The following is a 57,855-nucleotide window of genomic DNA, read 5'->3' as shown; positions in this document are numbered from 1 at the left end:
AACTAAATACAATTATTCATAAAAAAATATATATTATCTTTATTGACCATCGCATTTTGCCATAGATCTGACTGTGAGACATATTATATATGATATTGATGTTGCTTTTTATGTTATCAAGATAATCTAATTTCCTTGAAAATTACTAAAGAAATTAAATCATCAAATTGGTTCTATTTGTTGTAGAAATGTTAATTTCTCGTGCATGTGGAATCCATCGCAAAAAGGAGTTTGAAGTTTTGAATAAGACCATGGAACTCCAAAAAGAAGTTTATTCATGGGCTTAGTTTAATTATTTCAATTATTTTTTAAGACACGTGTTAACTTTTTATGGGTCTTTTTTTCCAATTGGGGGGCTTAGGCGTTCCTTAAGCTTAAGTGAGTTGTTGGGAGTGAATGATTTGTGGCCTCAAGCTTGTGATTGAATTTTTTTCATTACGCCAATATATATAGCACCTATGACTTAATGCTCTTGTTATCGTTATCAGAATGAATTGCAAAAGACTGTTATTATCCAAAGGACCTGAACTACATTGACCAGGGACACGTGCCCCCTCTACCCTTTAGTCCGACTTTTTTTTTTTTTTTGGGTAAATCCCTTACTCCGACTTCTTATTATATATAGGTATATATTTTTGCTACACATATATATATATGGTAATTTTAAATAATGTCGTTTAAAATTTTTAAATTCTTCTACTTTTCTTTTTAAAAAAAAAAATTACATATATCCCCTTCTTCAAGTATACCATATATTTTTCTTTTTTCCTTTTCTAATTTTTGTTCTCTTTTTCAAAAAAATTCTTTTTTAACTTATGTATAATTATGTATTTTTTTATTTTTTTTACTTATTTATTTTATAGATGACATTTTTTTATTGTATCTAATTAAAATATTATTAATCAATATTTTGATTATTGTATTTGTAACTTCTTTTTTTTTTTTTTTTACAGTATTTATTTAGCATATTATTTTACAATTATTTTTTTTTCTTGTTTGTCTTTTTGATTTAAAAAAATTATATTTATTATATTTATTGATTTTTTTTTTTTTTTTAACAAGTGCATTATGCCCTGGCTGCCCCCTAACATTGATGACGATGAGTAACCACTTGAATTAACACAATTGCTTACATATAGACCCTCACCATAAATTCTGTGACATAAATATAGTAAAAATAAATCCTCATTTGCTGATCCTTTACATTTGATATATTTTTATTATTCTGTGTTTTTTAGTTCACACCATATAAGAATAATTGTGTAATTCAAATTTCCATTTGCCACAATTTTAATACTTCTGGGACATTATTAACCTTACCTTTGAACGCAGATCATAAAGAAAATTGTTGGGTAGCTTTGGGCCTCGTGTCTTCTTGGTTTTTGGCAGCCAGCTTGGGCACAGTGGGTAACCTTTTTTGGTAATTTTCTAGAGAAGGGAATTGGCTTCGAACTCTTTGGCTATCTTACAGCTTCAACGCTGTATATGGGGACATTTGGGGCTACTATGCTACACATTTGTCATTAGTCCGTACAACGTAGGGAAGCAGCACTTCATGGGATTCTTCGCAAAAACGGCAATGTGGGTGATGGGTCTGTGCGTAGTTTTTCTTTTGCGACACCTACTTGAGGATGTTCACTACAGCATCATTTGGATTACATTTACTATGGAATTTATGGTTACTGTAACTACAGCCTATGGGACGCTTTATTGGAAGGTTTGATGCAGATTTCTGTGGTTTGTCAGAAAGCCAATGGTGCAGTTATCAATCTAATAATTTTAGGTGTTATAATTTACTACCGCCAATATTCTTACATTCTGGAAGATTTCTCTGTCTATCTAGAAGCTGCCATGGATAATCTAGAAGCTGGTGCTACCGCGGCCTTGGATAATCTAGAAGCAGGTGCTACTGCGGCCATGGATAATCTAGAATCTGGTGCTACCGCGGCCATGGATAATCTAGAAGCTAGTGCTACCGTCATTGATCCACAAGTTGATGACGATTTCGTATATTGATCATAGAACTTAATTCATTGCCGCAGTGATGTGATTTATAATTTCCTCCTTTGATATGAGTTTGATCTCATCAATTGTGACTGTAAGGATGTGATTTCATCATCTTCGTTTTGGTTTCAAATCAGTAGAGCATGACTTGTGATGGTGATTTTCTCTCAGTGTTTGGCGAAGATTATTTCACTAGATGGTGACTACTGTGTCTTTTTAATCGTAATTATAATACTATTATGTTTAATTTTAAATTAAAAAAAATGAGTGAAATTGTTGCATTTAAAAAACTAATTATCAAGTACAAATATATACTCCAATATGTTATATTCTAGAAATATAAGTTTGTTTTGGTTTGTCCCGTGTCAATTGTACTAAATTTAATAGAAATTCCAAAGAGAGAAGCAATCAAGAAATGGTGGTACTTTACCATTTAAATATGAAATTCCAAGAAAGACAAAAATTAAGGATTTGTTTTGGTTTTGGATTTTCATTCAAAAATAATTATAAAAAAAAAATGGAGATATGTAAGTATTGATTGTTTTAGAACTATTCAAATACCTTCAAACAATCAAACGAGTGATAAAATAAGCCGAACGGACATAACACAAACCATTGCATCAATACAGGGCCGGCCCTGGGCCTAGGCGGCCCAGACACTTGCCTAGGGCCTCCAAATTTGGTGGGCCTTAAATTTTGGCCCAACCTATATACTTATACTAGGCCTCAAAATTTGTCCCAAAAAAAAATTGATCCTATAGAAAAAAAGTGATACAGAAATAAAAAATGTTAGGCCCATAATAGAAATAAAACGTTTGGGTTTATGGGCCCAATTTTGTTCAGTTTGGCTCTTTTAGCCACTGATTTTCTTTACCCAGTTTTATGTTTTTCGAATCAAGAAAAAAAAAAAAAAAATTGAAAAAACGATCTGTATTCTAGGGCTCCTGTCGGTCGTCGCTCCTTGAAGGCTCGAAGTCGAAGGATAAGATTTGGGTTTGGGTTTGTGAGATTAGCTTGGGTGCATTTCTTTTTACACATGGGCTGCATTCTAGTCTCTAGACCATGGGCCAAAGCCCTTTTTGACAAGAACCCAAAACAGAAGCCCACAAAAAATGATGGTATATGCTCTACCGAGCGTTCTTTCTCTCTCTCCCTCCCTCTCTCTCTCTCACACGCGCGCACACACAAACGCCACACACTTCCAATCTCTCCGCCATTTCTGGACATGTTCTGCTGAAAGCGTAAGAGATCATTTGCTCAGCTCCGTTCTTCTATTCCTCTCGATCGATTTGAAATTACTGTTTCTAAAATTATGTCATCACTAGGTTTGCCCAATAATGTTTTAACTATTTAGAGCTCTATTTGAATTCATTTCTATTATTAATATTCTTATATTTTCTGAATATTTGGGTGTTGTGTGAATTCCTTGCTTTTATGCTGAATGATTCAGTTTAATTTAATGTTCAATGGCTGTATTAACTCAAGTAAACTGAATCAAATTGAATGAGAACCCCAATTTAATATTCTGTTTTTGCTTGATCTAGTGTTTTTTATTCTCGATTATTTGTGCTAATTTGGCGCTGTACTAGTTTTCAATCCGATAATTTGCCTATTCAGTTCGAACCCTTGTTATGCAAATTGATTTTCTTTTTGTATGCTGAAGATACGCACAAGGAGAGTGACGGCTATATAGATAAAAGTATAAAACCTATACTTCAAACTTAATGATTATAGTTCCATTGCTTGTGATTTGTAATAAACTGCTTTTATACTTGAAATTGAACCTTTCAGTTTACACAGGATGTCGAAATGCACCCTAAGATGTAAGAGTTTTGTCTTTTTACTTTTCTTGAGGTCATGCTTGGATGCTACTTAGAAATCTAGAGGTCCTTCTGGCATTTATGTTGACGTACGGAATTGGGTCGTTGGAGAAATTTGAACTCACTGGGGGATAGGAGAAGATGCTTAGTAAATAATATCACGGGAGTTTTAAGTAAAAGATAAATCGATAATCCAATATTGTAAGAAGTATCTAATGTTGTTTGAAATAAGTTGCCTAGCTTGTTGAGGTCATCCTTACAGAGTGATATATGGTTGAGGATGGAGGTTGGTGTTTTTAATTTTTTGAATCTTTATACAGTGCCAATAGGAAGGAGGCAATGTTAAGAAAATATCCTGTGGGGTCTTATTCATTGGCATCCTTAAAATTGACTTACTGCTTGAAGATGGTTTTGTTTGAGATTCTATATAGGCTGCTAATTGACCAACAGATGAGGTTTCTAGGAAAATTCGTGTGGACTTGGAACCCTTTAGAAGGTTTCATAGTCAAATTGATGTAACCTGACTCTCATTAGAATTTCATCAACCTTGTAGTGGACAATACACCATGTTGATTTTTTTTTTTTTTCCTTCAAAAATTACCCATCTAATATTGTTCCATCTAGATGTCTAACTCATTTCCTCCCCAAATGGCCTATTTGTAAGCCCTACAAATTGTATTAGTACATAATTACCTTATATAATTAACTCTATCCGACATGATTGTAATTTAAAACCTAAATTCCCTTCTTAAGTCTCTAAAAATCTCAAGAAATAAGAAAATACAATAGTGTTCTTGGAAAAGATTCCTAATAAAATCCAACAACTGAACAATATATATGCACCCATTTCATTCTTTCGCAGGTCCCATGTGAATTAAGCCTTTTCATTGTATTTGTATAGTAGTGTCCACCATGATCAAAGGACTATAATACGGAGTGCATCATAATTTCCCCTGCAGACAACCAGGTTCCCAAGAACGAGCATCTCCTGCTTTAAAAATACGAATGCCTCTTTTATTTGTAAAAAGAGTCATTGGATAATTTTGATGGTTGACTATACTAGATTCACGGAATGGGTGTTACCTTGTGTGTTAAAGACTGATCCCATGGGGTAATCGCTCTTTTTATTTACCTGCAGTGTTGTGGAAGATTTAAGCTTATTTTCTAGACAATTTTAGAATGACATTAGTTAGGCTAAAATTCAGGAACAATGTCCTCCTTCAAAATCTTTTTCATTTTTCAATTTGTTCACCCTTGAGCATAAAATTTTGCTATGATGTTGAGCATTCAATTAGTGATGATCTAAATTTCACATCATACCACTGTTTTTTTTCCTAGTTGGTACTCACACACACGTCTCTTCTGAGATTTGAACCCCTGACCTCTTTTTGGGAAGTAAGAGGCCGATACCGCCAGGCCACTGGCCCGTTGGTTATACACTTATACCACTGTTAAAATGCTTGCTCACTTTTCAATTTGTTCACTCTCATCCTAGAATTTGCTATTATGTTAGGCATTTAATTCATGATTATCTAATATTCATATAATACCACTGTTAGGATGGACTTTTAGAATTTCCTTCTTTTAAATATTATGCGGCTTATAGAAATTCTTCCTTGGGGTTTTTTACTTAAGCACGTTATATCTTTAAAATGTTGCATATATGTTGAGAACGGTGAGCTGTTGTTTATAGTATGATGCACATTGTTACTTGTGTACTAGGCATGCGCATAGAGTTAATCCAGTTTATTATTCACATTGGCTAAGCACACTCGTTGAAATTACAGATTTTAGTTCAATTGATAACTAATATCATTATCTCCTTGACCGTTTCAAAGTGCTTGTTACTTTGTTTAGTTGAGTAATTATCTTTATAAAGAACCATGCATGAATTAAGATGATACGCCTGTGGCAGTGGATGAAAGCCAGGCATCATGAGATCAAGATATATTCCTTAAAAAAAAAAAATGACATCACTAGTCTTTGATAACTTCTGATTTGTAATTGATTTTCTGATCAGATGGTAGATCGCTGTTGGATTGCTTTCTTTGTGGTGTTTTCATGTCTTGTTGGAGTATTTGATGCTAGTGCTGGCGATGCTGATCCACTTTATAGGTAACACTTTATACTTTCTTTGGTTTGGAGAATATGAAATTGGAAGGAAAGGTGTCGGAGCAATGGATGGTATCCATGGGAAAGAAATTAGCCTTTCCACAATGATTTTTGGTTGAGAAGAAAGGAAATGAAGGAGGAAGGAAGGGTATTGTGAATTTCAAAAATTATACTCTATTATAATAATAATAATAAAAGAAAGCTCTTTGTAAAAAGGGTTAATAAGTAAAGAGAGGGAGGATGCTTCTCTCCTTGTATCCGCCCACTTTTGGGTAGAAACTTTTTGGTGGACCCAGAGAGAGACCTCCTCCATTTCCCTTGGCCTTTCCCCTATACCAAACAAGGGGTTCTCTTCCCTCTTTTCCCTTTGCTCTCCCCTGTCTTCCTTTCCTCCATTCTTCTCCACATTCAAACAGCATTAGTTTCTTCCTTATTTTTATCTTATTTGATGCACTCATTATTAAATTCAACTTGCTGAGCTCCATGATTTAGAACTTGTTTATGCTAATTTGTAGTTCTGGCGTTATTCTTTTTATTTTTTTATTTATTTATTACTATTATTATTGTAGGGCCATCCTCACGTATGCTTCCTTACACTGCCCATGAGATCCTCCAAAACTTAAAGAGTTTAGGTGGTTTCATAACTGAAATGATCATACTTGTCTCATCAATGTCTTAAGAACTAATCTAGCCTCCTTGGTCCACATTATGCTAGGCCTAAACCCTTTAGATTACTCGATAACTGAAATTTTAAAAAATTTAAAAATACTGGAAATTTGGACAGCTGGACTTGTTGATACGACAAGTGTCCTTGAGTAGGAGCTGAACTGTTTAGATATTTTTTTATTTACGTCTCATAAGATCTGCCCCTTTTATTACCCTAACCCAGAAAAATAAATGAATAAATAAATAAATGATGTTATATTTTGTTTGCCTGTATGGTTTAGAAAAAAGTGTGATTTCCTGTGGATTTAGGTCTTGTGTAGAACAATGTGAAAAGACTGGATGTGTTGGGGAAAGATGCTTTCCACACTGCAATTTTTCATTAGATGGTGCCTCCCCAAATGGTCCTTGGTACATGCAAGAACCTCTTTATTTGCAGTGGAAGCAATGGGATTGCCAAAGTGATTGTCGTTACTATTGCATGGTTAACAGAGAGAAAGAAAAAGCAGCAGTTGGTCATGGGCCCGTCAAATATCATGGTAAATGGCCCTTTAAGCGTGTATACGGTATTCAGGTTCGACATTGTTACAAGCTCTATAACTCAGTACCACCTTCTTTTGTAGTTGAAAATTGGTATTGTTAATTTTTTGGTTTACACATTTTGAGTGTACACCTTGGGTAATGTTTTATAATCTACTCAGGAGCCCGCTTCTGTAGCTTTCTCTGCACTCAACCTCGCAATGCATTTCCATGGATGGCTGTCCTTTTTCATCCTTCTGAACTACAAGCTGCCTCTAAAACCGTACAAGAAGCCATACTATGACTATACCAGTTTGTGGCACATCTATGGGCTCTTATCAATGAACTCATGGTTCTGGAGTGCTGTATTCCACAGTAGGTAAGCTTTTTCCTTGTTTCCTTTTCCCTGTTGGTCCATGAATTGGATGTGGAGGCAAGGTAGAGTTTCTTTTTTCGTGCTTTTTAAACATAAATATAACTGGCTTGCAAGTTTCTGATTTGAGTTCATGTATTTGACACATATCTTATACTTATACCCATGGGCCATGTCATTTCTCATGCCAAACCAAGTGTGTTGATGGGAATAGGAGAGTGCATATAACAATGACAGTAGCTTCTGCATTTCAAAAGGATTATGGACTTAAGTTTTCTTTTTCCTCTTTGTTTAGCTCTTTTTCTCTTGCCAAAAAACAGAAGGGTTTTTTAGTGTTACTTTGTATATTCTTATGACATGTTTTTGTATGTTTAATCTGTCATGTATTTTTCTTTTACCCGGCTCCCTGCATGAGTGGGAGCAACACTGATTTCATATTTATTTAATTTTATAGCTTGGAAATATCTTGTTTAACTGAAAAACAAAGTAAAAGAATGAAGGGACATTGTTGAATCAGAGCAAGTCATACAGCCTTGTTCTAGAACTTACGCCTGTTTGCAAATTGGCATTAGCAAGCCATATAAATTTGTATTTTCCAGTACAATTGAGCTTGTCTTGAAATAGTTCAAAATATGTTAATATACTACAGAATCTTACACGTTTGTTCAGTGCACAATTTTCCATTTCTGGTATAATGATTTAGCGTAAGTATTTGGTTTCGACTGTCTTTTTTTTTTTTTTTTTTTTTTTGGTAAATTGGTTTTGGTTGTCTTTCTGAACGGCAGAGATGTGGATTTGACGGAAAAGCTAGACTACTCATCTGCAGTGGCGATACTTGGGTACTCTCTCATTATAGCAGTACTAAGATGTTTCAACGTGAGGGAGGAAGCTACCAGAGTCATGGTTTCTGCTCCGCTGCTTGCTTTTGTAACCACACATATATTGTACCTCAACAATTATCAACTAGATTATGGTATCATCATCATCTTCTATTTTTCTCTCTATCTAACGTGAGATGCACAAACCATTTTCAGAGTTTTTGAATTTCTTTTTAGAGAATTGAACCAGACAGATCCTAAATTTATTTAGTACTTCTAGAAAATGTTTATTTATCCAGAATTTCGTCAGAGCTGTTCATCTTTCCCTGTTCTCTCTGTATAACACACTGCTGATTTGTCAGATTTTCTTCCGGACTGAACTTTAGGCTTGAACCTGGCTTCATCAATTTTGTGTCACAACATGTTTATGTGTTTCTTGTGTTGATAAAACATTTTTCTTTGAGGATCTGGGTAGGGTCAAATTCTGGTGTTCTAGCGGCTGCCTATCTCTTCACTTTCTGCTGGAATTTTTTTGAGAAAGAGTCATTGTAGAGATGCATCAAAGTTACCGCACTTTTTTTTATTATTATTATTTATAATTGTTAGTTTTCTTGTATTTATTATGACAATATGAATTTTTAAAATTTTGACAGGGTGGAACATGAAAGTGTGTGTTGTCATGGGTGTTGCTCAACTTCTCATTTGGTCAATCTGGGCTGGTGTCACTCGCCACCCATCTCGCTGGAAATTGTGGCTGGTGGTTGTGGGAGGTGGACTTGCAATGCTCCTAGAGATTTATGATTTCCCTCCATATCTAGGATTTGTGGATGCCCATGCTCTTTGGCATGCCACAACTATCCCCCTTACCTACATTTGGTGGAGTTTCATCAAGGATGATGCCGAGTTCAGAACAACTAGCCTCCAAAAGAAGGTAAAGTAGCGATCTTCAAATCTAATGTCCAAGCCCGTGTAACTTTTTAATGCTTTGACAACATGATGAACCTGAGGCCAGTGTTGATCAATGCGAACTTCATTTCTCTCTTTCATTGTTTCTCTATTGAGGTTGCAAAAAGAAGCGTGAGAATTTCTGGTTTAGTGAAAGATTGTTCACACGTTGGGAAATATTGTATGTTGATTTACAAAATTGAGTAGAGTAATGATGATCCATTTCCTTTCGCAACCCCATAAGGTTTTTTTAGATATAACATCATTTGTTGTACTGGACTAGGGTTTAATCACGGCTATCTAGGGCTAGAGTACTCACATGATCCGCCTGAAGGGGTATGGCTTTTGAGCTCCGACTGCCAGAGTAATCCCACCCCAGTTCATTAACCCGCCTTTGTTAATTCGAATATTTTTTTTCCTAGTTGGTACGCACACACACGTCTCTTCTAAAACTTGAACCTCTGACCTCCCTTTTGGAAGTAAGAGGCTGATACCGCTAGGCCACTGGCCCGTTGGTGTTAATTCAAATATTTGATCTTGTGAATCCATGGATTTGTGATGGTTTGTCGTCAATGGTAGGGAGCCACAATTTCAACTTCATTGAATGGTAGGATGCCACTCTTCCATCAAATGGTAGACAGCCGTTGATATGTTTTTCTCTTTATAAAATGCTAGGTAGCAAGCCAGTCGAGTGTAGCATTCATGCTAGAATGCTATGAACTGGAGTGTATTAAGCGTAATAGTTGGTTAACTTTGTGTCTCTTATTTTATTTGTTAGAACAAGAGCTATCCAAACAAGTTTTAAGAAAGTCTGTCAACACAAAAAGTATTGGGTACGTATACAGAAATGATTACTTGCTTAGCTCGTGAGCAATAAATTTAATCACACCAAGCTTGGTAATCTTTGGATACGATTGCTATGTTGAAGGTGTTTTTTTGCTCTCTTAGTTTAACAATATACCTAAGTTTCAACTGTTCAATGTTTAAAAAAAAATAATGGCATTTTCCATTTATATATACATATAGAATTTGATGTGATTGCCTACATGTCACAAGGAAAATATCTATTCTTTAAAACAGTCCAAACACTTCGTATTGTTTTGCCAAGGAGGAGGTCTTATACCATCTAGGCTATAGTTCATTGATGATTTCATTGTTATAACAAGATATACCATTTGGGTCAAGATATACCATTTGGGCTAGAGTTCATTGGGGCTTACGGAGTCATTATTATAACAAGATTTATTTTATTTTAACACTCGTTGGTAAAAATCAATGATAGCTGCCAAAAAAAAAAAAAAAATCAAATTATTCTTGAACGGGGAGAGTAAATGATAGGGTCAAAGAGGGGGTCTTATGCCATCTAGACTATGGTTTATTGATGATTTTGGGTTCATTGTTATAACAAGATATACTATTTGGGTTAGAGTTTATTGGTGCTTTCGGAGTCGTCATTATAACAAGATTTACTTTATTTTAACACTCGTTGGTAAAAATTAATGATAGCTGCCTTTAAAGAAAAAAAAAAAAAAAAAATCAAAATCGAATTATTCTTGAACGGGGAGAGTAAATGATAGGGTTGTAGAGTGTGATAGGGACATTGATGATTGATTGAAAACGCCAAATTATACTTCGGGGACAAGTACCCAATTTCATATTGTTGTTCTTAATGGTTGGTTAGTTGGAAATTCAAACTTGGGAGCAAGTACCCAGTTTCAGATATTTGTTTCTTTATTTATTGTTAGTTAGATATTCATTCTTAAAAAATATAAAATCATAAAGGTTTTGATATAGTCAGAGATTTGAATTGATATGTATGTGGACCAGTTAGAACCTAGTTATACACGAGATCGGTTTACTCTTATGACTATGTCAAAAAGGTCTTTTACACTACGAATTGTTCAATATTATCTATTAGATAACGATTGGGAGTTTTTTTTTATTATTATTTTTTATTATCTAGATATTGAGTAACTCCCAAAAAATTAATAATAAATAAATTATTATCATCCAAGACCCTCCTGACTTCAAAGCATTACGCAGGCTAAAAGTGTTCTAATTTAGAACTAAGATGGTGAAAGGGTGAAACCTGAATAAAAGGCGTTGCAACTTCGAACTTGGAATCCAAGGGTCTCTGATCTAATGTTATTAATTTTCTTCTATAAAAAGGCAAGTTGAGATTTAGAAATCTACTAAGGACGTTTTGTATGGATAATGCACCCTGAAAAAATTACAGGGGTGTTAAGTGTGTTTGCTTGTGTTAAGTGTGTTTGCTTTTTAACTTTCCAAACCAAAAAACAAAAAAATTACTTTGAACTCTAGGGTGTTGGCACTCGAACCAAGAGTGTTGGAAACTCCTTCAAACTAAAACATTGAAAACTTGCACTAAAAGCATTCGGTGTGGATGATTTACAATGATTTATGACAAGTCGTGTCTGGCTGTAGTGAAGTGAGCCGTAGCCACTGGTGTGGGACTTGCCACATGTTGGACCCCTCGCTATACTTATAGGCTCGTCAAATGTGACGAATGTTAGAGGGGTGAGTGTTGAGTTTTGAGGTCAAATTGCGAGTATTCGGCTTGTTTCAGTTGGTATCAAAATCAAATTTAATCTTTGATCCAACTCCAACATGGGCAGGAAGGGTGATCCGACCGTCACAAGGGTATTATGAGTTCGAATGGGAGAGTACCCAGATATTGTAAGTTCGGATGGAAAAGAATATTGAGTCTTATCCCACATCGGAATGAGATGGGAAATTGATTGGGTATGTATGAGGTGAGTATTAGCGCCACCTAATTGCTTGAATTTTGGTAGTTAAACTGCGAAGTTCACATTACCAATACTATACTGAGTGATAGTTGTAACAGGTGAGAATTTGCCTATTTATCCAAATATCCAAAAGCTTAAGGCCCTGTTTTGGGAAGCTTTTAGTTTCTAAAATTTATTGATGAAAGGAATTTAAAACAAAAAAGTTATTTGGTGGGTAAATTTTTTGAATTTTTTTTAACTATTAACATAATTTAAGTTGATAATTATATCCTTAATAAATCATTAATAATAGCAAAGATCGAGTTGAATTGGGATGTACAAGGGAAGAAAAAAAAAATCATAATTAAAGTGGAGTGAAATTGCCGATGATGCAGTAACGATTAATTGGCAAAGTGAAGATTCAGGTATACAAATTTACCCAATCTACATGTAGAAGTTTTTTTTCCTTGATTACGTGATAGAAGTTGAAAGAGATGGAAAAAGAAAAGGAAAGAAAAATAAAACGAAAGAGAGACAAAAAAATACCTTATTTTTATTCTTATTTATAATTATAAATCACTTTCACAGCGGAACGGGATGAGAGTTCATAAATCTTGGAACTCTTTAGACTTTGAAGCCAAATAAGAGTCAATAGAAGTTTTTCTTACAACTCCTCAATCTTTTTGTTCTTCCTTTATTGAATCGTTTTCCAACAATATATTTTCAATAAAGTTCTATAAAATTTTGCTCAATATACCAATTGGCAGTGGCCTAACGCTATCAATCTCTTACTTCCCAAAGGGAGGTCAGGATTTCAAGTCTCAAAAGAGACAAGTATGTGTGAGTACCAATTAGGAACCAAAAAAAAAAAAAAAAATTTGCTCAATATTAATATTATTATTTTTTATTTGTTAGGTAGAGAACCAACGAAGAAGATGATACAGAAAGAGAAAATAAAAGTTTGGAATAAAATTCAGAAATAGGTTAAATAATGGACAATATAGGAGTTTTATATTTATTACTTATAAAAGTGTGTAGCTTGCGAAAAGTATATCAGAAATCATGTTTTCTTGGCTTTGGTTAATCGGGTTTTTAAACCACCAAACCTTTTTAAAAATCCGTTTTCAGAAATTTTACCAAATACTCTTTATTATTGGCAAATGACTTTTTAGGCTTAGAAACCCGTTTTTAGGCTTAGAAACCCGTTTTCAGGCTACAGTAAACCTAGCCAAGCAGGCGTTATTGAGTTGTACTACATACCCGCCTATTTATATTCGTTTCACTTTACATCTCCTCGTTGCGGTTGGGCCACCCTACCAAGGTGTGCCCACCTGGACGCCTCCAAGCCCAGTGCTTAGCGTGAAATGAGTATAAACAGGTAGACACTTATCCATTTATTAAAAAGCTTAAATTATTGGGTAATGTTACATACCTATCCACTTATACTCATTTCAATTTTCATCCAAATTCAATGTTGGAATAACTATCAAAATTACCTAAGAATGTTATAAGAATGTTATAACGTGGAACTGCTACAAATTTACAAATCAAATAATTTTGCAAGAATTTATTTATTTATTTATTTATTATTATTTTTTATTACCATCACAAACCAACTAGAAACAACAAACAAAAATACCTTTCAAAAAAAAAAAAAAAACCACCACCTAAAAAAAATGAAAGTAAAATCAGTTTCGCACTTTCGTCCATTAGATGTGCACTAGAGAACAAACGCATAAATATTGTATCGGAGAGGACGTGGATCGAGACACGTCATTGATCCTCTCCCATTTTTAGCGTGAAATTCTTGGAATATACTTAACTGCCTAGAAAAATATATTTAAAAATAATAATAATAAATAGGTCTGATTTTTTTTTTTTTCTAATATAAGACACGTGTGACACCCTAAAATTAGCTTTATTTTTTTTGAAAAAAATATATATAAGACACGTGTGACACACATATTGGTTACCTAACGTTACTGCCACCAGATACAACCGGAGAGAATTGAAGATCGCTGTACCCTAGCGTTGTGCTACGCTTCAGGTGTCTCTCTTGTTTCTCTCTCCCTATATATTTATAGTTCTCTCCTGTTAATCATTTCTTTTTTGATCCATGCTCTGATCTTTCTGGTTCTCTTCAAATCTCTCTTTTGTATTCTATTAACGTTGATCGAATGATTGTGATTCTTTGTTATTATTTCTAAATCCCTTTTTGTCTTTTTATCTGTACTAGATAAATGTGATACAATACATGCGTTTCTCTATGAATCAGTAGTTCTTAATTGATCTTGATCTTGTATTCCGTGTAATATCTGGCATGTTTTGATCTGTTTTCATATATATGAATGCATGTGTAGGTACTGTGAAATGTGTGTATGTGTGTGTGAATCTTGTGATGATTTGACTTGCTTTTGAGATTTATGTTCTAATTCGAATCTCAGATCTTTTATCTTCTTTTTGTTGCTCTGTTGGTGCGAGGGCTTTACCAACAGCTACATCCATTTGTGCATGCTCCTTATATTTTCCTTATATTTGGAATGGCGTTGTCTGCATGTCATTATTATTTAATTATTATTTGTTTAAAGCTTTTATTCTCTTTCTTATATATATATATATATATATATATATATATATATATAAGAAAAAGATTTCCTATCTTGAAATTTAGTTTTATTTCTTTTTCTGTGTTGTGGGATCTTACAATCCACTATCCAATCCTATATAAATAAATCATCAAATTATTATTATTATTATTATTATTATTATTATTATTATTATAATTTTTTTTTTTGGGTAAGTAAATCATCAAATTATTGCAATAAGGCCGGCAAGAATTTGATGATTTATTTATGCGTGTTAATATGAATTTGGGCACTTAATGTCTTTACATGATGATATTTTTATTATGATGATGATTTGTGAAGTATTCTTTTTTTATGTCACTGTTTTTTTCCCCTTTCTAAAGTGTTTTGTGTTATCCATTGCACAAAGGAAGAACTTCGAATATGCTCATATTACCTCTGGATGATAAACAACATTTCATTCTGTTCTTTGCTAAATTATTTAAATATTTAGACTCTTGTTTGTTTGGATGTAAAATATTTTTTTACTTTTTTGTGTTTAATTGTCACAACCTAACAAAAATAATTTACCCATCATGACAAGTTATTTTACACTCTCACCCCACCTCAACCTCGAAGGGGAAAAAAAAAAATTCCAAACAAACTGCCTTAAATATGATTTTGTTGCCTAAATTTGTTGTGCAACATTCAATGGGTGGAGAGGGAACTCCTTATTTTTCATTATATGGACGACTTCTTTTACTTCAGTATCAGTATTGTTCTTGTTCGGATTTTGTATGTCAAGTCCTTGTTGAATTGTACTTATTTCAATTGCCACATTCGTTTATCAATTAAAACCTGATGGTATTTAGTCATGTTGAATTACAGGTGTTTTTGGAGGATCTTTAATTAAAGTACTCTTTTGTTGGTGACTTTAAAAACTAGTCAAAATGGTAAGTTGTTTGCTTACTCTTCTTTTTGATTTTTTATTTCATCTTGCTGGAAGCTGGAAATATATCTGATAGGCGAAACTTTCTTAACACATGCAGGTGAAGTTTACAGCAGATGAGCTTCGTAGGATTATGGACTACAAACATAACATTCGTAATATGTCTGTTATTGCTCATGTGGATCATGGTATGAAATCCATTTTTTTTTTTTTTTTTTTTAGGGAAATGCTTAAGTCATTACTAGACATTTTAATGACTTAGGTTTATAGTAGTTGGAACTTTTGATTCGTTCATGGTGTTAGACTCAACATTTGAATGAAGGCCGTCTTTGGGATTGTTGGTAATTTGTTCTGATATATTTATTCTTTCTCCTGACAGGGAAGTCCACGCTTACTGATTCTCTTGTGGCTGCCGCTGGTATTATTGCTCAAGAAGTTGCCGGTGATGTCCGGATGACTGATACCCGCGCGGATGAAGCTGAGCGCGGTATCACCATCAAGTCTACTGGTATCTCTCTATACTATCAGATGACTGATGATTCTTTGAAGAGCTACAAGGGAGAGCGAAATGGGAACGAGTACCTTATCAATCTCATAGATTCCCCCGGGCATGTTGACTTCTCATCTGAGGTCACAGCTGCTCTCCGCATTACTGATGGTGCCCTGGTGGTGGTGGATTGTGTTGAGGGTGTGTGTGTCCAAACAGAAACTGTCCTCCGCCAGGCCCTGGGAGAAAGGATCCGACCAGTCTTGACCGTTAACAAGATGGACAGGTGCTTCCTTGAGCTTCAGGTTGATGGAGAGGAGGCTTATCAAACATTCCAAAGGGTTATTGAGAATGCAAATGTCATCATGGCTACATACGAGGATCCTCTCCTCGGTGATGTTATGGTGTACCCGGAGAAGGGAACAGTTGCTTTCTCTGCAGGGTTGCACGGGTGGGCGTTTACTCTTACCAACTTTGCCAAGATGTATGCTTCCAAGTTTGGAGTTGATGAATCTAAGATGATGGAACGGCTGTGGGGCGAGAACTTTTTTGACCCGGCTACTAAGAAATGGACCAGCAAGAGTAGTGGCACTGCTACATGCAAGCGTGGTTTCGTTCAGTTCTGCTATGAACCCATTAAGCAGATCATTAACACGTGCATGAATGATCAGAAAGATAAGCTGTGGCCTATGTTGACAAAACTTGGTGTCACCATGAAGGGTGATGAGAAGGAATTGATGGGGAAGGCCTTGATGAAGCGTGTCATGCAGACCTGGCTTCCAGCAAGCAGTGCCCTACTGGAAATGATGATCTTCCACCTCCCATCTCCTTACACAGCTCAAAAATATCGTGTTGAGAACTTGTACGAGGGACCTCTTGATGATCAATATGCAAATGCAATAAGGAACTGTGATCCTGAGGGACCTCTTATGCTCTACGTGTCCAAGATGATTCCAGCATCCGATAAGGGTAGGTTCTTTGCTTTTGGTCGTGTGTTCTCTGGTAGGGTCTCAACTGGTTTGAAAGTTAGAATCATGGGTCCTAACTTTGTCCCTGGGGAGAAAAAGGATTTGTATGTTAAGAGCGTTCAGAGAACCGTTATTTGGATGGGAAAGAAGCAGGAAACGGTTGAAGATGTACCTTGTGGGAACACGGTAGCCTTGGTTGGTTTGGATCAGTACATCACCAAGAATGCGACCCTGACAAATGAGAAGGAAGTCGATGCCCATCCCATCCGAGCAATGAAGTTCTCTGTCTCGCCCGTTGTGCGTGTGGCCGTACAGTGCAAGGTTGCGTCTGACCTTCCCAAGCTTGTTGAAGGTCTGAAACGTTTGGCCAAATCTGACCCTATGGTGGTGTGTACCATTGAAGAGTCTGGGGAGCACATCATTGCCGGCGCCGGAGAACTTCACCTTGAGATCTGCTTGAAGGACTTGCAGGACGATTTCATGGGTGGTGCTGAAATTGTTAAATCTGATCCTGTTGTCTCATTCCGCGAGACAGTTCTGGAGAAGTCGTGCCGGACTGTGATGAGCAAGTCTCCTAACAAGCACAACCGTTTGTACATGGAAGCTAGACCTTTGGAGGAAGGGCTTCCTGAGGCGATTGACGATGGGCGTATTGGCCCAAGGGATGACCCAAAGGCTCGCTCAAAAATCTTGTCAGAGGAGTTTGGTTGGGACAAAGATCTTGCAAAGAAAATCTGGTGTTTTGGCCCTGAAACCCTTGGCCCCAATATGGTGGTTGATATGTGTAAGGGAGTTCAATACCTGAATGAAATCAAGGATTCTGTTGTTGCCGGGTTCCAGTGGGCATCAAAAGAAGGTGCATTGGCTGAAGAGAACATGAGGGGTATCTGCTTTGAAGTGTGTGATGTGGTTCTGCATGCGGATGCCATTCACAGAGGTGGTGGCCAGGTGATTCCAACTGCTAGGAGGGTTATATATGCTTCCCAGATCACAGCCAAGCCCCGTCTTCTGGAACCCGTATATCTGGTGGAAATTCAAGCGCCAGAGCAAGCCCTCGGTGGAATTTACAGTGTTCTCAATCAGAAACGTGGGCATGTGTTCGAGGAAATTCAGAGGCCGGGTACCCCACTTTACAACATCAAGGCTTACCTTCCGGTTATTGAGTCGTTCGGATTTTCGAGCACTTTGAGAGCCGCAACGTCAGGGCAGGCTTTCCCACAGTGTGTGTTTGATCACTGGGACATGATGTCGTCCGATCCATTGGAGGCTGGATCGCAGGCAGCTACACTGGTTTCAGATATTCGTAAGAGGAAAGGTTTGAAGGAGCAGATGACACCACTCTCTGAGTTCGAGGACAAGCTATAAGCAGCTTCTGGTAACATTCGAAGCAAGAACAACAACTTGGTGGTAGACTAAGATCGATATGTAACTTTGTTGCTTATTGATATTTTCTTTGATTTGTCAATTTTGCTGTGCGTTCCATGTGGTAGTTGTAGTGTTCTCGGGAGTTCTAGCCCGGCTCTTTTTCTTATGTCTGGTTTTAGATTATGGTTTATAAGATGAAGGTTGTCATGACATTTCTTGAACTATTTAATCCAATATTAATTCTTTGTATTGGCACTGCTTTTTTTTTTTTTAATGTGTCAGTGTTTCAATTTGAGTAGGATCTCTAATGCGAGAGTATAGATTTTTATCAATTGTTTGATAAATTGTTTCAAACACACTGGAGCTCAATTTGTTAAAGTTCATGTATGTCTCTATATGCCTTAAAGTGTGTATATATATATAGTAGTACTAACCCTTCCAACAATGATGTGAATCAGGAAGCTCATAGCTGTAGCATAGTACATAAATAGTAATTACTAGTAGTATAGAGGGAGGAGGAGTTGGAAGCATTGTGATCGTGTAAAGACCTGAATTAGTACAGGTTTGTTATTTTAAATGGCAGATTTTGATCAGCCATACTCATATCTAATTTAAGAAATAAAAATGATAGAGATAAACAAAAACTTTGCCATGATTCAAATTCAAAATCCAAAAAATAAATAAAATATAACCTTTGGGCGAGCATTCAAAATAGTCTCACTTCATGGATCTAATGCAGCGGCGGAATCCGACCAAGTCTTAGGTAGTCTTCTATAGGAGCCCCTTCATCGGCATTCTTCAATTCCAACAATTCAACTTATCAAGATCCAACCATGTTAAATCTTGCCTTAAAATAACATCAAATTTGGCAGAACCTAATTTAAAATCACATTTCATTTTCGCCTTCTCTCTGGTAGGAGGCATAATTGCTCTTATGCAGAAGGCATTGCCACGACTTGGAACCTCCCAAATCCTTTTTTTGACCTCATTGATAGAAATCTGTGTTTTTTTTTTTCTTTTTTTCCCTCGATCAGTAACTTTACAATCTCTGCTCTGTTCTTGTTGGGTGCTTTGCTACTGTTTTTCTTGCCCTTTTCTGTGATAGTTATTTCTTTGGGCTTCTGGCCAAGCTTTTAGCAGTTTCAGTATTTGGTTTTCACATGTTAGCTTTGCATGGCTCTTAGCTTGGCATTTGCTTTTGTCTTCTTGAAATTAAATCATTTAAGCAGTTTATTTTTCCATAAAAAAATTAGTTATTTAGTTATTCTCTTGCTCTGCAACCACTTCCAGAGAAACCCTCAAAACACTTGTCATTGCTTGTATTGAAAGTTTGCCACTTGTTAAAATAGAATACTGAAAATTGATTTCAAAGCTTAGATTGTCAATGATAAATCTTAATATATATATATATATATAGACAATCTAAGCTTTGAAATCAATTTTCAGTATTCTATTTTAACAAGTGGCAAACTTTCAATACAAGCAATGACAAGTGTTTTGAGGGTTTCTCTGGAAGTGGTTGCAGAGCAAGAGAATAACTAAATAATATATATATATATATATATATATATATATATATATATATATATTACTGATGTTTTGAGTTTGATTTGGTATGTATATAATTGAGTTGGTATTTGTTTGTCTATTGTAAGAATAAGATGATATTGAACTCGAACCTATTAGGTGTCCAGGTCATTTATGTTTGCATATTAAACATTTGGGGGCAAAAGTTCATTTTGCAACTGATGCATAAAAATATATGCACCTCTGATGATTTTTTATGGATATATATATGTTTGAGGTCTTTGTGTGTGTGTGTGTGGTTGTAGGCTGTCCATTGTCAGTTTTTAGATAAATAGGAATGGGAAGTGCATTAGATACATTATGTGGTCAGTCTTGTGGAGCAAAACAGTACCATGTTTGTTCTTCTACTGGTCAGCATTCCTCTTGCATTTATTTGGGGCAATGCAGGACATATTCTTGTATTCTTGGGACTAGATCCAGAAATGTCAGCTGAAGCCGGACTTTATGCTCGTTTCGCGCTTGCCCTCCTGCAATGTCTCATGTCCAATTCCTACAAATCCAACATAATGTTCGATTCCTAAGCTCGGGAACCACATATTCATTGGTTCGATTATGGTCTTTAAATCTGGCCTTGGAAGTCGAGGTGCTGCAATTGAAGAGCGAGTTGAGAATGACTATTTTTCACTTCTTATATATGTTTTGTCGAATTGAGTTGGAGCGTCTACAATGGTGGTGCTTCACACGGGAAACACCTTATTGTGACATGTTGAAGCGGTTTGATGGCTTGATGAACTAATTCAAGGTTTTGTTTGTCTCTGCAAACCCAATTTTATTCATCTCCAACACGTCCGTCGTAGCGCGAGGCCATCAATCACCACCACCAACATCATGATCTGCACCACGAGAGATGTTGAGTGCATACAGATTGAGAGAGAGAAATGCAGATTGAATTTTATTATTATTTTTTTATTTTTTTTATTTTTTTGAGAGTAAGGGGTTTAAACTTTGTAATTAGTATAACAATTGCAATTGGGCCATTTTCGGCATGTTAAAAGAGCAAAAATGAAATAACACATTTACTTTAGGTTACATGAAAATTAGTTTTGGTTTTTTTTTTGCTATGTTTTTGCAAAATTAGGGTTTGACACGAATGGGTGTTTTGTGCACTTTACCCAATAAAAAAAAATCAATACAAAATTTTTGGCCTCAACAATCAAATTAAGCTGGTAATTTCTATCATGGTTACAATGACTGTCTAATATGTGAATTCCACTAGAATACTGATAGGCCACGTAAAGTTGCATGGAATAGGAGTTTCGCAATTGAAATTGATAAGTTATGTTCAGTTGTATGGAATCGGAGTTTTGGAATTAGAATTAATAAGCTATGTTTGATTACGTGGAATCAGATATTTGGTTACGTGGAATTGATAAGCTATGTTAAGTTGTATGGAATTGGAATTTGAGAAAAGTAACTCAGAAAATTAAACCAAAATTTTATTTTCTCCAATTTCATCAATTTTAATTTCAATTTCAATTTCAATGCTCCAATTCCATACAACTGAAGAAAATTATAGGATAAAATTAAATACATTTGCTTGTGAAATTATTTCTCCTCTAATTAATGTATTTTTTGTATTTGTACAATGCTTCAATTATGGTTTCCTAGAGTATAGGGAAATTTTGCACATTTAATCCAAAATAAACCAAAAGATTTATTTTTTATTGGAGCGAGATTTCATGAATTCTCCGGTAAATTAACACTTTGAGAAAAAAAAAAAAAAAAAAAAAAATTACTAATAAATTGTATCATCACATTACTTTAAAATATACAATAATTTTCAAAATATATTATATATGGAATATCCTAATTCTATGGTTGGGAGTTCTGATTAAGTGACTTGAAATTAGAATTAAATGAAATTTAATTAAAAGTTAATTTTATGAATATTGTTCTTAGATTTCAATGAATCAATAGAGTAGCTTTTCTCAATTTTTTTTTTTTTTTTTTTTTTTTTTTTTAAATCGAAACCTTTGTTCCACACACAATTCTGTTAAACAACATATTGACAATTTCTTTGTTTCTCCTTCTAAATCCTTGAATTAGGTACATGAATCTTGTACCCAAAAAAGGAAAAAATAAGGAAAGAAATTAGTTATTTATGATTGTGAATAGTCTGTTAGAGAGATTTATACGGTGATCACATATTAATTATTGAGGATTTTATGGTGTTTGCAAAGTCTCTTATTATACTTGCAATGTAGGATAGGAGTGAGTAGTTTTAGATTTACCTGATAATTACAAGTTTAAAGAATGGAATATATAATGAAGCAATGGGGTCTGGGACGGAAGTTGAGAGAGAGAGAGAGAGAGAGAAGGGGGTAGGGTTCTGATCATCTCTTTAGGATAGTTGTTTGGTGGAAATTAATTAGGGTTAGTTTTGAAATTATTTTTAAAAAAGTTCTTTTAACTTTAACATTGTTTATATATGGACTGTTTGTTGACTAATCGAAATATCTAAAAATAGGATCGATCTCTAACTTTTTTTTTATAAAAAAAAAAAAAAAAAAAAAAAAAAAAAAAAAAAAAGAAGAAAAGAAAGGAACTAATCTCAAAACTTAGGGACTTAAGTCAATAAAAGCCCTTGATTACTGCACTTCTATTTTTTTATTTGCTATATTGCTGCATTTTTTTTTTTTTTTTTGGAAGTTAAAGCAATTAACTCACACACCCTACCTCCACCGAGGCTCGAACCTCGGACCTCTCTTTTGAGAAAGAAGGGGTGATACCACTGGACCACTTGATCCTTTGTAGATAGAGAATATAAAAGTTTGATTAAAACCTGTGATTTTCTATAGTAAGTGAATTTTAATATCAAAATTTCAGTAATTAAGGTTTGAAAAAAAAAAAAAGAATCTCTTTAATTTGGACATTGTTATTATTATTCTAGTTGAATCCACTAGTCCAATCACAAAACCGAAAGCATTAGGCTTATGGCATGAGACTCAAACACGGTTCTCATTTTAGGTCGTCGATGCTTTTGGTTTAAGAGGGGCTAGACAATTTAATTTTTTATTTTTATAATTAATAATGATTTTAAATTCAAAGAAACAAATTGGAGAGCCAAAGTCTTCCATTTTCCATTTCGTTCACCAAGTATTACTCTTAAATATATATATATATACTATTATTAAATGTGCAAAGTATTTCAGTGTTTTAGTATTTATTTATTAATTGATATAAATTCTATAACACTCAAAATTATCTAATAAAATTCAAATTAACAAAATATAAAAAGAGTTTAATTCAAATTACAAAGTTCCACATCGGTTTTAAATAAAAAGGATTACATGAAAGTCTCTTATAAAGGTATAGAGCTAAAGAAAAAATAATCACACCTTCTCGGCCTTTTGGCTAAGATCAAGTGTAGTATTAAATTTTTTTGGGTCGGCCTTTTGGCTAACCTTTCTTGGTCTTTTGGCTAAGATCAAGTGTAGTACTACTTTCTCGACCTTTGTGCAAGGAGTTTCAGTTTTTATTTATTAATTGATATAAATTCTATAAAACTCAAAATTACCTAATAAAATTCAAGTTAACAAAATATAAAAAGAGTTTAATTCCCAATAAAGAACCCTCATTAAAAATTAATAAAATCATGCAAAGTGTTTCAGTATTTCAGTATTTATTTATCTACATAAAAAAATATTTATTAATTGATATAAAAATAGTTTTTGTAAAAATAGTTTCTATAAAACTCTAAAAATTACTTAATAAAATCAATCACATTCTATATAAAACTCTAATTTTTAGTTCAATACAAAAATAATAGTTATTTTTTTATTGATAATTATCACAATATAACCGGCCTGGCCCAATTATGATTATGTCCAAAGAGTTTTAATATTTATTTATTTATATAAAAAAATATTTATTAATTGATATAAAAAGAGTTTTTATCTATATTATTATTAGATGTGCAAAGAGTTTCAGTATTTAAGTACAAATTACATATTTATCTATTTATTATGAGTTTTTTTAATAAAAGTAAATCTAATTAGACAACAATTATTAAAATCAAAAATATTTATTAATTCAAAATTACCTAATAAAATCATGCAAAGTGTTTCATTATTTTAGTATTTATTTATTTATATAGAAAAATATTTATTAATTGATATATAAAAAGAGTTGAATTTCAGAGTAAAATACATAAACTTTGTCAAAGAGTTTGAGTATTTCAATATTTATTTATTTATATACAAAAATATTTATTAATTGATATAAAAAGAGTTTTTATCTATACTATTATTAGATGTGTAAAGAGTTTCAGTATTTATTTATTTATGTAAAAAAATCTTTATTAAATAATATGATAAAACACTAAAATCTACATAATAAAATTTAAATTAACCTATTTATCTATTTATTATTATCAATTTTTTAATAAAATAAATCTAATTAGACAAGAATTATTAATATAAAAAATATTTATTAATTGATATATAAAAGAATTAATTTTTATATAACTCTACTATGAGTTTCTTAATAAAATTAAATATAATTAGACAGGAATATATTTAAACAAAATAAAATAATTTCAATAAAACTGTATTACAAATTACCTATTTTATTTTTCATAAAACTCTATCAACAGAGTTTCTTAAAACTCTAACACAAAATACTTGTTTATCTATTTATTATAAGTTTTTTAATAAAAAATAACCTAATTAAACAAGTATTATTAATATAAAAAATTATTTATTAATTGATACAAAAAGAGGTTTTAAAAAAGTTTTTAAAAAACTATAACACAAATTACCTACTTATCTATTTATTATTAGTTTTTTTAATGAAACAAATTGTAATTAGACAATAATTATTAAAATAAAAATATTTATTAATTGATATAAAAAGAGTTTTTAAAAGAATTTATATTAAACTCTAACACAAATTACCTAATTATTTATTATAAGTTTTTTAATAAAAGAAAATCTAAGTAGACAGGAATTATTAATATAAAAAATATTTTTAATTGATATAAAAAATAAAATAATTTTTCTAAAATTCTAACACAAATTACCTTTTATAATGAGTTTTTTTTTTAATAAAAGCTAATATAATTAGATAGGAATTATTCAAATATAAAAATATTTATTAATTCATGTAAAAAGAGTTAAAAAATATTTTTTATAATACTCTAACACGTATTACAAATTACAATTTTTTAATAAAAGAAAATCTAATTTTCAAGAGTATTTATTTATTTATATAAAAAAAAAATTTAAAACTAAAATCTAGATAATAAAATTTAAATTAACCTATTTATCTATTTATTATTATGAATTTTTAAATAAAAGAAAATCTAATTGGACAATAATTTTTAATATAAAAAAATATTTATTAATTGATATATAAAACAAAATAATTTTTCTAAAACTCTACCACAAATTAGCTTTTATTAGGAGTTTCTTAATAAAATTAAATCTAATTAAACAATGATATATTTAAAGAAAATAAAATAATTTTTATAAAAATCAATCACAAATTACCTATTTTATTTTTAATAAAACTTTATCACACTAGACAAAGATATATTTAAAGAGTTTGTATAAAAGTCTAACACAAATTACCTATTTATCTATTTATTATGAGTTTTTTAATAAAAGGATATCTAATTAGACAAGTATTATTAATATTAAAAATTATTTATTAATTGATATAAAAATAGGTTTTAAAAGAGTTTCTATAAATCTCTAATACAAATTACTTATTTAACTATTTATTATGAGTTTTTTTTAATAAAAGTAAATCTAATTAGACAATAATTATTAAAATAAAAAATATTTATTAATTGCAAAGATTACCTAATAATATCAATCACATTTTATAACTGGCCCGCTCAATTATGATTATGTCATTATAAGAAAAGGACACATGTCATAATCCTATTAATCCAATATGCCTATAAATGGAGACATGGAGAAAGGAGGAAAGAGTACAGAAATTGAGAATTATAGAAATTTAGTATTACAAAGCAAAATAGATAAGCTCTGCCAAAGAGTTTTAGTATTTATTAAAAATAGTTTTTATCTATACTATTATTAGATGTGTAAAGAGTTTCAGTATTTATTTATTTATATAAAAAAAAAATAAACACTAAAATCTACATAATAAATATTTTATATAGAACTCTAACACACATTACCTGTTTATCTATTTATTGTGAGTTTTTTTTAATAAAATGAAATATAATTAGACAAGTATTACTAATATAAAAAATTATTTATTAATTGATATAAAAAGAGGTTCAAAAGAGTTTCTATAAAAAACTCTAACACAAATTACCAATTTATCTATTTATTATGAATTTTTTTAATAAAAGTAAATCTAATTAGACAAGAATTATTAAAATAAAAATATTTATTAATTTATATAAAAAGAATTTTTAAAAGAGTTTAAGTTAAACTCTAATACAAATTACCTATTTATTTATTTACTATAAGTTTTTTAATAAAAGAAATTCCAATTAGACAAGAATTATTAATATAGAAAATATTTTTTAATTGATATAAAAAATAAAATAATTTTTCTAGAACTCTGTCACAAACTACCTTTTATTATGAGGTGTTTTTTTTATAAATAAAAGTTAATCTAATTTGACAAGAATTATTAAAATTTAAAAATATTTATTAATTGATATAAAGAGAGTTTTTAAAAGAGTTTCTATTAAACTCTAACATAAATTACTTATTTATTTATTCATTATAAGTTTTTTAATAAAAGAAAATATAATTAGACTAGAAAACCTCTACCACAAATTACCTATTTTATTTTCAATAAAATTATAATATATTAGACAAAGATATATTTTAAGATTTTCTATAAAAACTCTAATAGAAATGACCTATTTATCTATTTATTTTGAGTTTTTTAATAAAAGGAAATCTAATTAGACAAGTATTGTTAATATAAAAAATTATTTATTAATTGATATAAAAATAGGTTTTAAAAGAGTTTATATAAAACTCTAACACAAATTACCTATTTATTTATTTATTAAAATTTAATTAGACAATAATTATTAATATAAAAAAATATTTATTAATTGATATAAAAAGAGTTTTTAAAAGAGTTTCTATAAAATTCTAACACATATTACCTATGAGTTTTTTTAATAAACGAAAATATAATTAAACAAGAATATATTTAAAGAAAATAAAATAATTTTTATAAAATCTACCACAAATTGGGTATTTTATTTTCTATAAAACTCTATCACATTATCTACAAAACATTGAACACGTGTATCGCACATGCCTTTTCCTAGTATATATAAAGGGAGGAATACATTCCACTTTTGGATAACTGTACTCTTTTTTTTTTTTTTTTTTTTTTTCTTTAAAGAAAATGACAAGAAAGCCGCTCTCAAGTTCCATATGTAGATTTGCGATTTAGGAGTGAATTCCTATAAAATTTTCGAATTCAATTTTTGCAATTCGCGATTTCCATACGAATTCACTTTATAAAGCTAAATTTATTACAGTCCCAATGATATGAAACAACTATATATATATATATATATATATATAAACACTATTATTAAATATGCAAAGCATTTCAGTATTTATTTATTAATATAAAAAAATATTTATTAATTGATATAAAATTCTAAATATTAACTAATAAAATAAATCACAACTTTTAAATTACTTAATAAAATTCAAATTACAAATTCCCTAATAAATCTATATTATTATTAAAAGAGTTTATATAAATTCAAATTACAAATTCTCTAATAAATCTATACTATTATCAAAAGAGTTTCTATAAAACTATAACGCAAAATCTATATCCATATCAATACTATTATTATAAAAGATAATGACATTCATCCGGCCTCTTATCAAAATATAACATATGTTATCATCCTATTAATCCAAAAAGCCTATAAATAGAAACATTGAGGATGGGTATAAAAATTGAGAAGTTTAGAAATATAAGGGGGCCAAAAATTCATAGACTCATAATTTAACCATTCTCTGGAGACAAAGATCAACAAGCACATCTAAAATCGTTCCGTTCTTCTTTAAATTCAATTTCAACAAATAACTAGCACATCTATAATCGTGCCTCAAATTCAACTTTAACAAAGATCAAGCACGTCTAAAATCGTGTCGTTCGAGATCAAGATTCGTCAGCACATTGATCCAAGCACATGGATCCAACCAACAAAGGATAATGGAATTATACTTAATTTTTATAAATTAATTATTATTTGCTTCATATGCAAAGAATATATCATATGATTGTACTCAATTTTTATATTATAAATTAGTAAATTAATTATTATTTTCTTCGTAAAAAAAAGTGTTAATACATAATAAAATATTTAATAAATCAATTGGTGCATAAAATATTGAAATAAATCAATTGGTGCATAAATAATTAATTCACCACATATTATCCTCATATTTTTTTATTATTATACATTACATTTTATACATAGTAATATGTTAACAACATTAATATATTACATTAAATATTAAAAGGAGTGATATTGATAATTCAATTTCAAAAATGTTAACTTTGACACAAATCAATTACCAATTAAAATTAAATAGGTAAAATAAAATAATTTCTGTAAAACTCTAACACAAATTACCTTCTCTTTTTTTTTTTTTTTTTTTTTTTTTCTTAATTCACAAATTACCTTTTATCATGAGTTTTTTAATAAAAGGAAATCTAATTAGACAAGGATATATTTACTTATTTTATTTTCAATAAAACACATTAGACAATGATATATTTAAAGAATTTCTATAAAACTCTAACACAAATTACCTATTTATCTATTTATTATAAAATTTTTAATAAAAGAAAATATAATTAGACAAAAAATTATTAATATAAAAAATATTTATTAATTAATATAGAAAATAAAATAAATTCCCTAAAACTCTGCCACAAATTATCTTTTATTATGAGTTTTTTAATAAAAGAAAATTTAATTAGACAATGATATATTTAAAGAAAATAAAATAATTTATTTAAAACTCTACTACAAATTACCCATTTTAGTTTCAATAAAACTTTATCACATATAAAACTCAAACACAAATTACCTATTTATCTATTTATTATTTTGAGTTAAAATAAAAGAAAATCTAATTAGAAAATAATTATTAATATAAAAAATTATTAATTGATATATAAAATAAAATAATTTTTCTAAAATTCTAACACAAATTACCTTTTATTATAGTTTTTTAATAAAAAGAAATCTAATTAGACAAGTATATATTTAAAGAAAATAAAATAATTTATATAAAACTCTACCATAACTTACCTATTTTTTTTCAATAATACTCTATTACATTAGACAAAGATATATTTGTAGAGTTTTTTTTATAAAACTCTAACACAAATTACCAATTTATCTATTTATTATGAGTTTTTCTTAATTAAAGGAAATCTAATTATACGAGTATTATTAATATAAAAAATATTTATTAATTGATATAAAAAGAGATTTTAAAAGAGTTTATATAAAACTTTAACACAATTTACCTATTTATCTATTTATTATGAATTTTTTAATAAAAGAAAATTTAATTAGATAAGAATTATTAATATAAAAATATATTTATTAATTTATTTAAAAAGAGTATCTATATAAACTTTAACACAAATTACCCATTTATTTATTCACTATTAGTTTTTAATAAAATAAAATCTAATTAGACAAGATTATTAATATAAAATATATTAATTAATTAATATAAAAAATAAAATATTTTTTCTAAACTCTACCACAAATTATCTTTTATTTTGAGTTTTTTTTTTTTTAATAAAAGGTAAGTTAATTAGACAAGAATTATTAATATAATTTTTTTTAATTAATTGATAAAAAAGAGTTTTTAAAAGATTTATTATAACACATATTACCTATTTATATATTTACTATGAATATTTTTAATAAAAGAAAATATATTTAAACAATAATATATTTTAAAAAATAAAATAATTTCTATAAAATCTATCACAAATTAGCGGTTTTATTTTCTATAAAATTCTATCACATTATATATTTATTATATATTTTTTAATAAAGTAAAATCTAATTAGACAAGAATATATTTAAAGAAAATAAAATAATTTCTATAAAACTCTATCACAAATTAGCTATTTTATTTCCCAAAAAACTCTATCACAAATAAGATGTATTTATATATTTATTATAAGTTTTTTAATAAAAAGATATCTAATTAGACAAGGATATATTTAAAGAAAATAAAATAAATTTTTAAAAAAGTTTATATAAAACTTTAACATAAATTACCGATTTATCTATTTTTTTATGAGTTTTTTAATTAAATAAAATCTAATTAGACAATAATTATTAATATAAAAAAAATTATTAATTGATATAAAAAATAAAATAATTTTTCTAAAACTCTAACACAAATTACAGTTTTTTAATAAAAGAAAATCTAATTAGACAAGGATATATATATATATATATATATATATATATATATATATATATATATAAATAATTTCTATAAAATTCTACTATAAATTACCTATTTTATTTTCAAAAAAATTATATCACGTTAAATAAGGATATATTAAAAGAGTTTATGTAAAACACTAACACAAATTACATAAACTCTATGACAAATTAATTATTTTATTTTCTTTAAAACTGTATCACGTATAACCTTATTTATTTATAAAAAGAAATAAAATAATTTTTATAAAACTGTACCACAAATGATAAATTATTTTATAAAACTCTACAACAATTATCTATTTTATTTTATATAAACTCTATCACATTAGACAATGATATATTTAAAGAGAATATATAATAATATAATAATGCATATAAATAAAATATAAAAGTGTAAAGAGTTTTATCATTTCAGTATTTATTAATTTTAAAATAGAACTATATCACATATAACTTCTGTATTTATTTATTTATTATGAGTTTTTTAATAAAAGAAAATCTAATTAGACAATGATATATATAAATAAAATAAAATCATTTCTATAAAATAATTAAAAATATATAAAAATAAAATTTTCATAAGTTACAAAACATTTATCACGTGCATCGCACGTGTCTTTTACTAGTGCGTATATATATATATACTTATTATACATGTTTGGAAATACACCACTAAAAAACTTCTAAATGAGAGATTATTAGAAATAAACCACGCATCTATTATTGAGAAAAGTTAGCTTATTTATTACTTATATATCATTAATGGAATGAATAATAATAAATATATTTGTATATGGATTTAAATAAATAAAAAAATAAAATATATATACGTAACGATGACCTAATATATAGATTCTCACACTTTCAAAAAATTTAGACATTGGCAATTTCGCTCCCGTTTCACTTAGATCCTCTCTCATTTCGTAATACCATATTTACCCCTTTTCACTATAAATTTTTTCTTCTTACCTTATTAACTTTTTATTTTATTTTTATTTTTTCCCAAAATTCATAGTCTTTTTATTTTATTGTCAGAATAATTAGGACTTCCTTTATCAACAAGTATAATATAAAATTAAATTTTCAAATAAATTCTAAATTAATTTTTAAAAATCACATCAAGGAGAAAATAATAAAACTAAACTCAAAGCATAAAATAAAAAATTAAAAAAATACCATTCCCATCACCATCCAAATTAATTCTTAAAAATCACATTAGGAAAAAAAAAAAAAAAAAAAATCTAAACGTAAACTCAAAGCATAAAATAGGAAAAAAAAAAAAAAAAATTATTATTCCCATTACTATTATCATCAAAGGAGTTTAATGGTTCATAAATTTTAATAGTTATTCAATATATATATATATATTTTATACTAACAAGACCAACTACATCGTTTTTAACTCTTTTATTTTTTTTCATTTGTGACATATTTCACTATTACTTACAAAGTTCAATATCAAACCCTAATGAGAGTGATAATAGAAAGTAAATACAGAATATAGAAAGAGTTTAAAAAAGGTAGGGTGCAAGAGAAAAAGAGTTTAACAAAAAATACAAAAAAACGTAAGATACCAAAAACGTTATTGGGAAAGAGGGGTAGTTAGAAAAGGTAATTGTGATATTTGAGAAAAATTATTATTAATTTTTAAAATTAAGGTTACAGATGTCATTTCTTTTAAAATTAAACTACTATAAACGTGGAGTGCTCGTCTCCCGATATAAATAGTATTACTACTATAATTTAAAAAAAAGGTAATTGTGATATTTGAGAAAAATAATTATTAATTTTTATAATTAAGATTAGAGATGTCATTACATTTAAGATTAAACTGTTATAAAAGTAGAGTGCTCGTCTCCCTGTATAAATAGTATTACTACTATTTTATTATTAAAATTGCCCCACACACGCGGCACATACACATTGGTTACCTGACGTAATTGCACCGGATGGAACCGGAGAGGAACGAATAATAGCGTATGCCCTAGGGCTTAAGAGAGCCGCATATTCGCTTAATAGCCTCCCACTTTACCACATCTTCTATCTCTTCTCATCTCATCTCACCAGTATAAAAGCATAATATTCACTTAGACCTCCTCCAACCTCGCCGCCTCATTCTCCTTTTTCTCTTCGGTAAGCTCTCTCTCTATATATTTTCTCTACCCTAATTTTTAGCTCTCTGTCCGTTTAGATACAATTATACATATAGTCTCTCTCTATATCGTATTCTACTGCTGATCGTTTCTTTTCTGATCTGTGCTCCGATCTATCTGTTTCTTCTTCGTTTTTGGTAATCCTTTTACTTCTATAAGTAGTTATGATTCGAAATTTAGCCATAACTCTGTGTATATTCTGTATTCTATTAACGTTGACTTAACTATTGTGTTTCTCTGCTTCTATGTCTGATTATTTTTTTGTTTGATTTGTTTAGTTTCTTTTGTTATCTGTTTAGATCTTGCTTTTGAATTCCATGTTATGTTTTTCAAGTATTGATCTGTATTAAAAAATACATCGGTATCTTTGTCCGACTTGTGTGATTTATGTTATACTCGTGATTTTAGATCTTGTTCTTCCTTTTACAAAAAACGAGTAGCTCTCCTCATGTAGTCCATCAGCTGAAGTAGGCTTAGTTGAGTTGAGATTGTGTTCTTTGGTTATCAAGAAAAAAAATATATTTTTATTAAATATTATTATTCTTGGTTGTCATGATATTTTTACTCGGCAATATAAAGTGAGCTAGTACGAGTTTTTTTGCTTAAATTATTATGGATCTGAATGTTTTCTCTTAAACGAATTGTGAGTTGTGCAATAATGATATTTCTTTTATCGATATGTATTTTTTTGTCCGTGTAGTCTTTGTGAAGGAATCAATTTTATTTATTTATTTTATGTATTATATTGATACTGTTCTACAATTTAGGGCGACGTTTCTTTTTTTTTTTTTTTGGGGGGGGGGGGGGGGTGCATGCTAAAATTTTATTTTTGTGACTTGTAATGCATTCTTTTTGGTATAATTGGATTTGCCTTTTCTTTTTTGAAAACTCCCTCAACTTAAAAAATAGGATGAAGGTGTTAGGTTTTTTGCAGTAGTTACTTGTGGCTTCAGATTATGTAGTAATTTCTATTATTCAGGTAAGTGGTTTCATGGAATTATGTTTGTGTTATACAAAAGAAACAAAAGATGCTTTGCTCCTGATTCAATTTGTTCAGTTATTTCATCATAAACCCTTGTTCTGTTCTCTGCTCAAAACTATAATTCTTATTGTGCTTATACCAAATTTAAAATATAGTTTTGCCTTTTAGATAACTTCTCATATAATTTTAATGACTAAATTGATGTGTTGTGATATTCAATGTCTGGGGAGATGAACATGCTATTTTTTAGTATATGGCCTTTTACTATTTAGCGGGAAAAAATGAACATCCATGTAATAAATACCATTGCTTCAAATTTTCGGTGATTATGAAACACCTTATGAAGTTTTCATTTGGATTATGGTTGCCAAAGCACAAGAGGTCCTTGGACTGTAATAACTTTTGTGGGCTAATTCCTTTATCAATTCAAACCTGACTGTATCTAACTTGCTGAATTACAGGAGTTTTTTGGAGGTTCCCAAATTCAATAGTTTGTATCTTTGAAAAAGTTGTCAAAATGGTAAGTTTTTTTCTTACTTTTCTTTCTGATTTTATTTGGCTTTTTCATGTTGCTGGAAGTTGAAAATATATCTGATGGAAAAAACTGTTTTGACCCGTGCAGGTGAAGTTTACAGCTGATGAGCTTCGCAGGATTATGGACTACAAACATAACATTCGTAATATGTCTGTCATTGCTCATGTGGATCATGGTACGAAATTCATTTGCATAAATTTATTTAATTAACCCATTTTTTTGTTTGGCAAATGCTATATAATGATTTGTGAAGTCATTGTAAAATATTTTTAGTGATTAAAATTTTATGGTGAGGAGAAGCTGCATTAGAACATTTGATCTTTTATCTTGGCTCACATTTGAATCGAGTTTAATTGATTGGGGTTTGTTGGTACTTGTTCTGATATTTTTTTCCTCTTACTCCTTACAGGGAAGTCCACACTGACTGATTCTCTTGTGGCTGCCGCTGGTATTATTGCTCAAGAAGTTGCCGGGGATGTCCGAATGACAGATACCCGTGCCGATGAAGCTGAGCGTGGTATCACCATCAAGTCTACTGGTATCTCTCTGTACTATCAGATGTCTGATGAGTCTTTGAAGAGGTACACGGGAGAGAGAAATGGGAATGAGTACCTTATCAATCTCATAGATTCCCCTGGGCATGTTGACTTCTCATCCGAGGTCACAGCTGCTCTCCGCATTACTGATGGTGCTCTCGTGGTGGTTGATTGTGTTGAGGGTGTGTGCGTCCAAACAGAAACTGTCCTCCGCCAGGCCCTGGGAGAAAGGATCCGACCGGTCCTGACTGTTAACAAGATGGACAGGTGCTTCCTTGAGCTCCAGGTCGACGGGGAGGAGGCTTATCAAACATTCCAAAGGGTTATTGAGAATGCAAATGTCATCATGGCTACATACGAGGATCCTCTCCTTGGTGATGTTATGGTTTACCCTGAGAAGGGAACAGTTGCTTTCTCTGCAGGGTTGCACGGGTGGGCGTTTACTCTTACCAACTTTGCCAAGATGTATGCTTCCAAGTTTGGAGTTGATGAATCTAAGATGATGGAACGGCTGTGGGGTGAGAACTTTTTTGACCCTGCTACTAGGAAATGGACCAGCAAGAATACCGGCACTGCTACATGCAAGCGTGGTTTCGTTCAGTTCTGCTATGAACCCATTAAACAGATCATTAACACATGCATGAATGATCAGAAAGATAAGTTGTGGCCTATGTTGACAAAACTTGGTGTCACCATGAAGAGTGAAGAGAAGGATTTGATGGGGAAGGCCTTGATGAAGCGTGTCATGCAGACCTGGCTTCCAGCAAGCAGTGCCCTTTTGGAAATGATGATATTCCACCTCCCATCTCCTTCCACAGCTCAAAGATATCGTGTTGAGAACTTGTACGAGGGACCTCTTGATGATCAATATGCAAATGCGATAAGGAACTGTGATCCTGAGGGACCTCTTATGCTCTACGTGTCCAAGATGATTCCAGCATCTGATAAGGGTAGGTTCTTTGCTTTCGGTCGTGTGTTCGCTGGAAAGGTCTCAACTGGTTTGAAAGTTAGAATCATGGGTCCTAACTATGTCCCTGGAGAGAAAAAGGATTTGTATACTAAGAGCGTTCAGAGAACTGTTATTTGGATGGGGAAGAAACAGGAAACTGTTGAAGATGTACCTTGCGGAAATACAGTTGCCTTGGTTGGTTTGGATCAGTACATCACCAAGAATGCGACCCTGACAAATGAGAAGGAAGTCGATGCCCATCCCATCCGAGCAATGAAGTTCTCTGTCTCACCCGTTGTTCGCGTGGCCGTACAGTGCAAGGTTGCATCTGACCTTCCTAAGCTTGTTGAAGGTTTGAAACGTCTGGCCAAATCTGATCCTATGGTGGTGTGTACCATTGAAGAGTCTGGGGAGCACATCATTGCAGGTGCTGGAGAACTTCACCTTGAGATCTGCTTGAAGGACTTGCAGGATGATTTTATGGGTGGTGCTGAAATTATAAAATCTGATCCCGTTGTCTCCTTCCGCGAGACTGTTCTTGAGAAGTCATGCAGGACTGTGATGAGCAAGTCTCCCAACAAGCACAACCGTTTGTACATGGAAGCTAGACCTTTGGAGGAAGGTCTTCCAGAGGCTATTGATGATGGGCGTATTGGCCCAAGGGATGACCCAAAGGTCCGATCAAAAATCTTGTCAGAGGAGTTTGGTTGGGACAAAGATCTTGCAAAGAAAATCTGGTGTTTTGGCCCTGAAACCACTGGCCCCAATATGGTGGTTGATATGTGTAAGGGAGTCCAATACTTGAATGAAATCAAGGATTCTGTTGTTGCTGGGTTCCAGTGGGCATCGAAAGAAGGTGCGTTGTGTGAAGAGAACATGAGGGGTATCTGCTTTGAAGTTTGTGATGTGGTTCTCCATGCTGATGCTATTCACAGAGGTGGTGGCCAGGTCATTCCAACTGCTAGGAGGGTTATATATGCTTCCCAGATCACAGCCAAGCCCCGTCTTCTGGAGCCCGTATATCTGGTGGAAATTCAAGCACCCGAGCAAGCCCTTGGTGGAATTTACAGTGTTCTGAATCAGAAACGTGGGCATGTGTTTGAGGAAATGCAGAGGCAGGGTACCCCTCTGTACAACATCAAGGCTTACCTTCCTGTTATTGAGTCGTTTGGATTTTCAAGCACATTGAGAGCGGCAACATCAGGGCAGGCTTTCCCGCAGTGCGTGTTTGATCACTGGGACATGATGTCGTCTGATCCATTGGAGTCTGGATCGCAGGCGGCAAATCTGGTTCATGAGATTCGAAAGAGGAAAGGTTTGAAGGAGCAGATGACACCACTGTCCGAGTTCGAGGACAAGCTGTAAGTGAGACTAGATATTTGTCGCGGCAAGCAACATGATCTGAAATTGCTGTGAAACTAAGATCAAAGATTGCAAGGCTGTGGATGGTGGTATAATTTTTTCTTTACTCGTCATTTTTGCAATTTGTTTGCATGGAGTAGTAGTTACTGTGTGTACTTGGGAGTGTTCTCTCAAGTCTTTTTGTTGTGCTTGTGGTTTATTATTATAAGGATTATTGGTGTCATGGCATTTTACAGTTTTGTACCCTTAACAATTTACACCAAGACTATATTGGTACTCTCTTTGGTTTTTAAAATGGTTTAGTTCTATTTCATTGGGTTGGTTGGTAACTTCGAAATCTGAATGCTTTGATTTCTGTCACAAGGTTGTCGATGCAACCCAGCTAATAATAGGTGTGTCTCACTGGCTAGTGACTGCCTTGCCTTCCTGTCCAATGTGGCTGGTGGTTTGAAATCTTTATGGTGCTATTGTATGCCCTTGTTTTCTTTGTGCAGGTTTGTCATAAGAGTAGATGATAATCCGAATAAGATTTCTTATGCAGATTTGTTGCTCTGCCTCTACATCTATATTTGATACAAGATTGGACACTCTTTTCTTACCTGGCGTATTTTTTTTTTCTATGTTTTGGTATGTTTTAATATGAATTCTCTAAACTAGTTAATTTTACTATTTTGTGTTTTCATAATGCTACGAATTTAAGAATATATATATTTTTATTATTATTAATCTACGTAAAATCTAGTCAATGAAATGTCATCCATCTAATGTTTTAAGAATTTTCCATATTTTGTTCCAATCAACAACGTGCAAGTGTTTCTCAACAATGTATGGAGTGATCGAACTAGGATCCTTAATGCGACTAGGGCTGCTGCTTTAAATGAGTAGAGCTGAGTCATCCCATAAAGGTGATCGATCTATCATTGTGTTCAATCAAGCGCTCGACTCGGTTGGCTCTTTATTTATATGAAAAAGCAATATATAAGTTGTGCATGTGTATTACTTCATATAGGTGTGTGTATACGTACCGTTGGAATCGTGAAGAAATCGCCACCAAATTTAAAGATTAGCCTCGACCTTCCATTCCACGTTATCATTTAAATCAAAGGCACCTATGGCTATGGGCGGTCTCAAGACGTTTCCGGTGAGTTTCGCAGCTGCCGGCATTCCCTTCCATTGATGCGGCTTGGGTTTCATAAGTTGGGGAAAGGGACGTATTTTTTTAAGAATACCGAGTCGGGTTCTTCTCCTACCCGTATCGAATAGAATATGCTGAGCCAAATCTTCTTCATGTAAAACCTGCTTGATTTAGATTGGGAAAATCGTGCGGTTTTATGAAACCATGTGCTATGGCTCGAATCCGTAGTCAATCAAATTTCCGATGAATCCGTAGTCAATCCTATTTCCGATAGGGGCAGTTGACAATTGAATCCAATTTTTCCCACTATTTTCATATAAGTAATAGTGCGAAAATAAGGCCTGATATGTTTGTATTCCTGTAAAAGTTAGGTTTTATTAACTTTTATTTTATGTTTATTTTTGTATTAGACGCGTTTGGAGTTTAAAAGGGCCTCGGCTGAATTAGTTTTAAAAGAGAATTTTTATGATATAGCTTGGTTGGATTGTTGGTTGGACTTGGGCTAAATAAGTGAAAATTTAATCAGATATTGATATATACATCCATAATGTTTTTAAACTATAATGTTTTCGAACAAATGAGCAAGTAGGGGTGGTGTGGTTTGAGTTCGGCTCTTTTATTAAGCTTGAAAATTCTATTTGAGTTTGATTTATTTATTAAATAAATGAAATACAAATTTAACCTTTTAACAACCCAAGTTCAAACTAGTAGAAAGTATGGTTCATTTATAGTTTAACCTCTGCAACAACTTTAAACCGTGAATGCAACAATTACATAAATGTGAATTTTTTTTTTTATTTGTAATTTTATATACAAAATTAACATTTGTAAGAATGCCCCTACTGAACTTTTAAAAAATTCACAGAACACCTGAATTTTTATTTTTTATTTTCTTAATCATTTGCCCAATAAATTTTTTTTTATAAAAAATCCCCATATTATTGTAACCGCTCTCCCTCTACACTAAATTTGCGACTCCAAGAATCCACTATGTTGTGGAGCCCACATCTCTCTCCATAGCTATTGGCCTATTGGGGAGTGGGGTACAAAATTACCTCCAGTCTCACAATAATCATTTTTCTCTTTTTGAAATAAATGGTTGTGAAAGTATCACATCAATTAAAACTATTGAGTAACTAATTTTTCACCACTCCTCAAGTTGTATTCCATAAATATAAAAACTTTAAACATTATTTTCAAAATGCGGTATAAGATATTTTAATAGAAAAGGTGGGTTCGGTCTAATATTATCTAACTCTCAATTTTATATTCTAGGTCGTCTTCCTCCCTCTTTTTGGTCTCTGGTATTTTATTTTGGGTTCCAGTGAAATTCCTTTGATTGTCATCAAATTTGTTTCATTTGTCTGAATAATTGTTGGTTCATTCCAAATTAATATTGTTTATGTGGTTTAACTTGAATTCTTGTGATAACAGTTAATTCTTTTAACTTTGTCTAAAAATTGTTGGTTTATTGATTCATAATTTGTTGCTTTGGATTGAAGAAGAATCTCGGTCTGTGTTAGTGTTCTTCTCTCTATTACTTTGTGTCTGTTCCTGATCCTTCTCCTACTCAATTACATACTGCAATACTCTCTTTAGTAGAATTTTGTTGAGATTTTACGTATAACATAAACATGAAATAAAATACATACTGTTTCGGATACAAACTATGTATTGCTTGAAATTTTAAGTAGATTATAATTTGAATTAGTGTTTTTCTAATTAGAGTCAATGATTATAATCCAGTACGATTATGGTGATTATAATTTAAACTAGTGTTTCTCCGATTAAAGTCAATGACTATCATCCAGTAGGATTATGGTATTTCTCCAATTAGAGTCAATGACTATCATCTAGTAGGATTATGTTGGGATATTACGTACAACTTATATTAACTTAAATTATAAATTGCTAGGATGTTATGTACAAATAATCCATTAGGATTATGTTGGGATGTTGCGTACAACTTATATCGACTTAAATTACAAACTGCTTGGGATGTTATGCAGTACACAAATAATTAAACAAAAAAACCATGCCAGTCCAGATGTTGCTCTGTTCCGATGTTACTTTGTTAATTTGGAATAAAATGACCTAGTATACAAAGAAAGAGAAGGAAAAATGTATGGAAACAAATGAATAGAGAAATAAATCTGTTTTGGAAATAAAATGAAAATATGTTTATTTCTTCCGATGTTGCTTTGTTAATTTAAAATAAAATGACCTAGTATATGAAGAAAGGGAATGCCAATTTGACCACTATTAGTAGATTAAATGATTTCTTTCACTCCTGAATCCCAAACAATTTGATTGGTGTCAGTACACAAAGATTTAAGGCCATTTCTTCAAATTACTCTCCATTTCTAAGTTCATAGCCTTCGTGGTAGCTTCGTCCATGTTACTGTAATGACCTGAACTCGGGGGTCTGAATCATTTACCGGATCCTTACCCGAACCCAAGGTTGTCTAAGAGCACTATGGTAAATTCTAAGGTCAATACATAATATACGTGCTATCCCAAGGCTTATACAAAACAAATGAGATCACAAATACAAAAGATGATAAAATAGTCCACTAACCCATTCAAACCTATGGAGAAATGTCGTCCGCCACTTTCTTCCCGTGACCTGAAAAATGTAATAATATGATAGGGTAAGTTCAACAGTTTAGTAAGTAATGCCTAAAACACCGGTTTTGGACTCCCTTGAGCTAACAACCAAAGAACGGGAAAAAAGATGTTGGGATCATATACGGGGAATTATCAAAATCACAATCCACGTCATTCAATTTAAAAAAAAAAAATTATCATCACATAATCAATCAAAATCATAGGTGCCAAAATGCCCTGAAATGCAATGCATTGCGTAACTGTCCCGAGCTTGGTCTCACACCAATCCCAAATCCCCACCTACGCTGTAATACTCCTAAATTTTAAAAGGATAATCTCGGCATTTTAAGTTTTATTTTATTGCATTTTTATTTGTTTATGTGTTTAATTGCCTGTTTATTTTTAATTAATTGATTGATTGTTTGTTTTAATTGAATTGTTTGTTTAATTGTTAATTTAATTGTATTTTTATTTTCTTTAATTGGATTAAATTTGTTTTAATTGTTTAAAGGGTTTATTAGTTTATTTAAATGAATTAATGGGATTTAATAAGTGTTATTATTTATAATGTAAAATTAGGGTTTTATGTTTTATGACATCGTGGGTTAGCCGACTTAGAGAAAGGGTTTTACTATTTTAATTTTTAGTTTCAGTTTCCTTCTCCAAGTATATTAAATATTAGGTTATGAGAGAAACCTATATATATATCGTTTTGTGTCTACAAGGGTTTTAGAACCATTTTCCCGTAACTGGAGGTAGAAAGAAACAGCGAGGGCTTGAGAGGAAAAACAGAGAAAAAGAGTTAGGGGTTTTTGTCATGAATAAGGATTGAACCAAGGAGGGATAATTGACGTATGCTCGTGGGTTGAACCAGGAGCAACAGAGGTCAGTGACAGCAATTAAGGTCGCCAGAGTTACTAGAGCAGACGGTGGTTTAAGGTTTCAAAACTAAAACTAAAGACAAGTTCCTATTCTAACTCATTCCCTTAAACTTGTGTTCTGTGTATGCCTAGGTAGACTCCATGGTTTAAATTAATGTTAAAACATATCTTATATGCATGTTAATTCAGACTGTAAACAATTTTATTGAGTTGATTAATTGAATTTGATTTAATGAACAAATTGTTTCAGTTTGTGTTTAATTCTTGTTAACGATGCGTACTGGTTGTCATCAAGTTTCTGGATAATCTGGGACATTAACTGAACCCTAGAAAGCTTAATAAAAACATTACAGAGGCTCTGAGCATTGCCAGAGGTGAAGAAGACAAACGAAAATCGGATTACGGTTCTTAAGGGAGAGAGAGTCGGCTCCCTAAAGGAGGGAGCCGACTCCCTCAATGTCAGAGCCGGCTCCCACATGGAGGGAGCCGGTTCCCCACCCGCTCCCAAGGGTGGGGAGCCGGCTCCCATATGTTTGGAGCAGGCTCTCGCCCTGAAACGCCTATAAATTGATTTTAGGGCTCTGTTTGGGCTGTACGGGGTTTTCTTAAGTTGTTTAAATTGCACTAACTGATTTAAATAACTACTATGGACTTATAAAAATACTGGGAAGCATTATTACATTAATGTATTAAGGGATGGAGCAACATGAAGTTACAGAAAAGCCTGGATGTTGAATATGATTTTGTTAATTTATTTGCTTACTGAAATTTAAGAAATCTCTTGTATATGATTTAATGGTGTTTAATCATATTTCAACCATGTTATAAGTATAGTGGATCGTCTGCAATTAACTATGCTTGGATTGGATTAAATTGATATTTAATTTGTTATAAACTGTATCAATTTATGGACTGTTTGGATGATTTAAATGCTTAGCTTTACTTTAGCAATTTACAGGTTTGGAACATGATTTTTAGGTCTTATAATGAATGCCTAATAAGGTCATATATGTATTAAAATTTATTTATGCATATCTTGGAGTATGGTTGATGAGTACTTATTGATGGTTTATCAATTATGCTAGTTGGAGGATTGTATGCACCGGTATGGGACGGTGGCGTACTAGTGATGGATTAGCTTAAACACTAAGTCCTACCTAATTTGGATTGAGGTATGGATTAACCATAAATGTTAAGTCCTACTCATATTGGTGTCAGGTCAATAAATAATTGAATGACATACTTTGGTTTCCGGATGGATTTGTACACATTTGTCAGGCCACTATACCAGATGGATGATATTTTGTATTAGGCTTATACGGACTTTATATATTTATGTTTATGGTACAGTAATATGAGCTTGAGTCTCAGGATCATGGTTATGGTGCGTATATCGCTTAGGATGGATAACTGGACATAGTTGTTGTTCCCTGGTAGGTCTAGGTACACATGACCACGTTATGTGCGATTCGCATGGTATTTCTACTCGGGCTGAGATAGACCTATTGGGCTAGTAAGCGTCCTATAGTGTGTATTTATACATATATGGACTACTTTAGTTATTGTTAAGCTATCTAGGATGTATCTGCGTATCTGGTTTCTGTATGGATTGTAGTAGGATAGAACTTGCATGTGGGCCTGACCCACTCTCATATTTTTTAGGTGTTCGTCAGTTTCAGGGTTAGAGCTTGATCGTGCTGAGCTGATACAGTCACTTATTCCCCCGACTACATAGGACTGCTTTCCATGTTTAGCTTTGGATTTTGTTTCAGTTGTTTCCTTTTCAGTTTGGGTTTTTGATAAGGGTCCACTAGATGGATTCCCAAGTTGTTTAAGTAATGGATGTTTTGGATTATTGGATTTTAATTATATTATTTTGAGGATTTAATATTTAGAATTCTTTCAGCTTTATTATTATTTTTTTTATTTCATTTTTGTATTCCGTGCTTATTTACATATTAATTGTTTGGTATCCCTCGAATCTGTGCTCGGACTTGATCACCCGTGGCTCTAGAATCGAGGGGTATCATATACGCTAACTGAATTTACTGAGTTGGGATTGACACTCTTCATGTCAACTTTTTCACGCCTTATACCAGGCTGCACTCACTCTAGGTCACGTTAGCTGCTAACTGACTTTACCGAGCCGGGATTGACACTTTTAGTGTCAACTTTTTCACGCCCTACACCGGGCCGTGCCCACTCTAGGTCACGTTAGCCACTAACTGACTTTACCAAGTCAGGATTGACATTCTTAGTGTTAACTTTTTCACCCCCTACACCGGGCCGCGCCCACTCTAAGTCAAGTTAACCCCGGGCTCGTGACACCCGGTTCGTTTCTAAATCATTTTCTCACAATTTCCTTTCAATTAAGTCAAGTTAGCCCCGGGCTCGCGACACCCGGTTCGTTTCTAAATCATTTTCTCACAATTTCCTTTCAATCACATTTCTTTACAAGAATCATTTCAACCTCACTTTTCGCAAACCATGCCCATGCCATGAATGGAATCATGCATGAATGAAATTGACAATACACATGCTTGCATTTTATCAACTTAATTATACACACTCATCATCATCATTATGTGTATATATATATAATCTCTACAGAATAATTTAACACAAGGCAAGCTCATTAAACAACTTTGCAACTAAGCACGTATATATGCACAATTAACATCATTTAAATCATATTTCGCTACATAAACATGTAAACACATAATTAACAATTAAATCCCGATATCCGTCATTTTAAGCATGCTTAGCAAGAAATCAGTTACCGAACTCAACTAAAGTCAAAACGTGACGGTTTAGACATCCCTACCTCAAAAGTAGCCAAAATGCATCCCCGGCCGGAAAAGTCAACGCCGGTCAACGCGGTCAATGCCGGTCAACAAAAGTCAATGTCGGCGGAACGGAAAACTGTTCGGTGGGAATGTAGCCGTGGATGAGGAGATTCAACTGTTCCAAAGGCTTAACTCCGGAATCCGACTCCAACTGGCCCAAAACCCCCTCCGAAGCCTTAAATCCAAAATTTTCAAAAATTCGTAAAATAATCACTGTTCCTCCAAAAATTAAATTATTTGACTATGTGATAAAGAACAACGAGGGGAACGTTTTTCGTTAGGAACCAAGACCGGAAACCCTACCGATTGGCCGAAAAATAGAGGGAAAAATTTGAAGCTTAAAAAAAGAAAAAAAGAAGAAGAAAGAAACTGAAGAGAGAATTCGTGAGAAGAAAAGCAGGTAAATGGGTCTGTAATGACCCTTTGGTTATTACAATGCAAAAGTGTAGTGGTGGGCCCATTGCATTAATTAAAATCTTAGTTTAACATTAAAACACACACACACACACACACACACACACACACACACACATATATATATATATATATATATATATATATATATATATTGACGAACGGTCATTTAGGTAAGGTTCAATGAGTTTTTTCAACAGTAGCATGTCTTCGACACCGTCAGCTCCTCTTGGAGGAAGAGTGATAGTTAACCAAGAAGAACAGTGAGTTGTGAACCATTAGCACCTTGAAGCCGTTCTTTGGTTTTCTCAAAGTATTTCGTAGGGACAAGTCCTTCATTGATACAATTGAGATCAGCACCGGAGTTAATGAGAGCCACTGTATGAATGGTATAGTCTTTGTTGATGACAATTTTTAGATTAACATGCCATTTCTGGAATGTTATCTGGGTTAGAAGGTTGATGTAAGTTTCATTGTCCTTGGTGGGATTTTCAGAAACTTGTTGTTCAAGTTTTGCAGAGGACTTAGGTAGTAAGGCATCTATCTGGGATTGTTGAAGAAGGATTTGGCTTCTGAGGGTAAGAATATCATGAGCAGTAGAATCTTTCAAAACATTGCCCTCTTGCTTTAGGAGTGAAATCTCTTGCTTGGTTTGTTTGATTTCTTTATGGAGATCTTGAATCGTAATCGGCATCTGGGGTTGTGTACCAAATCTTTCAAAGATATCAGTAAGGTTGTAAGTATTTGGTATAACAACGGGAGCTCTGTCATTTCTTTGGCCAATGCTGTTGGTGAATTTAATCAAGCATTCCTTGCGTTGATCAAGATCTTCTATTTTGTCAATGAGTTCCAACATGAACTCTTGATCTTTAGTAATCATACAGATGCATTTGGTTTTGATAGGTTGGTCATCCAAAGATGGGTTGGAAGAATCAGAATCATAATCTGTATCAGCATGATAGTCATCTTCTTGAATACCATTGATATCATGTTCGGATTCGTCATCAGAAGAGTTTAAAAGAATTTGCATCAGTTGGCTCCTGACGGTTTCAGGGAGATCGAGCTCATTGATCTTCTGTTTGGCTCTACAATCGCATTTGTAGTGACCCATCTTGCCACACTTGAAGCATTTTATATTTGCTTTTGAGGTGGCAAGTTTCTTTTGAAAATGTCTTGGAGGAGGGGCATTTTTCTGTCTATTTTTCTCAGAGGAGAGATATTTATCTGCAAATGAGGGTTTGCCCTTGTTATACCGTGACCTGTTTTCGTATCTCTTGGGAAAAGGCTTGCGGTAGCGGGTGTGACTTTTTCGTTTGGAAGGAGGGGTTAGGTTTTCGAAGCCAAATTGTTGGCAGAAAGTTCCTAATTCTTTTCGGCTAGTGGCATTCTCATGCTTGATTTGCTGTTGGAGTTTGAAATCGGTGCAGAGAGCAATTCCTTCAGCTGTGATGGTACTAATGATGTCACCATAGGTGAGGGAGTCATAAGGAATATGGCTATTGTTTTTTGATCTGAAATGCTTGCGAATTCTCTCAGCAAAAAGATTGGGGAGTCCAGCAATGAACTTTTCTTTCCAAAAGGCTTGGTTACAATCAGTCCTGGTGAGGACCTTTGAGAGGAAGACATCCTTGTACCATCTAAAATCCTGAAGTTTACGACATCGAAGGTTGGCTAGAATTTCTGAGGTCTTGTCTCTAACAATTGAGAGGTCACGGAGGAATTGTTTGGCGATAGAGAAAATGAGAGTAGCAACTGCATCTTCTATATCTGCACCTTCTTCTGTTTTGATAATTGCTCCTTCAGGAATTGTTTTGACAGAGTTAAGAATGGCTTGTCGTTTATCTGGAGTGAGGATATTGTCCCACCATCCTTTGAGTTGGCCTGTGAATCCTCCTACAAGGAGTTATGCTATAGCATGATCAAAAGAGTCATTCTTGGTTTTGTAAGCAGTGCTGACCATTGTCATTTCTTGAAGTGTATTGAGAATGTGATACTCAGTTTTGCCATCTATGTTCCATTCATAAATGGTACCACTATGATAAGCAGCTTGGGAAAACTGGCCTCGTTCTTCGATCTGGAGGTCAGGGAAAGTTGGCCTGGGATAATAATTTCGGGAAGAAGTTGGTTCTAAAGTATTGACGTGTTGGTTCTGGAAGACCTCAGTAATTTCATCAATTTCAGTATCAGTACCAATTTCTTGGTCAAGAGTATTGATGGCTCTAAGAGGTCTGTCTGGCGTATCAGGAATCGTAGTTGTGGAGGTCATAAGGGATTCGATACGCTTAATCCTGTCCTGTGCTTCTTCAATGGCACTACGTTTTGATAGTTGTTTGGACAAGTGTAAGGGGATTTCATGGGGTATGAAAGGGGGAGCATTATCAGATTGAATGGGGATAATGTGTTCTTTCTGAAGCAAGGTTTCTACACGAGAAAGCTGATCGCCAAGTGTCTGGAGGTGTTGGTTTGTGTAGTTATTTTGTTCCATGATGCTTCGGACATCACGGGTCGTGGATGTGGTATTGTCATTGGCGCCTGCCTTTGTCTTGAAAGGAGAAGCAGTAAGTGTGACTGTTCCTGACGCCTTTGTCTTGAATTCGATTGCCTCAGCTGGGGGATAGATGGCTTCAAGAGCCTCACCACGTGATGTTTGTCAGGTAATGGTGGATTTGGTTGTGACATTTAAGGATTTGATTGTGGAGAAAGGAAAATTAATATTGTTGTCGAGACAATATTTTTCAAACCATGTGAAGAAAGGGGCTGAGAACTTATGTTGTATGTAGAAAGCATACCACGTTTCTCTAATAAGGATGGTTTTTTGAGCTGAAAAGGTTTGGAAATACCATTGTCTTTTCGAATCATTGGTCGCAGAGTAGAAATCTTTGCGCAAAAAGTCTTTATCAATCTCATAAACCTTTTCTATCATGTAGAGCTAATGAACCTGATGATCGGGATCTTCAAATTGAGAATCATTTGGGGATGGAGGGGAATCATGATGATCTTCATTTAGGGGAGGGTTTTGCAAACCTTTGTTTTGAGAACTAATTTGTGTAGGTAAAGGAGTGCTGCGAAGAGGATGGATGTCTTCTTCCTCAGTCTGTATGCTAACATTGTCCTGGTAAACCGGGTCAGCAACTTCTTTGTTTTTGACACCAACGAGGTTTGGATACCTTGTAGGCATTCCTGAAAATGATTTTCGGGAAGGGGCTTTTGAATAGTTTGAGGCAGTAGCATGAGAGAAAGAGGATTTAGAACTTTCTATTTCTTGGATAAAAGGTCTAGATCTTTCTATTTCTTGGATAGTAAGTCTATTGGGCCTGTTGGAGTTAAATCTAACCTTTACCGTGCCATCAGCAAATTGAGATATTTGTTCCAACCTTTTATGCTCGATCTTTGAAGGAGGGGCTGCATGTTCGAGAGTCCACTCTGTTGGGAAGGTGACTTCATTCCAAGTGATGGTCCTCGGAACATAAGTTTGTGAATTTTCGTCACTAGCATGAAGAAGAAGGATTTCTCATTTGGGAGACTCACGAAGAGCATGGGGGCTGACTTGGGTTGTATAGACTTTGTAGTGGATTCTATAGACAACATTGAAGGGTATGGCTCCATCCATCATTTTGTAACCACTACTTGAAACATTGAGGGTTAAAGTATGGAGGATTGTTGGATCATCAAGAGCTACTGAATAATTTGGAAAACAATTGAAGTATTGTGGGCCATCAAAAAGACTAGTTTGGCAAACTCCTAACAGAGAGGTTTCAAAATCGAGATGCCTACAATCCCTTAGGGTAAGCATGATAGCAGTGTTAAGTCCTCTTGATGTAAGAGGTTTAACTGCAACTTGGACAAGCCCTATATGTAGGAATTTGTACTTCTTTTTGTGTTCAACTATGGCTCTTTTTTGCAAAAGTTGGATAACTTCAAAAGGGTTTTTGAGAGAAATAGTTTGTTCAACAGTTTTGATGGAGTATCCTATTTTGAGATTGAAAGTCGAAGATTTGTAAATATCCCTAATGGGAACCTTGGGTATATTCCAAGTATCCCACTGGTCATTCTGACCACTATCAATATGCTGTTCTTCTTGGTTAACTATCACTCTTCCTCCAAGAGGAGCTGACGGTGTCGAAGACATGCTACGGTTGAAAAAACTCATTGAACCTTACCTAAATGACCGTCCGTCTGACCAACCCAAAGCGGCACACCTAGCCTAAACGGGATCCACGTCCGGAAACAGAAATGAAGAAAGGTTAAATGGGCTTAATCACTACCAGATGGCTCTGATACCATAAACACCCAGGATGAATAACTGATAATGAACTATAAGAGAAACAGGATATTGAAAAGGTTAAATAATCAATGAAATATATATATATATGGAAATATGCAAGTTAACAACAGAACATGAATAACTTTGAAGAACTTTGATTAAAATATAGAACTTACAACTTTGATTTTTGAATACAACACTTTTGTTCTGAGCCGAGCTCCTTGGATGAAGTAAAACTAAAAACTTAAACTTAAAAATTACAATTTGAACTGAGAACTTTTGAAACGGAAACTAAAATCTAAACTTGAAAATGAGCCTGCCTCCAATGTCTAGAGGAGCTGTTATTTATAGGGCATCGAAGGAGCCTTGGGGAGCTTTGGATTCCTTGGAGATAAGGATGTAACAGGAGGCCATGTGTATATATATATATATATATATATATATATATATATATATATATAAATCAAATCATGTGATACCCCTCGGATCCGAGACACAGGTTGATCAGGCCCAGGCCCGAACCCGAGGGAATGCCAAACAATTAAAGTATTTTAAACGAACACAGATTATAAATTGAAATAAGAAATAAATAAAAGCTGAATGAATTCTAAAAATAAAATCCTTTAAAAATTAAATACTTAAAATTCCAAAACCTCCAATAGTTAAACAACTCGGGAATCAATCCATTGGACCTCTAATACGAAAATCTAAACTGAAGTATAAATAATCAAAAGAATATCCAAAATGAAACCATAGAGAGAAGTCCTACAACGTCGAAAGAGTGAGTAGTAGTCTCTGCTCAGCACGACCAGGTCTAAGTCTGAAACTGACGAGTACTTGAAAAATAGAATTGGATCAGGTCCACGTGCAAGTTCTATACTACTACAATCCAAGCAGAGACCCGATACGTATGCACATCCTAAACAATTCAGCAATAGCTATATAGTCTGTAGATATATATATATATATATATATATATATATATATATATATATATATTCACACTACAGGACTCTCACTGTACTACAGGCCTGTCTTAACCTGACTAGTAGGCATCATGCAAAACGGACTTGAAGTGGGCACGAGTACCTAGACCTAGCAGGGTATACATTAAACCATCATAGCCAGTTATGCATCTCTATGCATATATGCTCCCTAACCATCGACTCTGAGACTCATGCTCATATCGTGGTACCATAATAATATATTGAAAATCCATTCGAAACCAAGTGTCATTCAACTGTTTAGTGAATTGACATAAACATAGGTAGTACTTAATTTATGTAATTAATCCATACCGTATTCCAGAGTAGGTAGGTTTTGGTATTTTGAAACCAAACCATCCCTAGTATGCCACCGTCCCATACCGGTGTATACTATCCAACCATCCAGCAGTTGATAATACAGACAATTAGGGTAAACATCAACTAATCCATGCATACACTGATACTAATAATAATAATGTAAGCATCAATATGCACAGTCAAATTATATACATAAATATACTCAGTTTATACTGCTCCATTAAATCCGGTAAAGTGAAAAATTTAAATCATAATACCATTCAATATCAACTCATCCTCAAAGAGCATAATTGAAATACATGATCATGATATATGGTGATATAAGTTTCAATTATATTATCTGTCACAGAAAAATTGTTAACACAAAGGATTAAACAATTTAATTCTTCCAACTCTAAAGACAGTGTACTAACTTGTTTAAATCATATACTGTCCAAGCTACTCAAGTAATTAGTTTATTAGTATTACTCCTGGAGCCTTAATACAACCATAAGCCTCATATAAAGTTCCCACATACAGTCCTAAACATAACTGAAACCACAGAAAACTATCCACTGTAGACCAAACTCACAGGAAAACAAAAAAAATAAATAAAACTGTTGCAAGGAGCCTGTTCCAACAAGTGTGGAGCCGGCTCCTATGGCCTTGGAGCTGGCTCCTACACCTTGGGAGCCGCCTCCCAATCAAAGGGAGCCGACTCTCTTCAAGGGAGAGTTGGCTCTCTCCCTCTCTGCCTCGTCTTCTCCGTTTCCGACCCTGTTTACACCTCTGATACCTCACTGCCATGGCTCCCAAAAGTTGTAACCAAACCCCAGTATGTTCCCAGTCCGTGTTTAAGTCCTTATTACTTCACTAACATGGATTTAAATAGAGAATTATGCAAGTAATCTTCACGTTTTAACAGTTTAACAAGTATACAACACATACTGATATATTTCAATTTTAGCACGAACAGAGAACGTTTTTAACATTCAATTAATCCTGGAACTATTTAGGAATGCAAAGAACACGAAGCCTAAGGGAGAGAGTAAAGGATAGAACTTGCCTTACACCGACGTCTTTCTCAATTCTTCGGCGAACACTCTGTTTGCCCTCTCTGTTTCTTCCCAGACTTCTCCAAACTTCTCTCTGCCTTTACTATATCGTGTATATGGTTCTAAAACCCTAGGCAGACCCCTAAAGATGTATTTATAAGCCACCCTTAAACCTAACCCTAAGTGTGATATAATACAGAGACTAAGTCTGCTAAGTTAATACAGAAACCCTAAGGAAATCCCACTAACGTAATTCACAATTTAAACCAGTATAGTAAATTAATTAATACTTAACTAAACCATATTACGATTAATTCAATTGCAGGAAACAATAATTTCTACAAAACAATAATTTCTATTTACAGAAACAAGTAATACTATTTAAAGAAAACAATTAATTCACAATTACAATTAAGTCAATTAAACTATTAAATAAACGCATATGCACTTAAATAATTAAAAATGCAACTTAAACAATAAATTAAATACTAATTAAAACCCAATTAGTTAAAATAATAAGCAATTAAACTATTAAATAAACACATACGCACTTAAACAATTAAAAATGCAAATTAAATAATAAATTAAATACCAGGACAATCCTTTTGAAATTAGGGGTATTACAAATCACAACCACACACTTTAACATACCACCATGAAAAAAAAAAAAAAAAAAAAAAAAAAAATGCAATGAACCGGTAACACAACTCCTGTACACAACAACTCCGGTAGCAGGTCCTACCTAGGACCTCCGGGCTCGAAAAACGAAAAAATGCCGAAATGACAACCAATGCATTTCCAAGAGTCCTGAACTCAAGAAAATGCCCCAATCAACTCTCAAACACACCCAGCACACCCTACGGTGTTCGACACCCAAAACGAGACAAGACGAAAATAATCCAAAAAATTAAAAAAATTTCCAAAAAATGAAAAATGATAAAAATGAGGATCATTACAGTTACCTACCAAATAAAAGACCTATTCAGGAAGACCATCTAATTCTCCGGAGAGGATCAATTGAAATCCTCTAATTGTTTCTGAACAAATCAAAATATGTTTATTTCCTGGGCGATGTTGCTTTGTTAATTTGGAATAAAATGACCTAGTATACGAAGAAAGAGAAGGAGACCCACTATACGAAGAAATAAAGTCATGCTTCTATTTGGAAATAGAGTCCTGCTTCTATTTGGGGACAGGTGAGAAATATACTCATGCTTCTATTTGAAAATGAATCAAAACCTGAATATTTTGGCACAAAAGAAACACTGCTTCTATTTGGAAACAAATTGAACCATGAAAATTTGGGAAGAGAATAAAGGCTTCTATTTGGGGAGAATAATGGGAGAGAACAAAGATTGAAGGGATAATTTGGGAGAAAAGAAAGGGGGGCGGAATTTGTTATTTGAAAAGAAATTTGTATTTGTCAATTGTGTGTGTGTCTACACACACTCAGTCACACACACACACACACACACAAATTGTGTATAAAATAAATATGGAGGAAACTGGACACCGTTGGGCCGGAGAGGATCGGGGAGTGGTGGTCTTTTTAGGAGTAATTTTTAATTTTTTACTTGCTTGCCAAAAAATTAATAAATAGTACTACGTAAATAAAAAAATAAAATGGAAGGAAAAAAGAAAAAGAAAAAGAGAAAGACCTATCGGCCTAAATTCGGTGCAAGTCATTTTACGCTGTAGAGCTCTGCGCTCACTCCGTCTTCCCTGCTCTCATTTTGAGGTTTTTGCTAGTGTGGTGTTTCCTCTCTCTCTCTCACGGCCTCTTTTTCTTGGTCTTCAAATTTCAGAATATTCGATCGAAAATTTAAGGTATGTCATTGAGCTTCTTTCTTCTTTGTTTATGTTTTGATTCATTCTTTACATTATTGATTCATCATATTTTCTATTGGAAATTGGGATGAATAGTTTATTTAGCTTTTTTACCTGAAACCCAATATTATTTACAGCTTAAATTTCTGTGATTTTGTCTCAGTATGGTATTGAATTGTCCAAGTTTATTCTTAGTTAATGAAATCAAATGATGATTTTAGTCTCTTCTTGTGGCTGTTTGTTCACTCACTCTCTCTCTCTCTCTGTCATTATGAAGCTATTCATCTGTTAATTATTTGTGTAGGAAGAAGCTAATACCAAACAATAAACACAAAATAAGTTTAGATTGTCATCATTGATATGAATTATTTTTCCTCTCAACTATTTTTCAATGAGTGCTATGTTGTGGGGCAGCCAGCTGTATCCTGTACAATAACCATTCTGAGGGAAGAATGAGCATAAGAAAAATGGAAGGGCCATGGGGATTAGGGACTTGTTTGATTTAGGTCTTTTTGACTTGCTATAACAAATCTTTATGATTCTAAGTGTTCTCAGTTCTCTAGAGAGAGAGAGAAAAAGAAAAAAGAAAAAAGAGGAAGGATTTTTCATGCTATTGGGTGTCATTTATGTTTTGTTGGGCAGTTGGATTCCTCTCTGTTGGTGTCAATAGGGATAGCGTAGCAAGACTGAGACCGTAATCGCCAGATAGCACGAGTGAGCATCATCCACCAAAGCTGCACTGCTTGAGGTTGCTTCTGAAAACATTGATCTTGCTTAGTTGCAAAAGTTGTATGCGGGAGTCTGCACTCCAACAGTTTGACTCTTGGTCTCACAGACTTTCCCACAAAGATGCATCGAGGTTCAATGTTCTTGCGATTACACCAATCTTTTGAGTCTTCTCTTCTTGATAAAAGCAACACCTGTGAAGTCTTTTCTCCATCCCCATTTAAAAAATCAGGTTACATGTGGGTTCCAATCATGCACAAAACCAGTGGAGGAAGGAGACCCAAGAAGAAGACCTATTACAGAGTGCACGAACTTGACAGAGTCATGGACCTCCAGAAGAAACCATCTTTGATTCTACAGCTAAAATCCATCATTCAGTCCCAGAAAAGCCAATCTCTTCCCCTCAGAGATCTTGAAAAAGAAGTTGGCTTCGTTCAGAAATGGAATTTCATGGCTGTAATTGAGAAGTACCCTACAATTTTTCATGTCAGTGGTGGTAACAGAATGCCACCTACTGTATTGCTTACAGAAAAAGCCAAAAAGATTGCAGCAGAAGAAGTTGATGCTAGAAACCAAATGGAACCCATTTTAGTTAAGAACCTAAGGAAGTTGCTAATGATGTCAGTTGAATGTCGGGTTCCGCTAGAAACCATTGAACTAGTTCAGTCTGAATTGGGTCTGCCAAGCGACTTCAAGGATACATTGATTCCCAAGTACCCAGAATATTTTTCAGTGAGAGATGTCAATGGGAGGGCTCATCTTCATTTGGAAAATTGGGATTCAAGTCTAGCAATAACTGCACGCGAGGAAAGGTTGGCGCGTGAGGGGATATTGAACTCCAGTGGGTATTCAAAGAGGACAAGAATCTCGAAAGATGGTAACTTTTCAGGTCCATTTGCATTTCGCTTGACTTTTCCTGCTGGTTTTAGACCAAATATGAGTTACCTTGAAGAAGTTCGGAGGTGGCAGAAATTGGAATGCCCTTCTCCATACTTGAATGCAAGGAGATTCGAAGCTGCCGATCCAAAGGCTCGGAAACGAATGGTGGCAGTGCTGCATGAGCTCCTAAGTTTGACTATGGAGAAGAGGATGACATCTGCCCAGCTCGGGGCATTTCATATGGAGTTCAGGTTACCAGCTAGACTATTGCTTTGTTTAATCAAGTATCATGGTATTTTTTACATCACTAATAAAGGTGCAAGAAGTACTGTATTCTTGAAGGAATCTTATGACGGGACAAATTTGATTGAAAAATGTCCTTTGTTGGTGTTTAGGGATAAATTTGTAGCGCTATGCGGTAGGAGAGATACCCATTCATGTATTGGCATTCCTTCATAAAAGATTGTTACATGACATTGTCATTTGATAATTTAAAAACAATAATAAAAAAGCTTCTAGATTGCACTCCTGCAATACCATTGGACACCTACTGATGGCTTATTTCTATATATTTTGAAGTTAATGCAAGTGATATTATGTTCGTTATCATAGCATATTTGATCTATTGAAACAAAACTTAAATTAGCATACACTTCATGATATACTTTTTAACATTCATTTCTTCAGAAATTATTGACCTTTTGTCCTCCCCCTCTCTTCTTTTTTGTTTTTGTTTTTGTTTTTGAACTATAAGAGGAGAAAGCTCCAGCCAAGGAACTAACACAAAGAGCTTTGGTGTTGACTGTTGATGTTTCCAGAACTTCATGACTTAAGTCATTTTAAATAATTTTAGGAAGATTATGTGACTGAATGAGAATCCTTTACCTGAAACCAAAGCTTGATTAGATTGTGTAGCTTTGTTTGCCCAGGTGACTGTGTTCCATTCTGGTTTGCATCCCCCTTTTCCAATTATAATATCAAAACTATCTTTTAGGATTGACTAGGGACCTTTTCAAATTCAATAAATGTTGGTTTAATGTTATACATTATCTAATAATCTCATTATCTTTATATAATACAACACCATTTGTGAAAAATATATATTTATTTATATGTCAATGATTCAAAATATCCTTTCCTATTTGGTCCTTTTGAATTCCATACTCAAAGTTGCGATCCGATCTATGCATCAAGATAGTATCATCAGTTTCGCTTTGATCCGGCCTGGTTGGCGCAGGTTGGGCATCAAGATAGTGATAACATTTTGGATTTCCCCTTAAAGCCAATGATATGAGAAAACCAGCTCTTACTGCTATGCATTCAACCACAGGAACTAATAATAATTCTATCTTCCTTGAGTGGCATCTGGCAAGGTCTCCCGGTGGTTTCTTTTAGGATGGCTCCTGACAGGATTGTGGCATATTATATGATTCATAATTTACCTCAATCCACCTTATAGTATCTTATTGCTAGTGACATGGATGTTCTGTCACATTGAAAGGAAAATCCCTTTTGGTTAGGTTTCCTAGGCTGAAGGTACAGTTATCCTTTACAAATGCCATTTCCCAACTACAAGTATCCTTATTATCTTCATACTCTTATGCAATGCTTCCTTTAATGGGATCATTGTTAAAGTTGGAATCACATTCCAATATTGTTCTATTCCTGCAATTGGGACACGCTAAAGCCAACTGGAATTACATTACTCTTTCATTGGCTTTTTCCACGAAACACTATTGTCCCATATCTTGGTAGTGGTATTCTCTTTTCCTGTTGCTTGAAACCAAAGCACATGAATAAGCAAGGAAGGAAGTCTTGTGGCTGTGTTTCACCATTAGAAATTTTGACTTGTGACTGCGACTCTACTAGTTGTTTCTATTAACACAATTACATCATACATTCTGGTAATGATTCTGATTCTAGTTCCTCCTAATTCCATGCTAATAGAGATTTCTGTAACAGAAGTTTCTGATTCCTCGGTCCCAAACTTGATAGTAGTGATCATGAGCCATTTTGATGTTGGAAATGACTGATGTGAACCCTATCAATAGGCCAATAGCCATTAAACTGGGCGGGAAGCCCCTTCTTATGCCCATATAGCTAAATATCATTGGAATTGCAGCTTGCTTGAAGAAATTCTTTTTTCCCCCAGGTTTAGGGAATGATTTTTTTTTTCATAAGTTAGAAAAAGACCTTCCCATGCCATGTTAACCTATGCTTTAGAGCTAGTACCTTTTCTACACTACATTCAGAACCCTGAATTACTGCTCTAAAATGAATTGTTAGTTTGGCCTATAGTGCTAGGTTATACCAACCATATCTCTCAGTGCATGAGTTGAGAGTCTCTTCGCTGGCCATAGTTTCCAGCATGTTGGCACCCACAGTTGCAATGGCCACTAGCATAAACATGCTCAAACCGAAGTTAAAAGTAACCAGACTAAGTATCTTTGGTCAAATTATATTAAGGTCATAGCAGGGCAAAGCAGACTTAATTGATTGGATGCAAGTATTATGAAACATCTACTTTATGCCAAATTATGTTCTAACCTTTGCTCACCCAGGAACTAGCCATTTCAGGTCATTACAATTTACAAGAAACCTTAAGTAGAGGTATTTGGGCTCTAACTAGGCAATAGGACTCTCCCTAGGCAAGTGAGTTAACAGTTAAAAATGTTTTTCATTACTAAAACCTTAGGTATGAAAAATGTTGTTTGTATATGTGAAATTTGCACGTTGGAAGTGCAATAGGATCTTGAGTATAACTGACTAATTTCTCGAGTTGCACACATAATATTGTAAAATGTGTAATGAAGGGAAAAATGTAAACATACACAACAACTAATTTAATTTGAACCATGCTACATGTGCCAACCGGATCTACTGGGCCTGGTTGTCGGTGATCAGCACAAGAAGCATTTTCCTTATAATAATATTAATTCTCAGATGCCATCTTGAATAAGGCACATATTATAATGGCTTTGTGTTTTCAATTACAAGATATAGCAATGAAAGCACCATTTTCAAGAGTGGATTTAACCCACTTCCAT

General features: G+C 33.2%; 4 protein-coding genes and 1 pseudogene across 5 annotated transcripts; all 5 read left to right on the top strand.

Moving 5' to 3' along the window:
* The first annotated feature begins 3,104 nt into the window (after positions 1 to 3,104).
* On the top strand, positions 3,105 to 9,489 carry LOC132312344 (uncharacterized). Its single transcript, XM_059810685.1, has 6 exons — positions 3,105 to 3,245; positions 5,845 to 5,939; positions 6,912 to 7,173; positions 7,301 to 7,497; positions 8,277 to 8,464; positions 8,963 to 9,489. The coding sequence occupies exons 1-6, from the start codon at positions 3,117 to 3,119 to the stop codon at positions 9,247 to 9,249; spliced, it is 1,158 nt and encodes a 385-aa protein (XP_059666668.1). The 5' UTR covers positions 3,105 to 3,116; the 3' UTR covers positions 9,250 to 9,489.
* Positions 9,490 to 15,611: 6,122 nt separating this feature from the next.
* Positions 15,612 to 18,583, top strand: LOC132312343 (elongation factor 2-like). The gene is made up of 2 exons (XM_059810684.1): positions 15,612 to 15,702; positions 15,894 to 18,583. Exons 1-2 carry the CDS (start codon positions 15,648 to 15,650, stop codon positions 18,332 to 18,334), a joined length of 2,496 nt encoding a protein of 831 aa, XP_059666667.1. The 5' UTR covers positions 15,612 to 15,647; the 3' UTR covers positions 18,335 to 18,583.
* Positions 18,584 to 23,255: 4,672 nt separating this feature from the next.
* On the top strand, positions 23,256 to 23,396 carry LOC132315130 (U2 spliceosomal RNA; annotated as a pseudogene).
* Positions 23,397 to 32,395: 8,999 nt separating this feature from the next.
* On the top strand, positions 32,396 to 37,186 carry LOC132312342 (elongation factor 2-like). Of its 2 annotated transcripts, none has more exons than XM_059810682.1 (4): positions 32,396 to 32,507; positions 33,971 to 34,029; positions 34,132 to 34,219; positions 34,454 to 37,186. In XM_059810682.1, the coding sequence occupies exons 2-4, from the start codon at positions 34,027 to 34,029 to the stop codon at positions 36,892 to 36,894; spliced, it is 2,532 nt and encodes an 843-aa protein (XP_059666665.1). In that variant the 5' UTR covers positions 32,396 to 32,507; positions 33,971 to 34,026; the 3' UTR covers positions 36,895 to 37,186. The 2 variants fall into 2 exon arrangements, with proteins under 2 accessions (XP_059666665.1, XP_059666666.1); XM_059810683.1 differs by lacking the exon at positions 32,396 to 32,507 and adding an exon at positions 32,557 to 32,664.
* Positions 37,187 to 52,862: 15,676 nt separating this feature from the next.
* Positions 52,863 to 55,389, top strand: LOC132312341 (protein WHAT'S THIS FACTOR 1 homolog, chloroplastic). The gene is made up of 2 exons (XM_059810681.1): positions 52,863 to 53,203; positions 53,846 to 55,389. The coding sequence occupies exon 2, from the start codon at positions 54,053 to 54,055 to the stop codon at positions 55,265 to 55,267; it is 1,215 nt and encodes a 404-aa protein (XP_059666664.1). The 5' UTR covers positions 52,863 to 53,203; positions 53,846 to 54,052; the 3' UTR covers positions 55,268 to 55,389.
* The last annotated feature ends 2,466 nt before the right edge of the window (positions 55,390 to 57,855 follow it).

Source organism: Cornus florida, unplaced genomic scaffold (genome assembly GCF_030987335.1).
Source record: "Cornus florida cultivar Cherokee Brave unplaced genomic scaffold, ASM3098733v1 CherokeeBrave_3.0.0_Hap2_Chr06, whole genome shotgun sequence".
In the NCBI taxonomy this organism is placed as follows: Eukaryota; Viridiplantae; Streptophyta; class Magnoliopsida; order Cornales; family Cornaceae; genus Cornus; species Cornus florida.
The sequence above is the reverse complement of the archived record's forward strand: the minus strand, read 5'-3'. Positions and strand labels throughout refer to the sequence as shown.

Coding starts and splice junctions, on each gene's coding strand:
- LOC132312344 (XM_059810685.1), top strand. CDS start 3,117: ATGATGGTATATGCTCTACCGAGCGTTCTTTCTCTCTCTCCCTCCCTC. Junction 5,940..6,911: donor GATGCTGATCCACTTTATAG/GTAACACTTTAT, acceptor CTGTGGATTTAG/GTCTTGTGTAGAACAATGTG. Junction 8,465..8,962: donor CAATTATCAACTAGATTATG/GTATCATCATCA, acceptor AAATTTTGACAG/GGTGGAACATGAAAGTGTGT.
- LOC132312343 (XM_059810684.1), top strand. CDS start 15,648: ATGGACTACAAACATAACATTCGTAATATGTCTGTTATTGCTCATGTG. Junction 15,703..15,893: donor TATTGCTCATGTGGATCATG/GTATGAAATCCA, acceptor TTCTCCTGACAG/GGAAGTCCACGCTTACTGAT.
- LOC132312342 (XM_059810682.1), top strand. Junction 34,220..34,453: donor CATTGCTCATGTGGATCATG/GTACGAAATTCA, acceptor TACTCCTTACAG/GGAAGTCCACACTGACTGAT.
- LOC132312341 (XM_059810681.1), top strand. CDS start 54,053: ATGCATCGAGGTTCAATGTTCTTGCGATTACACCAATCTTTTGAGTCT.